Consider the following 71,894-nt stretch of genomic DNA (forward strand, 5'->3'; position numbering starts at 1 on the left):
GTCCCTGTACTCCAGTGCTTAAGTATATTTATTGTTTGTTCAATTAATCACTTCAATGAGATGCAACTACATCAGTGTGAATACTCCACCCATCATCATACACAATTCTATGACTTAATAGGCATAAGTTCATCATTCCACAAACTAGTCTGTCCTTATGCCTGTCCAAAGTTAGCTAGGCTGGTTCCCAGTAGAAAGATATCATCTGTCGCTGGATCTATACTAAAAGGCTTCCTAGCTTTGTAGTAACTGTTCAATACTCTTTGTATTTTATGTTAGTGTTGGAAAATTTTCAAAAATACCTGTCTGGTCTTCTTAGACATTACTACCCCTTCACAGTCACCACAATCCAACAATGGCTTCCCTCAGTATTTCCCATATATAATGTTCCATTTCTCAATCTGATGCATTTTCACTGGCTGTCCTTTGCCTGGCCTATTTTCTCTCTCCAGCTCTGACTTTGTTCTCTGTTCTCCCTGGCTTTCTTCGAGCCTCAGCTAACATCCTACCTCATAGAAGCTTTTCCTATTCTTCCTTAACGTGCCTTCCTTTTGTTATTTTTCATTTATCCTGCATACAGATTGTTTATAGTTGTTTGCATATTGGTTTTCCCTTAGACAGTGAGCTCCTTGACAGCAGGAACTGTTTTGACCTTTCTAACAGTTAATATTATTTAATTTAATGGCTTCTTCCAAACCCCTCTTCACTAATTTTATTGCTCTTTCAGTATCTATTTCTATTTACCACTCCTGGTGCCTATTTTACTTCTTCATTTTGTCAATAACTTCTAATAAATAAAGGTGGCAAAGGAAAAAATATATATCACCTTGTCAGGAATTCCCTAAATCAATAAAATCAGATCAAGATCCCCCCCCCAAAAAAAAAGAAAAGAAAATTTCAGATCAAATAAGCCTCTTTTGACTATGATTATCAGAAAAATCTTCTCAGTTGAGATGTATCTGAGATGAGCCTTGAAAGAAGGCCACACAGCCCTCTTTGTGGTGGCCAGAAACTGGAAACTACATGGATGCCCATTAATTGCAGATTGGCTGAATAAATTGTGGTATATGAATATTATAGAATATTATTGTTTTGTAAGAAATGGCCAACAGGATAATTTCAGAAAGGCCTGAAGAGACTTACATGAACTGATGGTGAGTGAAATGAGCAGGACCAGGAAATCGTTGTATACTTCAACAAAAATACTATATGATGATCAATTCTGATGGATGTGGCTATTTTCAACAATGAGATGAACCAAATCAGTTCCAGTAGAGCAGTAATGAACTGAACTAGCTACACCCAGCAAAAGAACTCTAGATGATTATGAACCACTACATAGAATTCCCAATCCCTCTAATTTTGTCCTCCTGCATTTTGGATTCCCTTCACAGGCTAATTGTACACTATTTCAAAGTCCAATTCTTTTTGTACAGCAAAACAACTGTTTGGACATGTAACATATATTGTATTTAATTTATACTCTAACATATTTAACATGTATTGGTCAACCTGTCATCTGGGGGGGGGGGAAGGAGGAGAAAAATTAGAACAAAAGGTTTGGCAACTGTTAATGTTGTAAAATTACCCATACATATATCTGGTAAATAAAAACTATTAAAATATAAATAAAATTAAATTAAATAAAAAAAAAAGTCCACAGGAAGAGAGACAAGGGAAAATTACTTTCTGAGCACTGGAGTAGACTTAATTAAAAATAGAGTTGAGGAAAAATGTTGCCTTGGTAATCCATGATACTGTATTTTATGTACTTTATGAGGTCTGTAGATATCATCAGGCTGCTAAAGAGATCCATGATACCAAAAAATTTAAGAACCTCTGCTCTAAGGATAATTTTAACAAAGGAATATGATTAAACACACGTACATTAAAGGTATTGTCTGAAAAAATGAGGACAATAAGTTGAAAAGGGGAGACAGGAAAAAACAGGCAAGTTTTTAAAAGGCTGAGTTAAGGTTTATATACACAAAGAGTCTTCTATGATACCTATCCCAAAGAAGTCAGATGAAGTATGCATGTACTAGGGTTACCCTGTTAGACTAGAAGGGGACTTTACAAGCCATCTGATCCAGTCCCTTCATTTTAGATGAGTACCAAGATTAGAGAAATGAAATAACTCCCCCTCTAGTCATGCAGGTGGGAAAAGCTAGCACTCATGTTCCATGTTGTCTCAATACCAGCCAAACAACATCCAGATGCCTTGTGTCATTCAGTTCAAAGCTTAGAGTTACTGAATGGAGCATTTACATGATATCCCAGATGCTAGAATTATTTTGGAAGCCCAAACACAAATAAATCACCTTAAGTCCTCTCCATAATCTTTCTAAAAAAGGGTTTTCATATCATTATTACATTCTGGGGAGGCAGAGAAGTATTGTTTTCAGGGCCAAGTAAGAAGATATTCATTTGGGAAAATTATCACAAATACCCAGAGTAACAAGATCAAATTAGAACCTGAAAAGATGTTAGAAACTGGTGTCTGATCTCTTCATTTCATAGATAAGTAAACTGAGTCCTCATGTCATATCTTTAAGCCCATACTCTTCATTAATGATGTCGAATAGGAGGCTATGATTCAAGATCCTGTCATTGCAAATTTATATCTCTCCCCAGTACCCATTGTGATTTATTTCTTGTATTATAACATATATGATTGAGCCCATTGCATTTCCCAAAACAATACTATTCAGAATATTTTTGAAGTGGTAATGTGGATCCTCTGATAACTATCATTAGGAATTTAAATCCAAATACTGGATTTAATACTAGCAATATGGATTGTTGAGGGATTAAGTTTTGAAGATTTATTTGAATTAGTAAGATCTTAAAAGTTCAATGACAGTTAAGTTTCTTTTGTTTAATTCCTATATTAAAGCATATTCCCCGTGCCCAAGTTACCAAGAGAGCAAAGCCAAAAAGTTTTTAATTCCAAAACTTTAATTTAAAAGTGAGTAGCTATTTCACGTGATACAAACTTATATACATTTGTGAACAGAGTATATTCTGAATACTTTATTTTACTCTTCAAAGACTGCTGGCATATACCTGAACATACTACACGGAAACTCTACTTTAACTTAACATTGTTTCATTTCTTGGCCAAATAACTGATTTTTAAAAAGGGAGGGAAGGACTTATAAAATGTAAACATTTGTACTATTTATCAAATAATAATCATCCTGAAAGTCTATTTTTTAAAAAGTGATGAGATTTCCAAAACCTTGCTGCATTGCATACTGATGTAAATACAGTAATAAAAATTCCATTAAAAAAAATCCAACATAAATCAAACTTTACAGACACAAGATATTAATTCTGCTTTAATTTATTACTAAGTCAGGATAAAAGTTGCTTTTTAAATTGCAATTATTGAGATGCTGTTTGTCTATAAGAGGATGAGGGGGTGGGTATGGAGAAAACATGTAATGAGAAATTTTGAGGAAATGGGATTCACAAAACTCAAAAGAACTTCAAATTGACTGCAGATTTCAGTAAGGAGATTCAAGTGACCACAGTTCAAAAGTATTTTGATTTTCATTTTGCTTTGGTTTAGACTGTCATTCTTCCTTGGAGTAGAAGAGTACTTCAAACAAGGTAGAAGTCTGATGAGATGGCAGAAGAGGAAACCAAACAGAGCCTAACTAAACACATTTTTCAGACAGAATTTATAAGACTATCACATATTCATCACTATTCCAGTTTAGAAATTTGCTGGTGATACCTAGCTTTAGAGCTAAAGGAGAATCGCATTTCAGCTGCTCTTGCTCTCAAGCCCACTGTTCCCAACCTTCAAAAAGAATTCTTCCATCAAAATCATTGAATCCAGGAACCATTAGTCATTTATCAAGAAAACCTAGTACAAAAATATCTGTCTGTGCTGCCAGTATGTAGTCAAGTTGGTTGTTTTCTCCATGCTCTATTGATACATCCACCAGGATGTAAGCTAGAAGCAAAACTTAAAGCTACTTTGCAGCAAGTGACCTTAGAACCCACTGGCAATCAGTGTAGCAACACAATGATCAGAGAGGCACCAGAGTAAGAGAGACAAAGAGCAAGAGCAGGCCAAGGGAAAACTCAAGTCTCATTAAAAGAACACAAAATTGGGTTCTATATTTGCATACACTGGATACTGGACAATAAGCATGTAGTAGCAAAGTCACTGGTGATAAAAAGCTAGGGAAAAGCAAACTTCAAATTACTAAAATTTCTTATCCTTTAATTTTAAGCTTATTAAATGTTCATAAAATATGTTTTCCAAGGCTTTTTGTCTATTAAACTGGACAATGAACACTAAATCCCACTTCATATCATCACATAGCAGTGGTCAATATTGATGTCTGAACATCATCCATAACAAGATACATTGGGAAAAAAGCAGGGATAAATAACCAACATTCAGAGATAATTTCAAAGTCTCCTGCATTTCAACCTTAGGACTAATTAATAAGAAAAGTGTTTTGGCTTTCCACTTCTCTTTTTCTCTCCCTTGACAGTACTCTGGTAAGTGGTGTTTGTGCAGATAGAAATAGCAAGGTTCTTTAGGAGGGTAAGAGAGGAAGGGCAAAGATAATCCATGTACTGAATAATCAGGCCTTGGTTTATAGAGCCAACTATACATAGCATTCACAAAGCTTCTTTACTTCTTTACATCACTGGTAAGGATGAACTTTGCTCCCAATTTAGAAAGCACTGATGCTTCAAAATGCTCAATACTCCTTTTTATGGATTAATGTTCTGGAATTTATTTCAGGTCGACAGTAGTGTTTCCACTTCTTTCCCTCTCAATTACCATTTATTTCCACTTCAAAATTTTTTTTTTTTAAATTTAAAGCTTTTTAAAAAGCAAAAAATATAAAAAACCTTTATGCTAGAAAAGTATTACACTTTGGGGCTGAGTAGGGCTACATTTATAAATTCTTTTATTGTGTAATTCCCAAACTATATATAAATGAGATTCTGCTATTGAAATAACAAGGTGATCTATGCCTTTACTCATAATGTAGTATTCCATTTACATTACAAAAACCATTCAGATGCATGTAGAACACACCTCCAGCCTGCACCCACACACCCACCCATACACACTCTCATCCAATTTATATATACAACATATGTACACAGACAAAATTTGATGCACACATATTTGAGTTAGGAAAGATTAGTAAATAGATGTTTTCCTTGCCTCAGCTCCTCCCTGCTTTGGGGTGGAGGGGAGAAAATGATGGCAGACATGGCCTTTCAGGATATTAAAAAATACAGTAAGCAGAACAAAAATTTCTCTTTAGCACACACATGTAGTTAAAATGAAGACTGCTCCAACATCTGAGGTAATCCTCCTATATAAGTGACACTATGAATTAGGAGGAAAAAAGTGTATTATAATAAATGCAAAGCAGTTAAATAGACAAGAAAACCCAATTAATGACAGACTCAGGCTACTTTGGGAAATATAGAATTTTCTTATGTAAGAAACAGATCCGTGGCCCATTTCAATTTCTTCTCCACAATGGCCATGATTTTATTGCCCTGTCATATATTTCAACAGGACCTGATGTTTGTCTGCATAAAAGCAGACAATTAAGTCATTAGTATGTGTGGTGAAATTCTCATCCCCAAAGACTAAATAATGAAATAGATTTCTATGATTCAAAGTTAACTGGATTGAAAATTCAGTTTATATATAATGAGGGCTTGTTTTGATGACAACCAAAACTTGGGCCAATTTCTCTGTCTAGATATTTACAAAAAAATAAAATGTGAAAAACTGCTGGTCCATATTTCTTAATAATCACTGTACAAAGCAAATAGTTGCACAAAGAGAACATGCTACGTTTCTCTTTTTAACCAAAGGTCTACAGTTACCAGGCAATAGTTTCCAGAGCACCAACTCATGCCACGCCATCATGCTTCTACTATACATAATGGACGACTGTTATTGGTGAAATTATTCTGAAAGCAGATGTCCACACTTGTGTGGCTAACAGATCACAGAAATAAGTTCAACCAAAAACACAAATTGTCAAATTTCTTAAATTTTAACATAAGCTGATCAGCAACAGAGGAAAGACTTAAGGCAATAAGAAGCACCAGGGAGTGCTCCTCTGTTCTTTAAATCCCAAGTCCAGGCCTTCCACAAAAGGAAAAATTCTCTTAGCAGCTACAGGAGCTTCTTCTCAATTTGCTAGCTGTCAGATATCATCTCCTCCTCCTCCTCATCTTCATCTTCTTTTCTATCCACCTCAGAGGTGTCTGAAGACTCATGAAGCAGTACATATTCCCTGCTACTAAACCCAAATTTGAGCACATCCTTCTCCTTTAGTTCATAGTAACGTTGTGGCTCAATACGCTGGTTGTTCAAGAAGGTCCCATTGCCTGAACCAAGGTCAATGATATATGGCCTTACCCTTCGGCCAACTGTTCCATCAGCACGTGTGTATTCTACAAGTCTAGCAAAAGAAAAACACAACTTTTAAATTAGTTCATGCAAAAGCAGTGGACATATAAACAAGCTTATTACTAGCTCAAGTTAACCTTCCTCCAAATAAACTAGAGGAGGTATATGATAGAGGAAGTTGTTTATACATCTAAGTTGAAAGAGTGAATAATATTCACTGAAGAACTCTCTTCTAGATCATAAAAACAGGGAGAAAAGTATAAGTCAAAAAGTCAATATAAATCAATTCATTAATCCAGCTCAGAATAAAGGGTCTCAAAACATGGCTGGTATGTGAAGGATATTAAAGAAAAATCTGCGTGATTTTTCTTTTACCTATTGAGATTTACAGATAACCCGGCTTCACTTAGCTCAGTGAAATCCACAAAGCCAGTATTAAGAGACATGGGGTCTGATCAACCCAAAAGAAGGATTTGGTTCTACAAAGATGTATTCAAGTTATTTACATACATTTTAATTAAGTGGAACTTGAGAAGGCAGTCTAATGTAGTGGAAAGAATAAGAGCACTGGATTTGGGAGTTCAAAGACCTGGATTTTAAAAGTCCTAATTTTGGTACTTACTAATTATGGGACTCAAACCCCATCAGCTCCCTAAACTGAAAATGGATATAAAAAAATAATTTGTTCTACTCTCGTTCAGATGGCTGTAGAAAAAATTATTTTTAAACTTCCAAGTGGTATAGAAATAAGGGCCAGTTTTAAGCATGACTGCAAAAATAGTTATGTAATTCAGAAAGTGCCTGACTTACTGATTATCTTAAAGGTAACAAGTTGAAGTTTTACTCAGACTTACCGATACTGAAATACTGCATGCTGCTTTGAACAGGAGGGGTGATCAATAGGAATATCTGCAATCCGCCGGTGTCGGCCCAGAAGATAAGCACTTTGTCTGTGGATATACATGACAGGAAGAACCTCATCATTCTTAAAGGGGTAAAGACGCCAGCGTTTCTTTGGAATCCGTGCTTCTGGAGGCTCACTATACTTTATCACCACACCACGAAACATGTTGGTATCCTCAAGAAGTGCCCCTGACAGTTCAAAGCTGGGTTTCTCTTTATTCGGTGGATCTTTTCCTTTACTATGGCCACCAGCAGACTGCAGAACAATCTCCTGATTCTCATCACTGCTGCCACCCACATCTTTTTTCTGGCGACGTTCCCGTCGTCGAGCATTATAAAACTCTCTTTCTGCTTCTTGTTCCTGTAGGTTCTGGGCATCTCGGTTCCGCCCACCACCAGGCCTCTCACTAATGGTCTTCCTCTGGTTAGAATGGCTATGGTGTCTATCCCGGTCACCATTTCTCTCCCGCCTGTGTTCTTGTTCTGACTGCTCCCTGTGTTGTCTTTCATCTCTTCCTCTTCGGGGATGATTTTCACTTTCCCGTTCCTAAAATTCAAGTAATCATTCAAATGTAGACAGTTCTCAATTAATGAGGATACTTTCCAAAGCTCATTTGCAAGTTCATTATTTGAAACATATAGAACACATCTTCCCATAGGGAAAACATGTTACAGATACATAGTTTTGAGAAGAGTTAAGAGGGAAAAGCTAAAAGAGAAAGCATTTGTTCCCTCTTTCTTGTAGGACTAGTCAGGCAAAATTTCAAAATAGACAATGTTTGTCTTAGGCTTTCTTCCACTTCCTGGCATCCCTTTTCCACCTGCCTTTAAATTGTGCTAAGAGACCAACAGAAAGGCTGTTTGGGGATAGTGCAAGAAAAGAATATAACTACATACCTTCTAAATGAAATAAATCTTTAACTACCCAAATTTCATACAACAAGGATATAATTTTCCAGTTAACAAAGTCAGTCCTTGGAATCAGCTTTATAATACGGTCTTGCTTCCCACAACTCTGTCTCTTTCTACTTCTAAACACATAAATTCTATTAAGGCACTATATTTTTTTTCACAATTGGCTTCTATTGCAGAATGAGGAGGATGCACCAGTTACAGTAAGTAATAGGTACCTATTAAACAGAGGCTGCTTATATTTCTATTTGGAATTAAACCAAAAGTAACCAATGTATAGTTTAAATTATTTGGTATGAATATTAAAATTAGGATACGTTGTTTTGTCTCACATAATATTTTTTGAGATTCATTCACAGTAGCCAGATTTTTAGGAACTAATAAGATGAAGAAAGATAAGAAATTTCAAGATAATTACTTTTGATAGTTTTTTTTTAAACTTACATTCTGAAAGCATCAAAGATTTATACTAATATTTTTTAAAGAAATGGGAGGTTATTAAAGAATTGTACATTTAAGAGAACATGAGTACATGATAGAGAACTACAGCATGTACACAGTAGCTCCATTCTGAAAGAACTACAACCAGAGGCACATCATGGAATACAAGCAGTAGCCAGAGCTTCTTTTAAAACAGTATGTGTGTTTATGTCCAAGCTCTTAAAAGTAATTAGTTCTTTTAATAAAGCCATTCTATATCCTGCCCCCCATTTTCTCCATAAAAGTAATGCTGTGTCCTTGGAGCTCTCTTCCCAAGTCAAGGGGAAAGCCCACATGCTGACATTAGGATGTAGAAAATCTTATGTTCAGAACTTGGGAATGAATTATGACATTTGCAATTACCTGCTTCACTTTGACTACAGGATGATGAGGGCTACGGCTTCTCTTACTTCGAGGAGATCTGCTTCTTCTTCCAAAGGACTTGTTTTTCCTTTTGGTAGGTGATCTTTAGAAAATACAGCACACAGAGGAATTGGTGGTTAAGCTTTGAGCCTCTACTCCAATTTCCCTTATCCAAAGGAAATAAAACTTTGACATCTCCTGGCTGGTCAGCTATGAATTATCATAGACTTGCTGAAGAATAGAACTTTGTAAGCAGTGGGAAATGGATGAAGGGGGGTGGGAGGGGGAGGAGAAGATACCACAGCAAAAACTGGCTGTTGAGTAGGAATCTAAATTACTTAAATCTGCCATAATGTATGATCATGGGTTATAATAATTCACATTATAGCAATTTATAATCTACAACTATAGCAATTTACAATTTACAAAATTATCTTTTTGTGATAGCCCCATCATTATCCCCTTACTTGGCAGATAAAACTGAGACTCAAAAAGAATTAGACAATGTTCACAAAATTAATAAGAGTCACAGAATGCTGGAGCCAGGACTCTGAATAAAGATATTCTAATCTCTTTCTCCACTATATTATGCTGCTTCTCAAAAAAAAAAAAAAAAAAAAAAAAAAGAAAGAAAGGTGCAGTAGGAGAATAGAGCAGGACAGCAATTACACAAGGCTATGAAACCCTGTGACTTCATGGTGAAAAACATACTTTGTGATTTGCAAGTCTTTGAACTCTCAATATCTAAATTTCCCCATCTATAAAATTCAATTGGACTAAAGACCTGGCCTAGAATCTGCCTCCAACTTCCTCTTTTCCATTCAAGGTTCATCTGAGTTGACCTCAGATGTCACCTTTTCTAATAAGATCCTCCCTGATCACCACCAACCAAATTCCTTGATACATTGTGTCTTATTTCTTTATAGTCTCATCTTTACTAAATGGTCCCTTCCAACTTTTACTAAATCTCAACTCAGAGAAGATTTTTACTGATAACCTTTTTCTCTCTTCATTCCCTCAGCCCCATTACTCTGCTTTACTGAAATCTCCAAAGCTTCTTCCTCAGGATCACAGGGGTGAATGTAACCCTGAATTTTTTAAAGCTATGGTAGGGTAAGTTGAAAGGGCTTCAAGTTCAGCATTAATGATAAGACTGTATGACCAGTCTAGATAAATTTGAAGAGGCTCATTACCAGAAGGCTGGCTAAGTGACTGACTCTTAAATTGTGGAGCAATATTTCAACAGAAGGAGTATTCACACCAGGAAACCACAGAACCTTAACAAAAAAACAAAATATTGAGGGAAGGATTTAGGATTGACAGGTTTGTAAAGATGAAAAATTATCAGATCCTTCAAAAGGCTTAAAGTCTTCTATGTGGGCATTGGGGGTAGAGCTATTTATAGCAACAGCAAATTACAATCATATTATGCAGTTTACAAATTCCTATCCTCACAAAAACCCTATAAAATGAATTAAGTCCAACAATGCCTAGTTCTACACTCTGGAACAACAACAAAAAAAGGAAAAGCAGTGGTTAAAAATAATCATTTCCAAAAATAGCCCTTTAGACTTACAAAGCCCTTGTGTACATTATCTCAATTCTCCCACAAAATAACTCTCTAACATAATGAATAGGGTAACAAGATGCTGCAATGAACAAAGTGCCAGGTCTGGGAGGGAAAATCGATCAAATCTGGCCTCAGACACTTACTTACTAGTCATGTGACCCTGGGCAAGTCATCTAATCCTGTTTGCCTCAGTTTCCTCATCTGTAAAATGATCTGGAGAAGGAAATGGCAAACACTGCAGTACTTTTATCAAGAAAATTCCAAATGGGGCGACAAAGCCTCCAACACAACTTAAACAGCAAAAACACGATTAATGCCCGCATTTTTATTTTTACTTTACAAATGAAAAAATTGGAAACCAGAAGAAGTCCCTTAGCCGATGTCAGTGGCAGGCGCAGCATTAGAACCCAGGCCTCCCTGGGCAGGGCTCCGCTACACCACAGCTCCCTCTCTAGAGCGAATAGGCCAGTTCACAAACAGCTAAGGCCGGACCATAGTGAAGGCACAGGAAAAGTCCTCCCAAGAGCCCCGGACGAGGGCGGGTGTAAGGACATAGTTCCAGAAGAGACAGGACTCGCTTGGGGCGGGAACGGGAAAGGAGAAGGGACGGTACTTAGGCAGAACTTGGGAGGGCAAGCCCGGGCCCGGACAGCGGGGAGAGCCGGGAGCAGGGCGGCCCGGGAGGCTGACCAGCCGGGCCCGCGCAGGAGCGGGGAGAGGCCGCCGCCGCCACCATCACAAGCGCTGGCGTCCCACTCTGTAGAGTGGAGAGCAAAAGGGGATGAGGAAGGGCAAGGGCAGGGAGCGTGAAGGCGCCCTCGAGTCCGAAATGGGGCCATACCTGCTGCCGCTGCCGGCGCGATCGCCCGAGGCGCGAGCGCTGCGGGCTCGCGGGGCCGCGGCCGAGGCCGAGGCCGGGGGCGGCAAAGGCGCCTCTTCCTCCGGCGCCGGGCTCGGACTGCCAGAGGAACCGCGCCGGGCCCGCGGCCGGGGCCGGTGAGAGCGGGACGCGGGGGTCGGGCTGCGCCGCTCCTGTTTCACCAGCGACAGATCCGGCACCAGCACTTCCTCCCCCGCCGCTTCCCCCGGCTCGTCCTCGTCCTCCCGCCGCCGCCGCCGCCGCCGCCGCTGCCTCCGCTCCCGCTCGGGCTTCGCCTCCTTCATCCTCGCGGCCCCGGGCCAGTCGGCTCCTCAGCGACGGCCCGAGCGCACACTCCCTGCTTCCGTTTCCGGGGCGGCTTCAATTCTTCTTCCGTCAAACAAACGGAAGTCGGGTTCCCGGAGGACCCTGGGGCGCTCTAGGTTTGCGCCCCCTGACTAGAGCTGCGGACAATAATGCGACTCTGGGTGAGAGAAGCCGTGGTGTGCCTTGGTTGTAAGCTCAGGCTGGCCGAAGTCTCATCCTAAAAACAAACAAAAACACCCTAAAAAGAATGCCCACCCCACCCCCACCGTGCCCCTCAGTCTTTGGATAACAGCAGGCATTTACTCGGCCTTCCCCAAAGACCCTCGTTGGAGCCTTAGTGGACACGCTACTGACCCTTCGTAGAGGAGGCAACGGAGGCAAGCCAGCCGAAGTGAACTGTTCAGATTCAATCGGCCTCAGGGTCTGAGGGCGAATTTGAACTCGAGACTTCCGGGTCCCTCCCTGAGCGCCACCTAGCGGCTCGTTGTCTCCCGCTGCTGCCCTCCTCCCGGACTTTCAGAGAGGGAAGAGTGGGCAGAGGAGAGGAGGCGCAGAGTCGGGAGCGGGATCGTTAAATGCAGAACTTCCCCTCGGTACAATGCAAGCTCATCGAGGGCAGGGTTTGGTGTTCAATAAATACTAGGAAGGAAGAGAAGGAAGAAGGGATGGGGCGTGGGGAGGAACCCCCAACCAGTGTCAGGGAGGTGTCGGAAAGAATTTGTGGTCTTTGAGTTCCAAATGGAGGGCAAAGATTTTATTCCGCTGTCGCCGGTGACTAAGTTCCAAAAGAGAGTTTCGTGAAGAAGTAGGGGATCATGCCATTGATTGACAGCTTAAATTCCAAAAGAGAGCCAGCCTCACCATCACCAAGAGCAGAGACGAGGGCCAAGTTCCCCAATGGAACTCGACCGTTGAAAGAGAGAATTGTTGCCTTTTTCGAAGAAGCCTCTAACATATCACTGTGTTAGAGTCGAGTTACAATGTATCCAACTGTGACTGATCAGACAGAACGAGTTCAGAATGTCCTGCTACAGTTTAGGCGCAAATATTCCCTGAAGAAGGAATTCAGGCTACAAGTGATAGGCTCTTGCGGGTGATGTCCAGCACCAGATTCATTCATTCATTCATTCATTCATTCATTCATTCATTCATTCATTCATTCATTCATTCATTCATTCATTCTACAAGCATTAAGCATTGATTGTATGATGTGTCCTGGGCTTAGTGCTGCAGGAAGATCAGGAATTCTGGTAGTAATAACTGCAGAAAGCAGCCGGGTGTAATAAAGGGCCAGCATTAGAACCATCGAAGATACATTCTGACAAATAGCAGCTGAGCCCCAGGCAGCCCTAAGTTTGCAGAAGTTACAAAAGGTTGCATTTCTGAACCAGTGGAAGAAGTTCCACCAGGAATTCTTTGCAAATGAAATTTCACATCCAACAAATAAAAATCCAAAATAACAACAGAAAAAAATGTTTTTGTGAATTATTAAGAAGGGACTAATTCAGGGTCTACACAGCAAGTGTCATAAACAAATTTCAAACCAGGGCTTTCTCCCATGAAGCTCATTTTGTATCTTTCAGCAGAACAGGAGAAGCTGCTCACAGTTTCTTGATTCGTGTGTGCAGGAAAGACCCCTTTAACATGGAATAAAACCTGTTTTAAAATAGTGGTAGCTAATATCTATATGACATTTAAAGGTTTACAAATTTGTTTTACAAATATCTCATTTGATCCTCACCACAACCCTGGGAAATAATTATTATTCCCACTTTCCAGATGAGAAAACTCAGAGGGACTTAGGTTACATGTCTAGTCCAAGGTAGTATCTGAGTCAGGATTTGAATCCAGATCTTCCTGACTCCAGGCTCAGGACTACCCCTACTTACCCGAGGCACTGTCTGAAATAAAATGCAAAGGATTATAAAGAAAACAATTATACTGAAATTTTGATAACTCAAAATGTGAAGTTCACAGACCCAGGGTTAGGAACACAAGCCAAATAATATAAAGGAGCCTGTGATCATTAATACCGCTGATTTGTATAGCGCTTTAAGATTTACGAAATACTTTTCTCATAAGCATTCTTTGTGCCCCAGAAGCAGGAGGCTTCTTGCACTGGGTCACACCTTAACTAAGTGATATAAAAATTCCATCTGGATACTAGTGGGGGTGGGGCTTGAGTGCGTTTTCTTCTCTACTCGGGTGAGAAGAAAAGAACTTGGGGCTGGTAGGGCACTAGCCAATCCCTCGGGTCTCCTATCGCCACGCCCCCACTACTAGCTCCGCCTCACCGATAGCTCCGCCCCCACTACTAGTTGCAGCTGTGCACGAGTGGTAGTGGCGGGGGGGGGGGGTGGAGGTGGGGCCTCAGTTTCCATGGTGACAGTAAACAAGGCTGCGGAGCCACTGCTGCAGCAGCCACCATGATTCCCCCAGTTGACTCTCTGCTCAAGTATGACACCCCGGTGCTAGTGAGCCGGAACACAGAGAAGCGGAGCCCCAAGGTGGAACCTAGGGAATGGAAATGGGGATTGCAGGGAGGGAGGGGGGAGGGAGGGAGGAGAGGTAAAGAGAATGTGGAAAGAAAGAGGAAAAGAAAGAGAAAGTAGAAACAGCGAATGGGAGAGGAATAGAGGTGGGAGGAGAGGAATGGGGATAAAGGGAGAGGGAGGATGGAAGAAATAATGGGAGGACTGGACAGGGAAGAAGCATGAAGAGGAATGGGAAGGAGAAAGGAATGTGGCTGGGAAGAGGGAGGATGACTGAGAGGAAGAAAGAGGGAAAAGCAAAGGGAGGAAAGTAACTAGGAGGGAAGAGCAAAGAGGGAAGGAAAAGAATGTGGAAGTTAGGAAGAAAGGTGAAGAAGTGAGGAGGATGGGATAGAAAGTGAGTGAAAGGAGGAATCGAAGAAGTGGACATGGAAGAAGGGAAAAGATGGCAGGATGAGGAAAAGGAAGGAAGGCAAAGATGAGGGTAGATGCATGGGAGAGGGAATGAGGAAAAGAGAGAAGAAAAAGATGGGAGGGAAGAAAGGAAGAAATAAGGTGGGAAGAGGGGAAGGAAAAGAGACCGAAAAAGAGCCTAGGGCCAGTTCTTGGGGCCAGGTCTCTGAAATTCTCTGTCATCTTCTCAGGCCCGTCCCCTGAAGGTCAGCCCCCAGCAGCCAGTGGTTACAGGGCCAATCCCACAGCCACCTAAAAGCAAGGCCATCCCTTCTACTTCTGCTGCACCAGACCCCTCCAAGCAGGCTGAAGAAATTCTGAACTCCATCTTGCCACCCAGGTAAAATGATCAAAAGATAATCAAACGCTGGAAAGTTCCAGAATGGATTGTATGGCTGTGGTGCAAAGACTGACTTGACCAAATTAGCAAAGTCTTATCCTGTGTTTGGCTACAGGGAAATGAAGTTTTTAATCATGACAACTCTACTAAAATGTAGAAAGTTTGCAGTTTACAGCAGTTGAGGGAATAGCTAAAATGATCAGATAATAGATCTTGGAAGTAACAATATCATCAGTACCTAGTAGCCAAAGCAGCCAACAGTCCTAGAAGAGTCCCACAGGGTCTCTCTTTTCCCCCTATACCCCCAGGAATGGGGAAAGAATCACAAGATTGGACATTTAAAGTTGTGAGGAACCCTGGAGGTCCTTAATCTAACACTCTCTTCTTTATTTATAAATGAGAAACAGAGGAGGGGAATGAGTTGGAGGGCCTGGATTCTACCCTCCATCCTTTGATACAAATAGGCAGCAGCTTCACACTCAAAGAAAAGGGAAGGGGTGGGAAGACACAGAAATCTCAAGCCCCAAAGATATTAGCACCTTTTTTCCCTACAAGATCTGAGCTCTAGAACCCAAGGGTCTGGATCTCCTCACACCAGATTCCTCTAATTATAATCCATCTACCATTCTAATAGACTCCTCATTGCATCATTTTATGCTAGATCTGAAAGATGCTTTAAATATTATTTAATCCAACTATTAACATGGAGATTGAATCCAATCTAAGATCAATTAGTCTTAGTACCCCGGGACCTCCAAGTAGTTCAGGATCCTTCAAGTGCTTAATATGTCATTTTTGTCCTTGCTATTATCCTGATAGAATCATAGAACACAAGGACTGTAAGGGACTCAAAATCATCCAACTCCATCATTTCAATTTTACATGTGAGGACATATAGGGAGGTGGTCAAGTCTTTTCAGGAAGACATGAGTTCAAATGTTGCCTCAGACACTCATTAGTTGTATGAACCCGAGTGAGTCATTTTACCCTGTCAGATTAATTTTCCTTATAAGTAGAATATAAACCAATAGTACCTTCCTAACTGGGTTGTTGGGAGGGTCAAATTAGATAACGTATATACTTTACAAACCTTATAAAGTGATCTGTAAATGCTAGTTACGATGATCATAACTACTATTGCTCAGGGTCAAAGGGAAAAAAGCTCCAAGGAGGGATCAGACTGCTGCTTGAGGGTAGATGGAATGATAACAAGAAGCCATGCAGAGAAGGCAGAGTTGATAAAATTTTACTTTACTTCTATTTTTTCTGCCAAGAATAATGATTTCTGGACAAGGGAAAAATTGCTACTAGGGAATCAGAACCCAAGATAAGTGAGAAGATAATAAGCAAGCACCTAGTTTATCCTAGAGTGACTCATGTCCCTGCAGCCAAATGACCTCCATCCTAGGATGGTAGAAGAACTGGCTGATGCAATGACAGCTGCTTTCAGTGATTTTTGAAAGATTTTGGATTTCCTCCCTAGTGGCACAGGCCCCTCTGCAGTACCTCACTCCAGACACTCCTTCTCCTAACTTGGGGTCATTTTCATCAGCTGTCTTTGATGTCTGGAATTCTTTGTCTTCTCATCCTGTCTCCTAAAACCCCACCTTTTACAAGAAATCTTTCCTGATCCTGGTTAATGCCAGCACCTTCCCCCTGAGATTACTTCCACCTTATCCTGTCTATATCTTGTTTGTACATAGTTCTTTTATTAGATTGTAAGCTCCTTAAGAGCAAGATATTCTCTTCTCCTTAGAGAGAGGAAGTACTAGGCTAGAAGTATATCTGCTCTTTTAAATATTCATTTAGGACCCATCTTCTTAAATTGTGTTAAGACGCCATTTGGGGTATGATTTATTATCATTAATTGTTTGATTTTATACCTGTTTTATATATCCATATACCTGAGGTCACCTAAAAATTTCACAGGTGAAAAGGGGTTTCAAGTTTAAGAAGCCCTGATTTAAGAGGTTTGATTAAGTTCAAACTAACTTCTAATCACTTTGACATTTCTTGTGGACAAGGCTTGACCCTTTGCCCATCTAATACCAGTTCCATGATGAATACATATAAGAAATAGCAAAGAAACTTATTTATCCAAATCATAGCAAAACAGAAATCACAGTAAGAGTAAAGGAGTTCTCCCATTGAGAGTGAGATAAATCAACTCAACCAAGAGAGGCAAAGAGTCCTGGATTTGTGTTTTCTTTCAGCAATCTGAAGTGGGGTTGACCTCTGCCATCTTCCCACTCTTGAAGCTAGAAGCATCTGAAGCAACTCAACAATTTGAAGAAGACTGCTAAAGAAGACTGTCTCTAAAGAATCCCAAAAGGGGACGGTTGAACTCTTGAGCTCTTTGTCTCACCAGCTCCACTCCACCCTTCACACAACTCGGTATTCCTTTCTATCAATAAAAAGAGTTCCGTATCAATGGACTTTGGAATAAGGCTTCAGCTAGATTTTAGCAAAGCATTTGATAATTTATATTATTGTTGTTGTTTTTGAAAAGATGGAGCGTTGTGACCTGGACAATAACATTATTTGATAGATTCAGAACTAGCTGGGTGGCCACTTCCTTTACTCAAATGGTCATTAAAAGTTTGAGGTTAGCTTGGAAAGAGATATTCAGTAGAATACCTTAGAGATTTGTACTTGCCACTATGCAATTTGTCCTTTTTCTCATTGACTTGGATAAGGCATAGATAGAAGAAAGGACATGAAAAATGGTATGGAGATAAAAATGACCAGTTGTGGCCACTGAGGTGTGCAGGCAGGAGAAGAGCAAGGAGTAGAAAAGGCTGTAAAAGAGGAACTACTGGTTGAAGTAATTAAGAGATGTTTAACTAAGAAAAGGACTATGATAAGAGATCAGAACTGTCTTAAGTCTTTAAAAGGCCCTCCTTACATAGGAGAGGAAGTAAGCTATCTCCACTTGGCCCCATAAGACATTATTAGAGGTAATGCAGAGAGGATGGTTGAGGCTCCATATAAGGAAGCAGTTCCTAGAAGCATAAGCCCTAAAGATGGAATGGGCTGACTTAGGGGGTAGCAGATTCCATTCTCTTCCAAGATCTTCAAGCAGAAGCTAGATGACCAAGAAGAGTGAGTCCTAGACAATAGTACAGTTAAGACAATTCAGAACTAAACAGCTGGCCAATCAGAGGGGATTTAGGGGCAGTATGTCCTGGACTGTGGGTTCTGAGAGTGCATTCTAGCCCTGACATTCTACCACATTGAGGCTAGAGCCAATGGGGACATTGATTGACTTAGTGCATTAAAGCTCTGAACTTCCCAACTCAAGTGAATGAACAGCATCAAACCCTCCTTACCACACCTAGTGATTCTGTGATTGTGAAGGAAACCAATCTTGTTATAAACTTCAAAAATATGGTAGCGAAAGCCTGTAGGTCTTTTACCAGCAGAAACAGTACGATCCAATAAAAAGAAACCTGACTGGGATCTGGAACACCGGGATTCAGTTCAGCTAAATTCTACATATATGTGTTAAGCACAGACTGCATGTGAGACATTATCAGGCATTGAATTCTGTTCCCAGGTCTACCACACAGTCTGGCTCTCTAACCCCAGGCAAATTGAGTTTCTTTTCTAGACCTCAGTTTTCTTACCTGTGAAATGGAACTAATAATTCCTGCCCTTTTTTTCCTTGGAGCTATATAAATGTGAGCTATTGTTACTGTAATCTTGTAGTTACTATAGAATATGGAATGGAATGGGATAGAATAGAAAAGCATCTGTTACTGCCTTTTTACTATAAGTTAAACATTGTGCTAAGCACGAAGAACACAAATAGAAAAATTAGTATAGTCCCTCTTCTCAAGGGACCTTTTTGAAGGGAAACTAACATATTTAAAAAGTTTTAATTTAAAGGGACAAATTGAAGGTCCAGTGGTCCTTAGAGTATAGAAGAAAGGTAGATGAGAAGATCTAGGAGTCCTTAGTATGCAGAAGCAGGTAAGCTAGAAATATCTGGGGGCAGCAAGGATGTAATGATAGAGTTACTATGGTCTGCTACATTGATGAAAAATATTTAACTTGAAAAATCTAAAAGTCAAAAACAAAGTAAAGTGGAAGTTGGTGAACAATGTATTCTTCAAAGATGGCACTCAGTGCAGCTGCTGAAGCTGAGATCTAACAACGTATGAATCAGTTCTGTGATTTTTTTGTGCTAATTTGTCCTAACAATTAACATCAAGAAAACACAAGTGCTCCACTAGCCAGTGCCACATCTTCCATATGTGGAACCATTGGTTATAGTACATGGAAAAGTTTTGAATACTGTGGATAAGTTCACTTACCTTGACTGCACACTTTCTAGGGATATACATATTGATAATGAAGTTGACATATCCATTGTCAGAGCTCAGTGTTTTGGAAGCTCTTAAGGATAATATTAGTGAGAAGCATTAGACTGTCCACCAAACTGAAGGATTCTGCCAAAATTCTACCAAATTCTGCACTGAAACAGAATTATTGTGTCTCTGAAACCTGGATAGTCTTACCAGTGCAAAGCCAGGAAACTAAATCACTTCCATTTGAATTGTCTTGGGAAGATTCTGAAGATCACCTGGAAAATTAGGACATTGAGATCCTTTCTTGAGCAAATCTGCCAAGCATTCAAACTCTACTGTAGAAAACAGAAAACTGGTCGTGTTGTTAGAATGCCAAATGTATGCTTGTCTAAAAGTCTTGTTTTACAGGGAGCTCATACAAGGTAAGTGTTCACATGATGATCAGAAGAAATGCTACAAGAACACTCTGTGCAGAACTTTGGAATTGATTGCACGGCATGAGAGACACTGCCAAAAGACCCATCAATGAAAGTTCTATGCTCTTTGAGGAAAGCAGAATTACAACAGCTAAAAAGGAACAGGAGCTGGGCAAATTTAGAGAATATGCCCCCAATGTACACTTTTTTGCATGACCTCGTGTAGAGCATTCTGAGCTCATATTGGTCTGATTTATCCATAGTCAGACACACTGCAACTTAACTTAGTGATATCATTTTGGTCCTCTCTGAGAAGGAAGGACAACAACCAAACAACCATAGATAGTAAGGCCAAAGAATTTAGAAGGATTGTGGCTGGTGACTCCTAGATCATATAAGCTGTTTGAGTGGCTATGTCCCAGTTGATGATTATTCAAATCAGGGTCAATGAATAGGATGTGTGTGAGAGAGGTAGACAGCTTTTTCAAGGATGTTGCCCTCAAGGGAAAGTGAAAGATGGAACAACAGTTTGGTAGACTAGAAGGAGTCACGGAATTTTTTTTTCAGAATGGGGTGAACTTGTAATGTTCTCTAAAATTTAATCTTCTCTGGGAGCAGGTTTCTTGGGGGGCTTCTGGGAGCAGCCTTAGTTTCAGTTCAGAGTAATAATCACATCAAATGCATCCAGGAGTTAAAGTCCATATCCTTTACTGTCTCTTTCCAAATCTTGTCTCCTTCACCTGGGGCTCGGCTAGTTTTCTGGAGGCCTTCCAGATTTTGGTTTCAGTGTTCTCCACAGGACAACCTACCACCACTTCTCTGTCTTCCTTCATTCTGCCTGACTTGTGAATCTTCTTGACTGAATCCTGGCTCTGAATCTCCTGAAAACTCCTTTGGCCCTGAGAGCTTCTTGCTTATATGTTGCACACTGAGTATATTCCAATCATTACATCACTGGGAAACCATTATTTGTTGTAAGATTAAATCAGTGCTAAATTAGATTTAACCATTGTATCCTCAATTCCACTTAGTACTTTGTTTCAAGTTCTGGCCCATAACATCTCCTTGTAAGGTCAGATCAATCATACTGAACCATGCTAAATTAGATAATTATTGTCTCTATCATTTCCACTGTCTTAATACCTTGTAAGAATCATAACATGAACTGAGCAGATGAAAAATGGATAGTTTACAATTGGAACTGAAGGAGGGAGAGCAGTTTAGAGGGAGATCGAGAGACACAAAGGTTAGGTGAAAGATCTACTTGAAATTAAAAACCTTGGGTTGACTCCTTGATCTGATGTTTAACTATTTGTGTGATTTTGGATAGATCCAGTTACCCCTTTGAGCCTCAAAATTGGTTCCAGTTTTTCCCCTCCTTTTTTCCTCCCATCCCTCCTTTGTTTTAATAAGCAATTTGATATAGGTTATTTATATGCAATCATATAAAACACATTTTCATATTAATCCTGTTGTGAGAGAAGAAATAGACCAAAAAAGGATAAAATAAAGTAAAACTAGAATGCATTGGCTTTTATCAGTTCTTTCTCTCTCTATATATATAACATTTTCCATCATGAGTCCTTTGGAACTGTCTTAGATCATTATATTGCTGAGACCATCAAACAGTGTTATTGTACTCTGGGTTTTGTTCACTTTACTTTGCATCAGTTCTTTTCAGGTTTTTAAATAACTTCTACAAATATTTTTTTTTTGTGCTGAGACTTTGTGACATCATTTGCACAATGTTAATGTACATTTCTTGCATGCCTGAGAAATACAGCATGAGTAGATAGTTTCAGAGCATGCTAGGTCTGGGGTGTGCAGATAGTAGAGTGGAATTCTAGAGATAAAAACTATTTATGGATAATTCATAATATGGTTCATTTTGATGTGGCTAATGGATGATAACTAGCAACAGGCCTTGCACATACTTAATGCCTTCTATCTTCCTCATCTTTGCTTGGACCACTTCTGCCTGTTTGAATGTTCCTCTTCTGTCTCCTTTGATTGTGCTTTCTATTGATCCTTATTCCTTCCTTTCTTTAGTCCCACCTGCCCTGGGAAGCCTATCTCTTTTGGGCCTAGCCTGTGGTAATCTAGGCCTCTTCCAACTATCACTTACAACTTCCAACATTGAGCATAAAAACTTTGGCCTATGAATTAATTTGCTTTTTTTTACTCTTCTTTCTTGAATGACTGTGGGATCTCTGAAAGCAGCGACCATGACTGACTTATTTTTTCTTTGACCATAGCCCTGAAAATAGACCTGTATACTTTACACATTTATCAAGTGCCAATTGTGAGGAGAATACTGTGTAGGGCTCCAGAAAAACTTTAATGTTTAGATGAGGACAGTTCCTGTTTTCATGGAGCTCACACTTTAGGAGCAGAGATAGGGCACATACCCAAATAAAATATGCAATTTCAGATCAAAGGTGGATTAGCATAACATAGTGCTTTACACATAGTAACATCTTAATGTTTGTTTTTAACAGAATGATTTCTTGAAATAGCTTTGGAAAATCAGACTTGATAGAGTGCATAAGCTATTTGACCATGTTTTAAATCCAAACCACTCTGGCTTTCACTGATTGGCCAATAATAGGTTCCAGCCCATGCCTCACTTGATCCTGTTTAGGTTTTGATTCACTCTAGGCTCAGGGTAAATGTAAACAGTAGCTGTTTCTGGACAGAAACCATGAGGTTACCTTCCAGTTTGTTTTTTTTTTTTTTTTAAGTGGGCAAACGACCATCTTTTAACTCTTTTCTTATCTATCCTTAAATCACTGAATGGGTATTTCCTTTGACAAACTGAAACTTGGGAAAGATCTTAACTTAAAAAGGCCAAGATCACCCACTGCATCTGGGATCATCTCCAGTTATCCTGACCATCCTGTCCATATAGGTTTTTTGGCAAAATACTACAGTAGTTATAGATCTTTCTCCAGTGGATTAAGGGAATTTAAGTGACTTGCTGAGAGTTACATTGTAACTTGCCCAGTTGTAATTAACAACTAGTAAGTGTATGCCTCAGAATTTGAATTTGGGGTCTTCCTGATTCCAGGACTAACCCTTTATCCAGTGAGCCACTTAGCTGCCTTAATCATTGGTTTTGGTGATTAGGAGGTACTTGGTGATCTTGAAGAGGACAGTTTTGATAGAGTGGTGAGGTACCGTGAAACTGCAGGGGATTGAGGAAAAAGGGGATTGATGGAACAGTAGTTACGTGAATCAGAAGGGTGGAAAAAAGGCTTTTTCAGGACTGGGGAGGGCTCAGCAGAGGAAAGGGATCTAGTGTATAGAGAGAAACTAAAGATGCATGGGAATAGAATATGTTTAGGAAGGGAATAACTTGGATCAGTTGTGGAAGAGGTAGAAGGGATTGGGTTTAAAGGTGCCTATTGAAAAGTCTAAATGTATTTTGATCTCTTTTGTGATTAAGAGGAAATGAGAGAAAGAGGGCAACATTGAAGAGGAGTGAGGCTGTGGGAATTGATATTGTATAACCTCTGATCTTCACAAAAAAGTCTAGATTATCTATTGTCAGGTGGTGGTGGTGCTTGGTTTTGCATGACTGAAAATAGGGGTTGGAGGAGAGAAGATTTGGAAAAGTTCACTGTGATGTTTCACTTCTCATTGCAGAAGTGATGGATTGGAGGTACTGAGTGAAGCATATATTATTAACATATATAACATATAACATTAACAATATTGATTTGAAGTGAAAAGAATAAATCCCTCTGTTTAGCATTCATTTTGTTTAGCTATATTTATTATAAGGGGGTTTATTTGTGAGGAGGGAAATCATTGGGAAAGATAATGGAAAAAGAGCATTAATAAAGCATTTTTAAAAGAAGGAAACTTTAGGAAAAATGGAAAGAAAATATGCTGTAAGGAATTAAAGTCAAAGGTGGATGATCTTCATTTTTTTGTCTTCATTTTTGAAGAGGACCAATGACATCACTTGTATATAAATTGGTTTTAAATGAGGCAGAATTGCACACAATTGTCAGGCTCACTTTTTCTTCCAGAGTTATTGAAGTCCAGTGGCAGACATAGTCAACAACTGTTGATAGCCCAGGATGCTATGGAAGACCTTGGTGTTTTTGATGTCTGACCAAGCCCCAGCTGCCTTTCAGATTGTTCTCATTCACCCATTCTTTCAAGGGGTGTCTTTCCTTGCTTGGGAGATACATCCCCTAACTCACTGATATATTTGGGGCCTGTCAGTTACCTGCTATATGGTTAACATAATCTGCCAAAACACTTTGCCAGGATATGGCCCTGCTGCATGCTACAGGTGAGTTGGATAATAGGTAGAAACCAAAGGTGGAGAGAGGCCCTGAAAAGGACTCAGTAAACCCTCACACCAAAGGGGCTTCCCTGCACACCCCATCCACCCTGACAGAAGAGTTCATGTTAAGAAACAATTAGGGGCCAGCAGAGGTTATAGACAAGGAATTTTTTTTTTTTTTTGCTTTTTTCTGAGGTTGGGGTTAAGTGACTTGCCCAGGGTCACACAGCTAGGAAGTATTAAGTGTCTGAGACCAGATTTGAACTCGGATCCTCCTGAATTCAAGGCTGGTGCTCTATCCACCACACCACCTAGCTGCCCCTATAGACAAGGAATTTAAGATGAGTGAAATTAGGTCAGTTTTGTGACTTTTTTCAAAGACTTTCAGCAGCCAAGAAGTGAGTGGAAAAAAAACTAGACTTGTAGCCACAGTAGATGAAGCATCTGAGCACCCATAGGAGAAGGTAAGGAAAGGATGAAAGAACATGAAAAGGATCCCAAATATTTGCTCCTTTACACTGTGAATTGGGTTTAGCCTGAGGCTTACCAGAAAGGGGGAGTTAGTGGATGGGTAGAAGGTGAAACCACTCAGGAACCTCCAGTGATGAAGCCTGAGATTCTTCATCATGTGAAGCAGGAGAGAGCCCCATTATAGACGACATTCTGATGATTGAGGGTAACACGGGAGAATCTCTAATTAAAACCTAGGTGTCATTCTTGGCTCCCCACGCTCCCTTATTCCTACATCTAATCGGTTGCCAAGTTCTTTTGACTTTACTTTGATAATATCTCTCATAGACATCCACTTCTGTCTTCTGACCCTGCCATCCCCCTCCCTTTTCAAGCTTCTCTCTCTCTCCCTCTCCTCTCTCTGTCTCTGTTTCTCTATGTCTGTCTCTCTTTCTCCCTCCCTCCCTCTGTCTTGTCTCTGTCTCTCTGCTATCCCCTGCCAGCTTCTTTGTTGTCTTCTCACATCTTTCTGCCCTTCACAGATTTCCCTGATCCAGTGAACCTGGCTTCCTGGCCATTCCTAACACGTGGCTATCTCTCATGCCTAGGAATCGCTCTTTCTCCTCACCCCTGTCTCCTGGCTGCCCTGGTTTTTTCAAGCCTCAGCTAAAATTCCATAGTATTTGACTTACAGTAGGTACTTAATAAATGCTTAGAAATCAGAAGTGTTGGGTTTGGTTCAGAGCTCTCTCACCTAGTTGTCTGACTAGGGGTAAATCCATCCTCCTCAGCTGTGAAATGAAAAACTTGAATTAGGCAGAGTCTCTAAAGTCTAAGGTCCCTTCCAAGCTTTGACATTCTTCAGTCCTATGAGTCTATGATTCTGTGATCCCTTAAGTACTAAGTCTTGGAACCGGTTAGAGGTTTTCCTTCTTGTTTGCCGTGAGCACAGTGAGTTTGTGGTGACTTGTCTGCCTGCCAATGCCCCTGACTTTGTCCCTATATTGTGTGTTTGTGCTACAGAGAATGGGTGGAAGATACTCAGCTATGGATCCAGCAGGTGTCCAGCACCCCCAGCACCAGGATGGATGTGGTGCATCTTCAGGAGCAGCTGGACTTGAAGCTGCAGCAGCGACAGGCTCGAGAGACCGGAATCTGCCCAGTGCGCAGGGAGCTGTATTCCCAGTGCTTCGGTGAGTACATTTACGGGCAGCAAGGTGGAGAGTAGGATGGCCTCTGAGAGCCAAGGAGGGGGAACAGAAGCCCAGCTGGGCTCAGCTTGTGAGAATGACCTCTGGGACTTGTTGGGCTTCTTCGTTCAGCATCATCAGCTATGAAGATGCTATTGAATGTAAGGATTGTGGCTCTTAAAGTTAGGGACACTGATGCCCAGAGGTTGTCAGTAAGTCAGCAAGCATTTATGAAGAACTTATTCTGTGTACCAGGTACTGTACAGAGTACCTGCCTACAGATAGGCAGACAGAGAAAGGCAAAAACAGTCTCTGCCTTCAAAAAGCTCACGTTTTAATGGAGGAGACAACTTGCAAACACATATGTGCATACAAAATAGATACAGTGTAAAAAGGGAGATAATCTCTGAAGCAGGCACTGGCAGTGGGACTGGGGGCATGGTGAAGACTGGAGAAAGCTTGTACAAGATGAAATTAGTGCTGAGTCTTAAAAGGAAGTCAGAACGTAGAAATGGTGAGAGAAAATGGTCCAGGCACAGAGCAGGAGGTGGGAGGGGGAGGGCAGCCAGGAAAAAGCAGAGAGGGGGTAAGTGAAAATAGGTCCAAGATCACCAAGAAGGGTGTATTAGACTTGAAGATTTTATATATATATATATATATACATACATATACATACATATATATATATATAATATAAATCTCAGTTTCTTAGATTCTAAATATTAATCTTTTTTTGATATAGTCATAGAACATGTCTATGAACATAATTTCTGCCAGTTTTTTCTTTGCCTTTAAAGGTTTTGCTTTTTGTTACATGAAATCCTTTAAAAAAACTGTATAGAAACAATGATTTTTGTGCCTTCATAACTCTTTCCATTTGTTTGATTAAATACTCATATTTTTTAATAGGTAGAATGTTGTTTTTTAAAAACTGACAGGTCAAGGTCACATCCAGCTCTAGTAGTCTCCTAGCTTCAAGTCCAGGGTGGTACCCTCTGCTAATTCAATTCCCTCCTTGGCTGTGAACACAAATTTCCTTACAGAAGCCTCACTTAAATGGCCCCTAAAGGTCACAGGCTGTTACCCCTCCTACCACCATGGGGCTACTGGATAGGCAGCCATCCTCCTTGGCATTATATCAAGACTAAAATGAAGTAACTAGCCCCTCTTATTTTTGGCTTGTTCTTGGCTCCCCAGTTAACATTCTCATTAAAACTGGAGTCACTGCTTGCATTTAGAAGCTGCTTGGAATGGGAAAAGAGAACTCTTTGCTGATTTGAAAATATACAATCCAACCACATTAAGACCACAGTCCAGAAAGTTATTTCAGAGATTAATTTGCTTACCATTTGATAAACTGACTGGCGTCAAGAGGCTGCAACAAGAAGTTTTAAAAAACTGAGCTTCTTAAGCCACTTCCCAACTTCTCTGTGTCAGTCTGGGCTCTTCAGTCCAGGAAGTTAGTCCTATCCTTAAGATCCTAAGAAAATTGGGATGCCCTGAAATCCCACCCAGGCCTACACAATCAGATGGGATTCCTTCTCAATCTCATACAGAAAAAAAATGACTCTAACATTATGAAATTGTTGCATAGTGCCTGCTTGATAAATAGATATGGATGGGTAATAAATGTTGAATTGTAGTGGAAGGAGTACTGGTTTGGGAGTCAGGAGTACAGGGTTCACATCTCAGCTTTATCATTCTTTGTTTGTCCCAAGAAAGTCATTTCCTCTTGCCAAGAAGAGCTTCTGTTTTCTGATCATGAGGAGTTGCCATGATGGGTAGAAAAAAACTAGGAGTATTTAGCCAGGAAAAAACTTGGAATGGACATGGCAATCCATGATAATAATTTGAATTTACCATTTGGAAGTGGAATTAGAGATTTTGTGAGGACAGGACCAGTAGTAGTAAACAGGTAGAGAATGAATGAGAAAGAGTTAAGCTCAAAGTGAGGGAAAACTTCCTTACAATTAAAGATGTCTAAACATAGAATAAACATAGAATATTAATCACAAAATCTACTAACCACTATGTAAAAGGGAATGACACTGAAACTCAAAACTGAGGGGGTTAGAGCTCACATGGTTCTCAGAGGAAAAATTTTCTTTAAAAACACACACTAACACAGCAGAAAAGGAGAGGATCAAGAAACAACTTAGAAAAGCAACAAATGAATAAGCCCAGAATAAGCCCCAAAGTAATGTTGACAGTTTCAAAAGTGGGACGAATAACAATAGTTATAGTTAATAGTCTTTCCTGGAAGACTTCAGGAAAAGCCTGGATGGTAGGTAGCTTGTTTAGGAGGCTGGAGGTGGGATTCTAAGATTTTGTGGCTTGAGATTCTAAGAGTAAACCCCAAGATTCTCCTGGGGCCCTTTCAGCTCTTAAAACTTGTTGGCTCTCTGGCATCTACTTCTTTGCTGCCTTTGGGGAAAGGGCTGTGAGGACCCAAAGTGCTCCAAACAGCACTAAAGGCATCAGCTTTAGACTTGGAAACAGAAGATCTAGGTGCCAGTCCGAACCCAGCCACCACCTGGGTCATGCTGCTGTGTAACTGGAGACCACCTAGCTTCTCTGGGAGCTTCTCCATGTCCCCTCATCTGTAAAGTGCAAGAGGAGGTGTTTGTGAAAACTGGTGTCAGTATAGGAAAATGACAATTAAACTGAGTGATGGGCCTTGGATCTTACATGTGTCTTGAAATTCCTCAATTCCGCAGAGAGGGGAACTCTGGTCTGCTGGCAGAGTATTGTACTAGGCTCACTGCCTGGCACTCCACAAACCTCGGTGTTGGCAATCCGTCTCCACCAGAAAAGTGTTTGGTCTGGTGGGAATGGACTCAGTGAGTCTTCACATTCCTCCCCTTCTGCTCCGAGAGAGAGACAGAGAAAGAGAGAGACAGAGACAGAAAGAGAGACAGAGAGACAGAAAGAGAGAGAGAAAGAGAGAGGAGGAGGGGGGAAGGAAGAGAGGGAGAGACAGAGACAGACAGATAGGGGGAGAGGAAGAGAGGGAAAGAGAGAAACAGAAACAGAGACAGAGTCTGAGAGAGACCCGGTGGTGAGGGGGGTGGGGAAGGAAGAGAGGGAAAGAGAGAGAAACAGAAACAGAGACAGATTGAGAGATACAGAGAGAGACTAAGAGAGACCCACACACAGAGAGACTGCCACCCCAGTTTTCCCTGAAATGTATTTTTGATTTTGGACAATGTCCCCAGTTTGAGTCAAAAGCAGTTAGCGCACTGTCCTCCTCAGCATTCTCAGAGAAAACGCGGTTGGTAGTACCCAAGTTGCCTTTTCCAGCTGTCTTTGATGACCAGTGTGTGAATGTGTGTGTGGGTATTTTCCTTGTGTCTTGGAAGATGAGCTGATTAGAGAAGTGACCATAAACTGTGCGGAGCGGGGCTTGTTGCTGCTCCGAGTCCGGGATGAGATCCGCATGACCATTGCAGCGTATCAGACCCTGTATGAAAGCAGTGTGGCCTTTGGTATGAGGAAGGCCCTCCAAGCCGAGCAAGGGAAGTCCGACATGGAGAGGAGAGTGAGTAGGATGGAGGGACTCAGCCTGTTCTGCCCGCCATGGCCAAGCCTATGCATGCTTACCCTCGTCCCCTGTGCCCCTGTTCAGCTTGGGTCTAGGTGGCTGAAATCACGTTGGGATGCTTCTTTAGCACCCCATTTATGTCAAATAGTCCCCTCTAACAGAAATCTCATCATTTACATTTCAGTAGGGCATGTCCGGGGATTTATTTTGGGTTTCTTGGCTTCAGTGTCAACAATTTGAAATTCCACTGGGTGGCAGTAAAGATTCTGGAAATATGGGATTTTTCCCCTTGGTTTCAGAGATAAACTTAGATGTGACTCAACCTGTTAGACACACATTTTCTCTCTGTCACTGTGTCTCTCCCCCCTTTTCTCGATTTCTTTCTCCCTTCCCCCTTAACTCTTCTCTCTCTCCCCCCTCTCCATCTCCCCCTTCACCCCACACACATGGAAGCCCTGTCCTGGCTCTCTCCCCTGTGGGGACATCAGCTGTCCCCTTTCCTCAGATTTCAGATTTGGAGACAGAAAAGAAAGATTTGGAGAGGCAAGTGAATGAACAGAAGGCCAAGTGTGAGGCCACCGAGAAGCGGGAGATTGAGAGGAGGCAGGTAGAAGAGAAGAAGCACAATGAAGAGATTCAGTTCCTGAAGCGCACCAATCAGCAGCTGAAGGTGAGGATGGTTGTGGCTGCTCTTTGGGGATAGAGGGCTGAGCTCTCTGGAGGTACACTCCCACCCAGAGCCGAACTTGGTCTCTACTAGCTTGGTGGAAGAAAGCAAGGACGGGGCCCCTTGCTCTGCCAGCTCTCCCCAGGATTCAGAGAGCCCCTCCCTCTCCAAGAGAAATTTATTCCCTAAGCCAGTGTTAAGGAAAGTGAGGTTTCCATTCCAACACAGCTTGGGTCTCTGAGCCTCTGGTTTTGGCAGCATCTCCTCCAGAATAACAGAGCCCAGGAAGTCCTCCCTGGCAGTTTCACTGGATTTTCACATTCTGACCTTTTAGACATTCCCAAGCCTTAAATGCACATGGATATTGCCTGAGACCAGTCTTTGGGCCACAGCGTGGCCCAGTCAGGGAAGGCCCCAGAGAGGAAAGGGGCAAGGAAAAACATTTATAATTCTAAGTCTCTACCTGGTATGCCATAGAAGACCTGGCCGTGCTTATTTCCCTCCTTTCCTTATAGTCCTTTTATTTGTCTAGATAGAAACACAGCTGGGGTGGGATGTCATTCATGAGGAGTGTGGAACACAAGCACCCAGTGCTGCCCCTTTCCTCTGCCCACCACTGAAGGATGTCTTGGGGACAGCACTGCATTATCTTCTGGGGGCAATCATTCTGAGCTTGGCTAGAAAGGGCACTCTAGGAAGAAAGATTTCCCCACTGCCTCTCTTTTCTTCTCAATGGAAAACCTGGAGGGAGCTTTAGTTCTGGGATTGGCAGGGACATCAGAAATACTTAGGACCTGGAAAAAAATGGTACTACTTCCTCTGCTAGAGGGTGACATTAATCTCTTGCTGAAAACTGATTTGCTATTGTGATACAGAATTCAAAGAAAAAATTTAATTTAGAAATCTTCACAAGTGAGATAAGTAGCCTTAAGAGTAAACTTGTTCCTATTTTTTATAAAATACATTTGGTGTATCTTAACCTGCCAGGGACTTTGCAATAACAGAAGCAAAGCTACTTTAGCATTTTTCCAAAATGTTCTAGCAACCACTTAATCCCTATGATGGATTCTTTAGACACGAAGTTATTTCTATGAACTCAACATTGTCCTGCTTCAAGGGCACTGCCCATCTGCATGCCGCACCCTAAGATAGCTAGACTTACTATGGTGATTTATTTTACTAGATGCCTGAAGAATAGAACAAATGTCCCAGGCACTGTTAGTTTGACATACATAATTCAATATTCCCGTGTCCCACCTGGAACATAATTCTTGAGATCCAAAACTGGAGGGCCAAATGTTTAATTTAGTGACCAAAGTCAATCCTGAAATGTGAATCCTGAAACCACTGTTTTTAACAACTTTTATTCAATTTCCTCTTCAGTGCTTTACATTATATCCTGAGCCTGGCCATTCGTATGGAAACCAGGGCCACTTTGGTTTCTCCCAATGCAGGAGGTCCATGCTGCCAAGCCAGAAACAAATTTAGAAAACTTGGCTTTAGGAATGAAAAAAAAACCCAAAAACAAAAACAAAAACAAAAACCCAAACCTTAAAAATCTTGGGCCTGACTGTCTGGACTATTGCAACTACTAGTCAGGGACATTTTTCAATTTGCATTTGGGAGAAAGACCTTAATGATTAATATTTGTTAATTAATCACCTTAAAATGGCTTGTTTTCATTTTTCAGGCCCAACTGGAAGGCATCATTGCACCAAAGAAGTGAAGATTTCTACATGGGCCCCAGTGAAAATTATCCCTATATAAACAGTCCCCTGTAATAAAAAGCTACACTTTAGTGAGTGAACCAGCCCCAGCCCGTGGCCTCCAGTAAAAAAAAAAAAAAACACCATGCAACATTCAAACCATAGCCTAAACGCCCTGAAAATACTTCAAGATTTGGTAGCAATGCCCAAGTTTGGATGATGGGAATTCATGTCTCCCGGATGTCTTCCATACTTGACTTGCCAGTTTTGGAATTAGCTAAAAGCCCTCTTGGCATTGCACAATATAGATTCCTGAACAAGGGTTGTCCAGCTCAGTTGAAATGGCAATTATCGCACCTTTTCTCCTATAGCCAAAGAAAGTGGCTCCTTCTCCCTTGAACTCATTTTCTATATTTCTTATCCCCTCATCAGTGCTTCTCCTAAGCTTGATACTTTTTCCACTCCTCCAAAGGGTTGCCTCTCTGGAGTCAGTCTTTCCCTAATTGTAGTCTTTAAGATCTGTTTTTATGCTTTGCTTCGAGTTAGCCTAGTCCTAATAAATCAATCACTATGGCTTCTGCTGCTTCAAGCTGCCAACAGCTATTTCTCTTCAGAGGAAGTAAGATTTTAATGTTCATGGTTTTGTTTGGTGTTTGCTAGAAAGAAATCTGAGTCATGGATATCACAAGGAGGTCCCATACAAACACCAAGGCAAGCTATTTCAGAAATTATCAACCTATTTCAGAAAGTATTTGTTCTTAGACTGCAGAAGGAAGACCTATCCCCTAAATAACCACGCCAAATTAATCAGACTGATCAAAACCCCAGGAAGCAACCTTGATTTAGATCATTTGCTAAACCAATCAGTGAGAACTAACCACAGATGGCTGCTACTCTTGCTCAGGAGAGTAAACTTTCAAGTCAAAGTAAAATAAATCCAAATTAGGTTTCCTGGTTTTTTGGTTGATTTTGGGGGGTTGGTTTTGTTTTTGTAGCACCACACCTGTTAACGAGATTATTTCATTACCTGGTAAATGAAAATTGAAGCCAAGATAGGGGAAAAAAGAGCTAACTATTTCTATTTGGGGTAAAATGGATTCAATCAGTGGAGGAAGCTGTTCAAATTCATTCTCCCAAGTAGCATGGCAAAAAAATTTTTTTTAACATGGCAGACTCTACAGGCACCATGGAGGAAGGAACCTTCCTAGTTAAGTGGGGACTTCCCTTCCAGCAGGAAAGACTGTCTCACTATTATTCAGGCAGGGAGATTCTCTTAAAAAGGGGCCACAACCTGCAGGAATCATTTGTTTCTTTAAGGCAAGAACTACTCATTCACCCCAAACTCAGAAAAGGTGGCCACCCAGCACCTTGAGTTCTTAAAGGGAAGATGCTCCTGCTGTGGCTCAACTTTAGGTTACATAAAATGTTACTTGAACGGCTTCTATTTCACAAGACACTCGTGCTTCTGATCTAACAAAACACTAATTAGATAACTGATAATTTCTTCTGTATCTGCCAGCTAAATAGAACTACCTCTTGGCAAGACTCAGAGGATTATTCGAAGTATCCCTGAAAATCCCAAATTCAATAGCAGTGTCTCTTGGTGTATTTTTTCCAAGTACACGTGAATGATTTTTAATGTCAGATCAGAACAGTAGCAATGTGGTCTTGAAAATGCAAACTCTGTATGAAGAAAATGAAAACAACTAATTGTATATTTTTGTAAATTTTAATAAACCAATTAAAAAGTTACTGCTTCCGTCTGAACTGTTTGTGGTGATGCTTTTGTCGTCCTGCATCATTGGTGGTCTTTTTGTTCCTATTCTTGTTTTTCACGTTGTGAGTGTCATAGTATCGAACTCCAATCTTTTTGACTTTGTTCTGACGGTATTCTCGCCTTCGCTGCAAAAATGAAAGTCAAGAGTCAAACCAGGAAAGCTACAAAAAGGATACTTCTTTCTGATCATTGGGATGTTCCTAAGCAACTTTCCTACTAGATGATGTGAGTTTATTTCAGAAGTCTGTCCTGTAAGCATGCCTTGTTTTGGCAACTTAATCTATTTCTAGGACATGTCAATCACTCCTAAGCTTACTCATCCTTTAAGAGGGAATGCCTCTAGGACAGTGGTCACAAGATACAGCTCTGGCTCCCTGACAGATTAGTAATTTCAAAAAGTCATAATAAAGTTATGAGAGTTTCACAGTGGTCTTTATAACCTGCACTCTGGGGTATAGAAAGATGGAGAAAACTTACTGCCTTTGACGTAAGCTTTTCAGACTCATTTTCAGGCTCCTCTTGTTCATGTGCCTTTCTCTTTTTTCCCTTCTTGGTATGTCCTGAAAAAAGAATGGTAACTCAAACATACAAACTACAGGGCTGTGGACTACATAACTGGTTTAGGAATAACACTGGACTCTTCTCAAGAAGGAAATTAGAAAACTTTCTTTGCATTCTTAGTGAATATGTTACTGAAGTTAGACAATTTCTTTAGATGAAGAGAAGTTCAAGATCATCTATAAATACTTAAGGAAGTTTCAATATTTACAAGGAAAAAATCTAGTGACCAAAAAAACCCAGATAACTTTACTATTATTATTATGTGTAAATCACACATAACTCACATTTCCGTACTTCTTTAAAATTTATCAAACATCATTACAAAATGAAAATGAACTACAGCTCTTAAGAGATTAAATGACTTCCAACAGTCACTCGGGAAAGGTGTGCCAGAGCCACAAGTAAGAGTCAGAGAAAACAAAGAGTGCCTTCTCACTACAAAATAAATGCCCATTCCATTACTCTAAAAAGCTTGGTTCAATTTGGAAACCATGTTTAAATGTCTTTTACTTTACCTTTTTCTTCTATATCACCTTGTTCTTTAGATTTAGAAAACACCTTTTCACTAAGATCTTTGGAAATTCTATAAGAGAAAAGAAAGCAATGAAATGACTCAGAGATCACAGCCTCTCACCATATCACAAAGACAGTAACATCCTGAGCTATACTCAATATGCTCTGGTAAAGAAAAACCCATTAGGAAAGCTTGTCAGTCAACAAAGAGAAATACACAAATTACTTCTATACTTGAAGAACTAAACAAGTCACACTCTATCACTCACCTAACTGAAAATTATTTATATGTTGCTATTTGGAGATAATAGTGAACTATATATTGTCCCAGGATCTTATAACCTAACAAAAAAAAAGACATTGTACCCAAACTGTAGTTGTCAGATGCAATGACACGCTACCTGATTGCTGAGAATTTTTTGGCTTTAGCTTTATTTAGGAACTTCTTGTATTTAGCAATTTTTTCATCCAGAGCTTGAATAACTGCTTTGCTGCTAATTTCCACATTTCCTTGGGATTCCTGACTTAATTTTTCATGCTCTTCTTTAGGCTGTTGTTCTTCTTCTTCCTTCTCCTCCTCCTCTCCAAAGGAGTCATCAAATTCTCCCTCACTATCTGAGATCTCCACAGGGATGAGATCTTCTCCTGTAAACTGAGGCACAACATTGATCCTGCCAAAGTTCTGTCGAACACGTGCCAGGAGCTCTCTCATTTCAGCATTTGTGTCACTGCTCTCTTTCTCCTCCTCTTTCTTTTCAGCTACAAGTGTGGTTTCTTGACTTTCAGTTTCCTCCTCTTCCTCCTTAGTTTCATGGGATGATGCTGTTGAAACCACCAAGGATGTTGGAAACTATTGAAAAGGCAAAAACACAAGCTTTTAAGATTGTACCTTCAGGTAGCTATGTAAAGCTACTTTTTCCCTGGATGCTGAAGGCACCACAAATACTCTAAATCCAGTCATGGCACAGAACTAATCTAATTTAATACCAGTCAAAAAGTTTTTCTCAAGTATTTATTGTGAGTCACATTGCTATGAAGTGTCTGAGGCCATATTTGAACTCAGATCTTCCTGATCTCAGGTCCATCTCTCTACACCTATTGTGCCATTTAGCTGCCTAAATTTAGCTGATAGCCATTTAGCAGATCTGTAAGAGCTCTCTAACTTAAAAACCTTGTGATATCTATGACTTGGCAACTGAAATTATCAGTGAGAACTGAGAACATTATCAGCCTGAAAGGAGGGGATTGGGAGGAAGAATTAAGTACAGCAAGGAAGGCATTACAAACCCCTAAATCAGGAAGTATGGCAATAAAAGGCAAGAAAGACAACAGTTTTATCTTGAGGCAGTAAGAGATTTTTTTGTTTTGTTTTTTTTGAGTCAGGGAAGACCTGTACATATCTGAATGGCAAAGTGCAATTGGAAAGAGAGGTAGCGAAGAAAGAGGAGAAAGGAAGGTTTTGATAAATATGAATACAAGATTCTTCAGAATTCAGTAAGGGAAAGGATCAAGAACATTTTCCACTGTCTCCTGTCAGCAAAAATCAAATATTTTTCATCTGAACCTGTCATATCAACACATTTGGATATATTCACATCTTCACCATAACTGAGGCAGTGTGGGTATGATACAGAAGAAAATTCAAGTGTGAACCTGCACTCTGAACTCAGTAGTTCTATGACCACATATATGTCCCTTAGTTTTCTCATTAGTAAAATGAAAAAGATCCTTCTTTTACATATCTCATAGTGTTGTTTTGGGCTTCAAATGGACATAATGAATATAAAATACTTTACACACCTGGGAGCACTATGTAAATACCACATTTAGTTTTTATTTTAACAAAAATTACAAATGCCATAACAATTATATTTTCACTAAATACCTGTCATAAGTAATCCCTCAAAATACCATTTCAAACTTAGTCACATGCTATTTATATTTCCCTAACTCTAAGTGCTGATTCCTCAATGGACTAGGAAAGATGAATGGACCCTACAGCATAACAGAAATTGTACAGGTAAAATTATAACAAGAAATCAAATGATATCAACTGAATGCAGCAGAAGAGGTTTGTATCTTAGGTATTAAGATTTCCTAGTGTTATCGCTATCTCATTCCTACCTGGGAGGCTGATGGGGGATCTGCATTGGGTGGCTTGACGAAGAAAGGAATTCGGCCCCTTTGCCAGTCATTGAGAACCATCTTGCCCACAGTCTGCAGGTCAGGCTCTCCACCCTGGGGGGAAAAAAAAAAAAAATCACACAACAGATTTCTATCAGAGGCAGTGAACAAAACTAGCCACCAGAATAGAGGCCTACAAAGACCTCGCTTTTCAGCTCCATTATTATTGATCACATACTTAATTACCATATTACATTATTGAACACACTGAAGTTGGTCTTATTAGTATATAGGACATTACACTTTGTAATGTTCTTTCTTACTTTTAAAAGCTTTCCAGTCCTAAAGGCTAGCTTTCCAAGGAAGTCTTCAGCATTTTCCCAATAATCAATTTTATATGTCTTACTGATATATTCTGGCTTTGCTCTTTCAAGCACAGCACTTATATGGTCTTCAGGACTCTTAATTTTTTCAACTTGAACCTAGAAAATAGCAAAGAAAATGATGTTTGCAAGCTTCATTGTAGTTCTTAAAAACAATATCCAGTTAAACTTTAAAAATTCCCCAACATTCTATAGAACAAACACCGTGGTAGGCTCTGGAAGGGAGAGAAAGTTTAGATAATACACAAAATCTGACCTATGGAGCTTATAAGTAATTAACATATGTTTTAGAAAATTTGTTCCATAAATATCATATAGCAAAATGAAATCCAAAATGGGAAGAAATTATCACCAACTGGGTTAAATCAGGGAAAGTTTTCTGGAGGTAGTTTTTAAATTGGGCTTTAAAGGATGAATAAAAATTCAATAGGTCCAGGAGGATGTTCTCTAAGCATAACAGCAGCAAAGAAGGTGTACAGGACAGACAGTAAGTGGTCCAATTTGGCTGGACTGTAGAATACTTATGATTATAGATTTTGATCATCTTGTCCAAATCTTTCATTTTACAGAAAAAGAAATTATGTGATTTGCCCAAAGTCATAAATAGTAAGTGACTGTAAATGGCAGAGGTGGGATCTGAACTTCCTTCAAATCCAATATACTTTTTCTGGGATCAATCATTTGAGAAAAAGTTGGAAGATTAAGGTGGTATCAGATTGAAGGGTCTTTGAAAAATGCCAAGCAATGGTATAATGTATAATCAGAACCATGAATCAGGAAGCAAGTCTGGCAGTGTGGGAAGGATGTCAAAAAGGTGAAAGAAAAAGGAAAGGCAAGACCTGTTGTTCAAATCACATCCAATGCTGAAGCTGCTAAAAAAAATTTTTTTCCAATAGTATTTTATTTTTCAAGTACAGAAACATATATTTCCAAAAACATGTCGTTTTCAACATTCATTTTTGTAAAACTTTTGTGTTCTAAATTTTTCTTCCTCCCTTACTTCTAAAGCAGCAAGCCATCTGATATAGGTTAAATATGTACAATCCTTTTAAACATATTTTCATATTTGTCATGTCAGCAAGAAAAATCAGATCAAAGAGGGAAAAACCACGAGAAAGGGAGGAAAAGACTGCTAAACAGTATTCAATGAGCCCAAATTGCTGAGAGCCTTCCTAAGGACTAGGAACCATGAAGTGAGTGTTCTATCACAGACTTTCAGCTGTGCAGCTTTCCCACACAGCTTAACCCCTGGGTGCCTCCTGCTAATCCTACAGACTACAATATTTTAAAGAGGAAGGACTAGTTTAAAATGGGATGGAACATTACACTCATGAATGCTGTTAAAGGCTAAAAGAAACCACTTACTGGTTTTGGTTATATTCAGAAGCAAGGATACAGTTAGACTCCAAAATGATTCAATTCTTTAAACCCACAAATATGAACACAGGCCCAGAATAAACAGAAGTCCAGCTTCTTTCTGGATCCTATGTGTAAACTTAAGAAATTCTCTGTGGGGCAATGCTAATCAGAGATGCCTAGGATTTCACCCACCACCAAACAGGGAAAAGTAGGCTGTTCTGGTCAGCACTATATTATTGACAGACCTCAAACTACTTTTGTGTGAGTAAAAGTCATTTAAAGGACCCCCCCCAGAGGTCATAATTGAATATGACCAATAAACACTCACCACTCCTTTCAGCACAATGTCTGTCTCAGAGTCCCCAGAAGGGTAAACCACACCTGGACAGTCAATAAGGAATATCCGACGCATTAAGGTGATGTATTGCCAGACCTGAGGGCAAACCAAAAAGTCAGAAAACATCCTTCTCTTCCCTACTGAGAGTTTGTTCTTAACAACCAAATGATATACCACATCCTCATATGAGACTCATTGAAGAGCAATTTTCTGATTAATAGATTTACCAACTGTAGTTGTTCTGTTGTGTTCAACTCTTTGTGACCCCATCTAAAATTTTCTTGAAAAAAATACTTTAGTTCATTTTGCTGATGAAGAAACTGAGGCAAACTAGGCTAAGTAAATTGTCCAGGATCATACCACTCTTGTCTAAGGCTAGATTTGAACTAATAAGGAAGATGAGTCTCTAAACTCCAGGATGGGTACTCTCAGCACTGCACTGCACATTATCACCAGCTGCTCCATGTACCAATCACTTCTTGTACTTTGTGCCATGTACATAACACTTCCACTGAATAAACCAATTTCTATAACCTAAGGGAATAAAAATGATACTGACAGAAATTTCACAAATAAGCCTTCCCCTGCTTTTTTTAAAAGTGCTGAAATCTCAATAGCAAAACTGCTCCCTTTCCCTCCATGCAGAAACAAGTTGCTCTCCAAACATTCTGTATGCAAGGCCAGTACCCACAATGGCCAGAACTTAGACAAAAGAACGACAGTTTTCTCTTCTCAAATCCAGATTTCAAATTTTTCTTTCCTTTGACGTAGAAAGCAGGATTATAAGAAAAATTAAAAACAGACAAATATGAAAGGTATGTACTCAATCATGCCACAGCTTCACATTGGCCTATAAAATGCTCTTTTATCAAAGGCTAAACTCTCCAAAATAGGTTCATTCAGAAAATGATAGGAATCCTCAGGGATCCAGGGAATCTTCAAAATAAATTTTTTTTTTTTTTTTTTTTTTTTTTTTTTTTTTTTGTGATGGAGATATACAACCACAAGACTCCTTTTCTAAACAGACCTACCTTGGTTTCTCCTGCAATGGGAGCCACATTACAAACTTTCTTGGAACGCAGAGTATTTATCACAGAGCTCTTGCCAACATTTGGATAGCCAATGAATCCCACACTGATTTGCTTCTTGTCAGTATGCAACTATTAGAAAAACAATCAATTACATACACAATTAAACATTAATAGAGAGATGATTTTTACTTATCTCTGCTCTACCAAAAACGTATCCCAATCTCTTATTGTTGCAGAAGGTTCCACAGGTAATTAGGGAGTTGGATTGGATGCCCTTAGAGGAACCTTCCAGCTTTCAATCCAAGATCCTATATTAACAATACAATATAAAAAGGATGGGCAAAGAGGGGAAAAGAGGGGAAAGGAGGAATCCTTCTCCAAGCTGGAAAAACTCAGTGTCATTGGGATAAATAAGTGAGGCTCAAACAAGCCTGAGAAGGAATATCATCAGAGTGCTGACCACTAGGTGATACATTTTTTTCAGTCGCAAGAATTCATAAAATTAGTCTGGTTAGGATAAGGGACAGTCATATTGAAAAGCATTTATGTATGTCCAAATGGAAACACAGATTTTAAATAAGTCAAGGAATTTTCTTTCTCTTCTATGTGAAATTATATGTATGTCTTAAGTTTAAAAATATGTAGGTCATGAAACCCAGGAATAAATAGGAAATCTCTATGGTTAGTTAAAAATTTACTTTAAAAATCCAACATGACACCACAGAGAAAGGATTAGTCATCATAAGGAAAGCACCATTGACATTTCACTAGGCCTGACAGAATCCTTAGAAGAAATTCTATGTCTATCCCAAATCACTAAACCTCCCTTTTAGTATTAAGCACATTCATCTCTGATCACACACATCAAAGAAAAACAATTTCAAATAATTTTGGAATTTCTAGACCACACTTTATCTTTCAAGGCAAACTAGATCTGAGAATCAGATAAAAGGCATTTGTACACTATTTACCTCTGACTACTTGCTTCCTCACTAAATACTCATTAGCAACAACCACTCTTCCATGAAAAGCACCATTAAAAGACATTCAATTTAAGTGAACAAACAGTTATCACGCAAAATGACTCCAAGAGAAACAGATCATATCTTGATACCTTTCCAAATTGACGTAAAAGCTGTATGAATGCTCCTTTGCCAAAGGGGTTGGTGAGGCTTGCATGAAAAGCGAGTGTTGGATAATCCTGGGAGAGGACTGCAACCCATCGTTTCTAAAGAGAAAAGATTTGTTGGTAAACTAGCAAATTCACACAGAAAACCATAAACTCAACTTGTTTATTTACAGTAGAAGGCAAAAGCAGAACTTGAATTGCAGGAGTGTTTTTCAAATATACAGCTAAAGTTTTGTCTATTGTTTTACAAATGCAAAACAATACTGTAGAAATACCTTCACTGCCCCTAAAGGCAATTAACAAAATGTGAAACAGACTAGTAACTGAAATGAATGTCTCCTGAAAAGGCTTATGTACCATGTTCTGGGAACTCCAGTTAGCTGTGCTGTCACACACAGGACAGCTAGCATGGGATAAAGGAAGGAGCACTTTATTAGGGATGAGGAGACAACAGCTCTAGTGAAGCTGTAAGAGTTTGGGCAAGTCATAGCTTCTTTGAACATTAGTTTTCTCATATCAAAATGGGAATGATAGCACCTGACTTTGAAGCTTCTCAGATTTGCTTAAACGATCCAATGAAAGCCTATGTGTAAAAGATTTAAAAACAAGAAAGGGATAGATGACAAAGTAATATATTATGGTAGTTATCTTTTACTATTACTAATCTTATAATCCCAGGGAAACAATGCAATTCTGTTACCATTAACCACAATATTTATAATATTTTTTACAACTGCATGGAAACCTAATACTTTTAACAAATGTTCCCAAATCATGCAGCCTCTTCAAAAACTACTTGTTGCTAAGGCAAGAGCCACTATGAAGTTCCCTGGAGAAGGCTGGTTATACTTACTGTTGCCCATGTTGGGACAAGGTCACATTTGTTAAGAACAAAAATTAGATGTTTCCAGGGTTTTTCCTTTTTGAGATAAGTCTCAATGTGAGGAGAGCGTGTGCCCAGTGGATCTCTGGCATCAAGAACCTGAACTACAACATCTGATGAGTCGATCACCTGTAAATTCAAAGAAGCAAAAATGGTTTACCACAGAATGAAGGAAAAATTCAATAGGAAAAGGTAACTTTTATATCTGAAAAAAACTCCAACAGTTCTATGAGGAGGGAAAGAGGGTAACAAGCAGACTTATAATTGCTAACTATTCTTTCATCTTTCATAAGTCTATTAAATAGCTCTCTTGGGATTAATGAAAATGGATAGCTCTGATGTAAATTGAAGAGAATAGGGAAAACAGGCACAATAACTACAACAATGAAAATGGCAAATTCAACAAAAAACAATGCTTCAAAAATTATAGAATTGTTCATACAATGCCAAACAATGGATGTGTTCGTTTTGAATAAATATATTCTTTTTTTACCCTTTTATGTGATTCTTTATGTTATTTGGAACAGTATTAAGATATGATCTGTTTCTCTTGGAGTCTTTTTGTGTGATATCCACTTATTATTGCAATATATGGCTCTTTGGGGAAGGGTGAGAAGAGAAAAATGAAAGTAATATAAAAACAAAAATGTCAATAGAAGACTTAAAAAAAAAAAAAAAGAAAATCGATTAATCTGCCAGTAATTAGCCTTACTATATGACTCCAGTGCATTTTCAAACAGAGCCCCTTACTTTCTTAAAATGACTCATTGACTTCAAGCCTGAAAATGCCATAAAAGTTCTTAAAACTCCAATTATGAGTTTAAATTAGGTGAGCCAGTATTATTCCAAAAGATCTTTAAAATCTGTGCTCTCAAATTAATGCATAAGGACTGTTTGAGCATGCCAACAATGCATATTTATGACCATATGTGCATATCAATACACATTACATGAACATGTAATATATAAATATATGCATATGTATGTATGTATATAGATAGACAGATAGATAGTGTGTGTGTGTGTAAAATATATATATATATAAACCATCACTTTCTGAGTAATAAGCAAGATGGACTCAACCATCTTATTAGGGTACTTGCCATCAAGTCTTACCACTGAGTAATAATAGGCAAGTCGCTTTATTTCTCCAGGACTCAGTTTATTCATCAGTAATGAAGGGAAATGGACTAGACAATTTCTAAATTTCCTTCCAATTCTAACCCAAAACTCTATGATCAAATAAATCCAAATAGAAATATTATAGCAGATCTCCAATCAAATCTTAGCCACAACATACCTCTAATTAGCCTAGATATGATTATTAGCAGTTTATGAGTAATACAATACCCCAAAGAAAAAGAGCTGATTTACCTGGACTAATTAATATATCTTTCACTTACTTGGTTGCACTCAAACTCACTAAAGTGGTAGGAGAGGTATGTTTCCTTGTCAATACTTCAGTAAATTAAAACCACTTTTCTCAAAAAAGATCTGGTTTGTTAAAGAAACCCAGAACTAAGGAAACTTTGAAATTAATCTCTTACCTTATAGAGCTCTCCCCAGATTCGTTTGGACTGTCCCTTTTTAAATATCTCCTCTTGTGCTTCACACCTAAATAAGAAAGGATACAGCTTAGCAACTGAAATAGTAGAGTGCTATCAACTTAATGAAAATGCTATTTAAGACATAACAACTATATACCAGGAGGAGAAATGAAAACCACTGATCTGGTATTTGTCAATCAATGACAATGGATTGAATGCAAAAACAACTAGTAAAGTGATGTAAAATTTCAGGGTCTGAATTTGAGTCTTTGGCTCATATTTCTGTCATTATTATTATTAATACTATCACTTTTTATTTGTAGAACATGATACACCTTATAGTGGTCATTATCTTATGTGAGATTCACAATTAGGAAGAAAGGGTATGTAGCGGCAGTTATCAAATATTTTTTGTGTATAACTCCCTCTAATGGATTTTAATTCATCCATGCTTTCTCATCCTGTCTATGTATCTTCTTACATGTTCCCCATAGGGATCCACCTGAAGTGTTAAGGGGCATTCCTCCAGAATACTTGACATTGTATGAAGCACACAAACTGTCCATGAATGAATGAATGAAAAGAAAATTATTAAGCCTTTAGTATGGGTAAAGCATTTTGCTAAATACTGGGAATATAACAGAAAAGTAAGACAATCTTTGCTCTTGAGGAACTCACATTCTAATGGAGGATTCAACACATATGGAAGATTTTAGTTCTAGATCAGAAGGTCCTTAGAATGAAGTAGCAAAACAGACAGTAATGTATCAGCTTTAATGTCATTTCCAGCTATAAAATCTTAGCAGTTTTTCATTTTGAATCATTTAATAATGTCAAGAACATTGGTAGCAAGAGCTTTTTTCCCTAGGTCTTTCACAAGCTGTGTTAAAAGCAGTTGCAAGGCCATGTCTCTAAGAGTTGTTTCCCGATTAAGAGCAAATATAGAAGCAAGATGGGTGCTCTGAGGATGGTGTCCCTCTTAGGGCACTTGGGCTTGATAACAGTCAGCAGCTGGTGTTGGTGGTAACAGAAAGGTCAGTTTATAGTGATAGCCCGTCACAACAACCCTGTGAGGTGTGGTCACGGGCATCAGAACTGAAGCTACCCTACAGATTATCTAGCCCAAACTCCTCATTTCACAGAGAAATTTGGAAAACAGGGCTTAGAAAGTTTAAGTGTTATGCAAATTAGATAGTTATATAAGAAGTTATACAAACAAGTGGCAGAGTTGGTATTCAACCCCAGATGCACTAATACTCAATCCAATGTTCTTTCCTCTATACTAAGATGACATGCCTCTGTAGGATTATTTTCATTTATAGGTAAGAAAATTAATGTTTATAGGGAGCATCTGATTCCAAATTTAGTACTCTTTCTACTCTAAACTTTTTTAAAAAGCAAATTTATTTGACAAGGAGTAGTGCATTTGTGTCAAAAAAAAAAAAGCAACCGAGATTTTCAGAAGATGCACTGTCCCAGAAAAAAATTCCAAAACCCAACTTACCCATTAAATTCCTTCACCCAGTGTCTTACCTCTCACCAGTATCTTCTGTTACTAAATCACGATCTTTCTTTTGGTCATAAGTCTCAGTTGAAGCCTCTGCATTTTCTATAAGAGACTGCATATCACTTGCAAAGAGAGTAGGTTTCTTCCTCTGTGACTTTGGGCCAAATGTTGTTTCAAAAGTTTCTGTGTCAAGAATATGCACTTTGGAATGCTAAAAAAAAAAAAAAAAAAAAAAAAAAAAAAAAAAAAAGTAAAACTAATAGGAGGAAAGAGCAAAAGTTACAATATACCTTGAAAGCTTTCTGCATTCATTTATATCAGTGCAGCTTTAACATGACTAAATCAGAAATGCTTAAGTAGAGTGAACACTTGTTCTTCCATTCTGAACTCTTCTAAGTTTCACTGGAGAAATACCAAAGTAACACAAATAATCAAAGCAAATATGAATAGTTTTGTAAGATCAGCCAAAAATTCTGCTTTATTTCACTTATCATAAACTTTAGTCAAATGTAATTAAGCTACAATGATGAAAATTAGCTTATCTTTCTGATCACTTTTTTTGGGGGGTTTTAAAAACAAGTGCACAAAACTTGCCAAATTCACAGATTTTGTCAAGGACAATCATACTCAAATTTGTGTTTTTTTTTAAACCAACTGTAAATGCCAACTTTTTCTTGGAAGTTCATTTCTTTCATGGCTAAAAGGAATTGCTTGTTTTGTAAGATGCATTTTAGTTTCAGATAACATTTTCCCTAATTTAGGTAACATTTTTATTAAATACACATGGAAAGTTTTTCAGATGAAAAACATCTAGCAAAAGTCCAAAATAATAGTTTAGATGTGATAAAAGAAACCTGATACTAACTAAAACTTGATGTGCCTGTAAAGGGGTTACAGACATAGGAATTTTTGAAGCAGGATGAAAGTGACTGTTTTGGTTGGGATCTATCACGTAACAGGATGTTAGCAGCAGGGAGTTATGCATAGCCTCACAAACTGTCTTCTGCCCATCATGTTAAGTTCTTTTATAAGCACCAAAAAAAGAATACTGCTAAACTGTGAGGGCACCTTATGTGTTTTTAGCTCCTTAATAGTAATCATTTGGAAATTTAAGTATTAGAACATTTTCACTGAAGCAATATGCTTCCTGAGCATAGACTTTCTGAGTCTTATTTCATCTTTGAATCCTCAAAGCCTAATAGTTTCTCATACAGACAGTTCTTGCTCTATGTAAATTTGCAGTATGTAAAGAATTCTGAAAGAAAGCCTTATCCCCCCAAAATCTATGTTAACTTTGCTGTTATATACAGCATTTCTGCTCCTCAACCCAGTGTTCCATTCTTCAATCTCTCCCCCCCTTTTATATCCTCCCCCCCGGAAAAAACTTCCCAATAACACAAAAACCCTCCATGTGAAAACAGAATGCACACATGAAGAGACCACTACTGCCATTGGATGGGGGAGTGGATTTTGGGAGGTATACCTCTGACACTGAGTGAAGAGATTTTTGACCAATTCCACCCATCTACTGTTTAGTCCCCATGAATCTGTCTTCTGTCCCTCTGAACTTAGACAAGTCTGTTCCCATTTATCTTCTCCTGTCTATGTTCAGCCTCCACATATCTGCCCCTTGCATCTCTTTACTTTAGATTCTGGTGTGGTCCCCACATGGCTGGCCTTAGCCCCTGAATATTCCTCCTCCTGTTTTCACTTCTCTGTCCCTGACCCCCATGTGTCCTAGAACCATGTGCTGTCGAACAGTCCCCTTCTTGTCTCCCCCACATTCTCAAGCAAATTCACATCATGTAAAAGTGGACTATATATAAAACAAGAACTGTCTATATATGGGAGGTACTTAATATTTGTTTAAATTATAGACGATTGGGATTTTTAAATTATGTTTTTTAAGAAAAAAATATGAAAATATTTATTGGATAGAATAAGATCATCCAGGACTCCTGTGGTCTAACAATCGTCCTCAATCTCTTTACTCCTCTAACTGCCCAATATCCAAGTAATCAATTCTACCTATACAATATATATGTATCTTGATCTGTCCCCTCTTCTCAACTCTGACTCATTGATCCACCACCCCAAATCCTAGGCCTCCATCAATTCTCATCTGAGCTACTGCAAACTATATTGTTTGGGATCCTCATATTTCCCATCCAATCCGTTTTCCACATAGCTGCCTAGAGAATGTTCCTAAAACAAAAGTCTGATAACTTCACTCCTCACTCACAGTGATTCCTGACTGCCTCTAGGATAAAGAAGTATACAAAGTGTACCATCAATTGCACCAATGACACTAGATATTCTCTTGTACCAAAATATACAGGCCAAGTGGTTTAGCAACATGGAATATTTGGAATGGTCAACAATAAATCAATTCCATAAGGATTTAATAAGTGCTTGTGATGTAACAGACCATGGGCTTAGGGCTAGGGATTTAAAGACAAAATCAAAGCAGTCTCTTCTTCAAGGAATTTATGCTTTGTCAGAGGTGAATAACATATACATAGAAAAATGCAAAAAAACCAAACTTATATATCCACAGAAGTTTCAGGCAAAGGGAGAAAGAATGAGCTAGCACTTGAGTTGAGCTTTAAATGGCTCTAGAGAGTCTTAAAGGCAAAGACAAAGAAAAACAACATTTCCAGTATGAAGAGACAGATTATACAGGACATAGACTGTCACGAGGAATGGCAAGAAGGTTGGAACATCAGAGTATGTGACAGGGAGTAAAGTGAAATGACACACACAGAAATATAGCCTGACTTCAGACTGTGAAGAGTTGTAAGTAACCAATAAAAGATTTTATCATTTATCCTGAAGGCAATACAGAACCATTGAAATCACTTGAGAAGAGAGGGTGACATGACCAGGCATATTTTAAAAACATTCAACTGGGCAATTTGGATGGGAGAGGTGAGGTATGAGGTAGAAACACCGAATAGGAGGTTATTATGATATTCCAGGTAAGAGGTGATGAAGGCCCCATCTAGGGTAGTGGACCAATGAATCTGAGTTGAGAGAAGGAACTAGATACAAGAGATGTCGTATAGATAGACTGGACAAGCTTGAATATGGACAATTAGGGAAGTAAAGAGGTTGAGAATGATTCCTAGGTTGTAAATCTAAATCACTACAGAGAGTAGTATCCTTGATAAAAACAGAAATGTTAGGAAAAGGGGTGAATTTTGGGAAAAAATCTTGAGGTTCTAAGTTTGAGATGTTTATTGGTCATCCAGAAAATAATGTCCAGGAAGCAGTTCATCAACTGGGACTAGAGCTCAGGAAGTGGGACAGATTTTTGATTCATTTGCATAGAAATGATAAATGAATTCATGGAAACTGATAAAATTGCAGCAACAACAAAAAAGAGTAAAGGGAAAGAACAGAGCCCTAGTTTACACCCAACTCAAAATAAGATTAAAAAGCAATCATCAGATAAGTAGGAGTAAAATCAGGGAAGAATATATGTCATGAAAAACCAAGAAGAGTAACTTTTCTTCCTATTTCGAGGTAGGGATGGTCAGCAGTTTTAAAAGCTACAAGGACAAGGACTGAGAAAAAGCCATTAACCTATAATAAAACCTCTTTATTCTTTCCTCATAAACCAGATTCAATCTAATTTTAAATGACTACTTTTAGTATACCAAAAAACAGAACATGGGAAATAGCAATCTGTCCATGGCTCATAAATCATACTTTTGTTTCTCTGAAGGAAATCATTACACTAACTGAATCTGATTAACCAAACCTTGATTCTTATTTTGTTTAAAAAGACCTTTTTTTTTGAGCTCTTCCTTCCATCACCCTCCCATCCCCACCCCAGCCCAGCTTTTAGTGGAATTGAAACTGTAATTACTAACTACAATTCTAGGAACTATTATGCAAAGCAAGTACAAATGTGTAAACATTAGTCCATTTCTCTGGTTCAGTGACAAGTCAGTTACATTTAAGTTTCAGCTTAGGTTTTCACTGTGCTCCATTTTAGATTATTACCTTCTCATCTAAAAGAGAATATCATCACCTAAATGCACCCAAAGTCACTGATTCAAAACTTACTAAACCCAAAGCACTCAATCCAACTCAACACAATATTCTACATCAAATTTTGTGTTCTTTAAAAACAAACAATAAAACGAAATCCTACTCAAACCAACACTTTCTACTTCTGAATATTTGATGGAATCATCCTTCAAATAAAACAAGGTTATATACCTACCCCCAAACACTCAAGTCAGAGATAATTAAAGAACACCCCACTCACAAAATGAAAACAACTTAATTCTGAGGGACATAAGAAAAGAAGACTGTAAATATTCCTACTTCTAAATCCCTTATCCTCTAAGAAGAAAAAACTCTGGAGCAATGGATTTATTAGATCTAATTCATTTCCACATGAGGTGTAGATCACATTCTTACATGAGGCTGGATTCGGTCATGGAGAAGAGACATTGGTAATTTGCTTTGCTTCATGACAACTTGGTATGGATCCTTCATAACTTTATCCATTTCTTCTTGGAATTTCTGCAATGATGACTGCTTAATCACACGTGTATTTCCTGTTTTTGCAAATGAAGGCCGGTTAATTTAATATGACTATGCTATTGTGAATGGCAAATTTTTAACTTCCCACTCCTTAAATATCTGCCATCCAATAAATTAAATGATGATGTATGGAGTACCTAATGGAAGCAAAAGATGTTAGAACAACAAAAAATTATGTATCTATCTATTTCTACTTTTAACCACAAGAAAATAAAGATTTATCATCCCCTCTTGTAGATACTTCCCCAACTGACTGGGCTTACAACTCTACTAAGCTTAAAGTCTAGCACTGGGATCATACAAGGCTTTACAGTTTAGTAAGCACTGCCAGAATTTGAATTCCATTGGCACAGCCTTCAAGAACTTATGGTCCCCTCCACATTATGATGAGGCATTGAAGGAAAATATCAATGAGTATAAAACTAGAAAATAAACATCCTTTTGAATGGAGTTGGGGCTGACAAATTTCCTTTGATAGATTTGGCAAGAGAACTAGCACTCAATCAGGAGGCCAACAAGTATGAAAAAAGAGATTCAGTACAGTTTACCATCCCTAAATATGGGAAGATTTGGAAGAATTACTAAACACTATTAAAAGGATGTTTTAGGGGCAGCTAGGTGGCATAGTGCATTGAGCACCAGCCCTGAATTCAGGAGGACCCGAGTTCAAATCTGATCTCAGACACTTAACACTTCCTAGCTGTGTGACCCTGGGCAAGTCACTTAACCCCATCCTCGGGAGGTGGGGGGGGGGGGGAGGATGTTTTAAATCAATATATCCATGAAAGGGAACAAAGTAAAACAAACAATAAACTTCCTTTGGATAGGTATTACATAAGTTGTAAAGTCTATGCAATTAAACCATGTCCTGCAATGTAAATGCTTAACTAGAGAGTTCAGGTTTTAGAAAAGATTTTTTTAACAGCCTGCTCTGTCATGCAAAGTTCTAGGAGACATCCTTCATCCCACAAGAGATCAAGATTCTTCTAAAGGCACACTAGAGAGTCCCTGGCTCTCAAGCAAGGGAATTTGTAGGGATAATTTATTTGCTCAGTTTCACACTTGAAGTCTGGCAATGTCAGTAGTACCTCAGGTGCTTAGCAATGGCTTAAAAGATGCCACTAGTAGGCAGGAAGTACAATATACGATAGAACTTGTATGAAACTTTGAAAACTTAAAACTGGACTATCCTTATTATCCTTTCTCTTATCACTGAAGTCTGATATTGTCATAACTACTGATATACAGGCAATAAAAAAAGGAGTTTTGCAGAAACTTTAGGTTAAATCATTTTTTGATCATAATATGGTCAAAGTCTGTTTGTACCCATGAGTCCACATTAATAACAACCTCTCTAACCAACCAAGAACCATAAAGGTTTTAAAGGCTTTTCTTGTCATAAAGATGTATTTCTAGAAGACTTAAGTAAATAGCAACAACCATGGATTAAAATAATAAGTTATGGATGAAATACTGCCAGCATACTTCATATCATTGTCCTTCCTATTTGTGGGTCCCTGAACTATGCTATATAACTAAACACTTATTGCTATCAGAGACCTTGGACATTTTATTCTATCCAGCACCAAATGCATTATCTATAAAAGAAATGGAATAGTAGGTGGACAATATAAATACTTACCAAACCATTTAATATTGGGTTCCACTCTTGCCACTGTGCCAGAAGCTACTGATGATTGATACTGTAGAGGTTTAATTACTTTACCACGACGGTTTCTAAATTCAAGAAATACATTTTAGTTAGTGATATAAAGTCAAATGGCAATGAAAAAATATGATTCACTGATGATTCAAGAATTTTAAAAACTAAATGAATAATGAAGAATTCAAACACCTAAAAGTATCCCATTTAGCTGAATCAGATGACCAAAAAGTCATTTACACATACACTTATGAGAAAGCAGCAAATAACAATTTCTCTTAGATGAGTAGTCAACAATGCTGTTTTATAATCTGGATACTTGGAGAGGAAAGCATTGGGGGGAGAGAGATCACATACTTGAATATTTTAGGTACAGGCTGGGCTGGTTCACATACTTGAATAATTTTGGTACAGGCTGGGCTGGTTTAAATGAATTTTAAGCAGTGGCTGACATGTTAAAACTCAAAATTCTAAACCAAATTGCAAAATGAGTGACTAAGGCAGACTGATTTAATCAAAATTTTGGTTATGATGCATTTTTTAAGAATGGACAGAGAATCTAATTACTAAACAAATTAGGACCAGCTAGTAAAATGCCACCCTCAGCAAGTCACTATAGTAAAGTCTGTCTCAGCAGAATTACAGCCACTATTTTCCAAGTGTCAGAATTTTTTGATTTTAGAATTTGACATTAAGAGGGTAAAAAGGAGGTGGGTTTTTGGCTGTTCTAAAATAATTCTTCCATATTGTCTGTTAAAAAGAAAAACAATTTTCAATTGGGCAGCTAACAAACTCTTATCTATAAAATCATTAGCAAACATTTATTATCTTTCAACTCAATATGATACATAAGCCTGGAAAAGCTTCAAAGTAATTTTTCAAAACCTACAAATTTTATGGTAAAACATGGTTTATTTAAAACACTAAAGTTTGGGGGTAAGTAGTGGCACAGTAGAACCCCAGCCCTGAATTCAGGAAGACCTGAGTTCAAATCTGGCCTCAGACATTTAACACTTCCTATCTGTGTGACCATGGGCCAAGTCACTTAACCCCAATTGCCTCAGCCAAAAACAAAACAAAACACTAAAGTTTAATAAGAATGATATATAGCAGGATCTAGAGCTCACCTTCGTTCCTTTTGCCGATACATATTAAGGCGCCGGATTGTTGCACGGTCCCGCATGTTTTGACCCCCAGCTCCGTTTACTCGATCTAAGACATAAAAAAAATTAGATAGCATACTATCCAATTAACAAGTCACTTCTAATACCTCACTGATACCAGATAAGCCAAGTGAACATTTCTGTGAAACAGCAGCCTCATGCTCTCAAAAGATTAGTTTTCATTCTTATTTAAAGCACATGAAACAACTTTTGTTTCAAACCTTGATCTGCTGTTTAATATTGCTCTTTATTCCCCCAATTTCCTTATCTAAAAATAGGTAATGACGAACAAGGCAAATATTAGCCTGGCATTCATTTCTGTTTCTCTTTAACAGAAGAAAGACCAGGCACATCAATATACCCCTCACATACATGTATGTGCATATGTACAAACTTATATGTATATGTGTATGTAAGTAGGTACATATTATTTTTCTTTGAGATAAAAATTTTCAGCTTATAAAATCTATTTTCTTTGTCCTAAGAGTTAAAACATAAAACACACACACACACACACACACACACACACACACACACACACACACACACTGCACTAACAGTTGCAGTTGAAGTCCTTTCTAGGTAGTCTTAAATTCTGTTCCTTTCAGAATTAAATCATCTTATTGTCCTCCAAGAGAGGTAGGCCTAAATAATGTAATCTTTAAGAACCTCTCCAGATCCTGCATTCAAAAACTATAGACTGAACTATTCAACAGCATTTGAGGAAACTTTCCAAGAGCACTGAACTGAAAAGTTAGGAATCTGTCAATTCTAATTGCTCTACTTTGTTACAATGCTATGTTACTTAACCTTTGCCTCAGTTTCTTCAACTATAAAACGGGGAGAATAACAGCATCTATCTGGAAGAGTTGTTGTACCGATCAAATAAGATAAAGAAAAACTTACTCCCTTTCCTTCCCCAATCCCTATTGATTAGTTATGTAATTTCATGCAAATCATTTATTACATATAAAGAGGGGGGAGCGTGCTAAAATTATGTGGTGAAAAAAGTTAACCTATTTATTTTTATTGACTTCTAGCATAAATTTAGCAGTTCCTTCTATTAGGATTACAAACAAACACTACAGGAGCAGCTAGTTGGTGCAGTGGATAAAGAGCACAAGCCCTGAAGTCAGGAGGATCTGAATTCAAATTTGACCTCAGACACAAAACGTGTGTGACCTTGGGCAAGTCACTTAACCCCAACTGCCTCAACAAAAACAAAACAAAACAAAAAAAACACTACATGACTCTGAAAGAGTACCAGATTATCAAAATGGTTCATGGCACAGAAAGTAAAGAGCCTTTGCCCTAACCAGATATCTATGTTTTCAATTATGAAATGAAAGAGCTGGATTAATGATCTCTATGATCCTTTTCTGCTTTAATATTCAATGATTCTGGTCTCAATAAACTGAATTGTTAACATCTGCAAAAAACTGCCAAAGGTTCTATAATGTAATCAAAGAGGTTAATTTGGTTTTAAGTACTTTAGAGTAATATTTATTTCTGGTTTAATTTTTATCTAAATATCTTCAATGCAATTTATTTTTTTTTTGGGGGGGGGGGGCCTGGTCACCTCTAGCTTACATTACTCCCTCAAGAAAAAAAATAAATCGAGGTTTCTGGAGCCATTAAATATTGCTAATGTTATAAAGTAATAAAACACTTTGAATAAGTAGACCATCCAAGGTTACCTTGTTCATTCCCTTGCCCTCAGTTAGAACTGCCATTTAAAGATCTATTTTCTATATATAATCTCCAGAAAAACAACAACAACAACAACTTTGCTTCCCCCCCCCCCCAATCCATTCCTATGGGAAAGATAAAGAAAAACTAATCAAGCAAATTCCCAAAGTGGCCAAGTCCAAAACTTTGTCTTATTCTGCCTATGCTATTACTGCTCTGTCGGGAGATGGGTAGTATCCTTCATTATAGATCTACTGGAATCATGATCAATCATTTTGTTTTTTAGAATTTTTAAAGTCTTTTCAAATTGTTTATTTTTACAATGTTGTTATAGTATAATTGTTCTACTGTGATTCTGCTTACTTCAGTCTGTATCAGTTCATGTAAACCATACCAAATTTCACTGAAACCATCTCTTTCCTTATTTCTTATGGCACAAATTACATTTATATAGCACAATTTGTCCCATGAATCTTTAGGTGGCAGACACTTCTTAGTTTCTAGTTCTTTGACACCTCAAAAAGCACTGACGTAACTATTTTTGTACATGTAGGACCTTTTTCCTTTTCCTTTGATCTTCATGCCACTTAGAAATTTTAAGGGCACAGTTCCAAATTATACAGCTTTTCTTAAAGCCAACATTTCCAAGAAAATATTGACTGTTTACATCTAAAAATGTATAATGTGGTACTTAAAAATTATAAAATGTCTACACCACTTTCTACCTCTGGATCTGAGAGGACCGCTTATCTGTCACGAGGTGACTGAATTTAGATGGTCTCTAAGTTCCTTTCCAATGTTCACTCAACATTTTAGAACTTGAAATGAAACTGCACTTATGGACACACTCTTCCAAAGAGGCTGTCATGTTGCAATTACGACTTTTACATTCCTCAGAGTAAACTAATTTAATAAAACAAATGAAAACCACCAAGTTTACTACAACAGTAAACATCATAATCTCTTGCTTTAAATGATCCATGTCTTTGTAACTTCTGAGTTGTTTTTAAAGATTACTAAAAAAGATGATTCTAGAGATCAGATCTACTGTGTTTTTCCTTTTTAGTAGTGCAAAATAAGTGCTAGCCCTTGTCAAATTTAGGAGGTTAAAACACCAGCTTATAGTGCTTTCCATCTAATTTGCAGATTAGAAGTCACAAAAGCAGAAAATCTTGGAGTTGGAAGGAGTCTGAGATTATCTAGTTCAATCTGTATCTGAACAAAAGTTCATTCTGCAACATCTCCAACAAAAAGTCATTCAATTTTTACTTCAAAGATCCAAGGTCTTTAACAGATCTCTACAGAAGGGGAACACTACTTATTTTTAATTTTAATTTTTATTTTTTCCTGTTACATGTAAAACAATTTTTAACATTGGTTTTTAAAACTTTGAGTTCCAGATTCTTTCCATGCCTCCCTGTCCAACCTTCCCCTGCCCACTGAGAAAAGATTTCCATAAAAGTCATGTTGTGAAAACATAGATATCCCCTCAACCCCAAGAAACCCTCAAGAAAAATAAAGTTTTGTGGTTTGTTTTTTTTTAAAGTATGCTTAATTTACATTTAGACACCATCTGTTCATTCTCTAGGGATAAACAGCATTTTTCTTAGGTCCTTCAGAGTAGTCTTGGATTTTATGCTGCTGAACATACTTTTTGAGGCAGCCTATTTTACTTTTGCACAGTTCTGATTGTTAGGAAGCTTTTCTCTTATATCCAGTCAAAACCTGCCTTTGCAATCTGCACACATTGTTCCTCCCTCTGCCATAAATTCTTCTGCTGGAAACGACTATATTCAATTATCCACTCGCTAATACTCGGCAAGAAGGAAACTAGTCACTACTTCCAAAGCTCTGCCCCTTTGCAATTCTACTCAGTTCCCAACCTAAAGATGCCTAAATGTGCTATTATTGTTTCAAATTCGCCGTTCCACTTCTATCTATCTGGAGTCTAAACTTGGGGGTTTTAAGAAACTGACATTAAAACTGATACATTACTGTCTGCTTTGCCTCTGCACTCTAAGGACCATGAGCCCCTTATATCCAAATTTTTTAAGACAGACGTCAGGAAGAATATGCTGGAGCCCCAGCTGAAACCTTTCTGAGTAAAAGCAGGTGAATCATTTATGTAGTAACTGACACGAATGAAATCACACACATCCCCAGAGTCACTGATACAAACTAACTTAATACACAATAAACGCCAGACACCCGCAGAGCCGTGGAGATCAAGTTCAAGATCTCTTAGCTAATAAGCCGAGGGCTACGGAGGCTGAAAAGGCCTTCCGAAGTCTCAAACCCATATTCTTCCCATTTTACAGCGGAGAAAACTGAGGTTCAAAAGCGCGAAGTGCCTAAATCAGAACTCCACCCCACTCGCCTCCTAAGGCAAGTGACTTGTCAAAGGTCGCCACAAGGTAGTCCTGGAGTACCAATCCAGGAGCCTTTCTCCAAACACCGCTGCTTGCTCCCCCGTCCCCCACGCTGACTGGGAGCTTAGCTAAACCTCCGTAAGGGGTCTCGGGATCATTCTTCCTCCTCCATCCCATCACTCTTCCCCACAGAACTTCCTCACAGAACTTCCAGCACCAAAGGCCTCCTCCCCCTGCTCCCGTACCCGGGTTTGTGCTGGAGGTGGACGGGTTGATGGAGCTCCGTCCTTTGTACTTGGGCTTCACCATCCTGCCGGCAGATCGGGGGCCGAAGCCTGAGGGAACCGGGACTCGAGGTTCGGGTTCGGGGCCTAAGCCGGCAAGACAGTCTGAGGAGTTTGGAAACCACCACGACAGCCCCCGCGCGCGACGAAAGACGTCACTTCCCGCGTGCCCGAGACGCCCTCCCCCGCCGCTCCCTTTCCTCACAGCTACTTCCGGTCGGCGATCGCGCGCGCACGCGCAGATCGCGCTCACTTTCAAGTTGCCCGAACCCTCCTGGCCCTTAGCGCATCCCAGCATGTGACAACTGCACAGCCTCTAGTTTCTCTGGCGTGTGGCTGCCCCGTTTCCCTGCGGGCCACCCTCGTGGGAGGCCTTTCCGTTACGGAAGCACGACGTTTGTCTTTTCTCTAAAATGCCCTATGTGCTAAATCAGGAACAGCATCTGGGGTGCCCCCCTCTCTTTTCCCCCCGCCCCGCTCACATTTTTGTATTTCTGTATCTCTTCGCCCACCGTGGGCCCGTCTAGCCCACGAGGGATGACAGCACGAGGACGGAACCCCACGTGTGGCTTTTTGCGCATCGCTCTTTTGCTTTGTACCTCCAAAACCCATAGCAGGAGCTGGACATGTGTCTGAATGAACCAATGACCCAAGAGGTCGAATGTCCACTGGAAGGAACCTTAGAACGCAGTTGTTAGAGCCAGAAACCACATGCAACATAACTTAGACTGTTGGAAACATAAAAGATCAGAGCCGGAAGGGACTCTGGAACATGGACTGTGGGTGGTACACCGTGAAACATTAGACCTCGGAACTGGCAACAACTGTTAGCTTGCGGAACATCTGTGCTGGTGAATATCTCTGGAAAAAAAAAAAAACACACACGTTATCACAAAGCACTTTTAAATTGAATCTGCATTATGAACATTTTGCCCCTCTAGACCATAAACAAATCAAGCTCTGATTTGAAGCATTTGCTGATTTCTGACATCTTCACTTACATCTGAAGCTAGCTCTGGCATATCCTAGCTGCAATGGAACTCAGGACATAAAATGTAGCATGGCAGAGCTAACAAGGAAGAATTTTAAAGTACAGACTGTCTTAATTACATAGGACCTCAGAATGAATGAATGGATAAAGCATTTATTAAGTGTTTACCACAAAGTACTATACCAAGCACTGAACTGAGGGCAAGATAGTAAAAGAAAAGGCAGTCCCTGCTTGCAAGGGCTCTCCTAAAGAGGAGGCTGCTGCAAATTGAATATAAAGGTCTCATGGTCTTTAGAGTGCAGTGGCAAAGCAGACAGTAATGTATGTTTTAATGTCATTTTCACAATAAAAACTGTATCCATTTGGGATGTTGAGCCATTGGACAATGCAAAGATTGGTAACAAGAACTCTCTTTGCAAAGCTCTGCCTATAGCATCTACAGAAACAGTTACTAGGTTGCATCTCTATCGAACATGCTTCTGAAAGTTTGCTATTCATAATCAAAGACTTGGAGTTCAGGATACTAGGCTTTCCCCATCAGGATTCGAAAGATGATGTTCAAGGAGGTGGTGTTGGTTTGACTTCCTTGGCACATTCTGCCTCCTGTCTCTCCTTCGGGGTGCGCCATAAAGAGATCTAACATAGATTATTGGAGATGGAAAGAACCTTTGAACTTAGAATGTTGGTTGGCAGGGACTTTTGAACACGAAATTTTTTTTTTTTGCAGATTAGTGCAAATATCTTGCTGTACAAGAAAAATCATATCAAACTGGAAAAAAAAATTAAAAAGAAAACAAAATGCAAGCAAACAACAAAAAAAATGCTATGTTGTGAGCCATTCAGTTCCCACAGTCCTCTCTATGGGTGTAGATGACTCTCTTCATCATCATTGGAACTGGCCTAAATCATTCATTGTTGGAGTCACATCATCAGAATTGATCATCATTTAATCTTGCTGTTGCCATGTACAATGATCTCTTGGTTCTGCTCATTTCACTAAGCATCTCCAGGCTTCTCTAAAATCATCATCCTGGTCGTTTCTTATAGAACAATAATATTCCATAACATTCATGTACTATAACATATTCAGCCATTCTCCAACAGACGGGCATCCCCTCAGTTTCCAGTTTCTGGCCTCTACAAAGAGGGCTGCCACAAACATTTTTGCACATGTGGGTCCCTTTCCTTTCTTTAAGATGTCTTTGGGTTATAAGCCCAGTAGTAACACTGTTGGATCAAAGGGTATGCACAGTTTGATAACTTTTTGAGCATAGTTCCAAATTGCTCTTCACAATGGTTGGATCTGTTCACAATTCCACCCTTCTATATCCCTCTCCAACATTCATCACCATCTTTTCCTGTCATCTTAGCCAATCTGAGAGGTCTGTAGTGGTATCTCAGAGTTGTTTTAATTTGCATTTTTCTGATTAATAGGAACACAAAACTTAGAAGACCAAAGTGGATAGAACTTTAGAGACCTGAAAATATCAGAGTTAGAAAAGACTCAAGAGATCATCTCTTTCAATACCTTCTTTAAAAAAAAAGTTTCATCAATGCATTTTGTTTTTATAGAACAGTTACATCCCAACCCAACACCTATGATACAAACAGAGCACCTTCCAGGATTCAAACAATAAAGTTGATAACAAGAATTTTCTTTCCTGAATCCTTAGTAGAAAGGACTTAACATCCTACAGAAACAGTTGCCAGACTACATCTCTACAGAGTATGCTTCTGAAAGTTTGCTTTTCCAAAGACTTTGGAGTTCAGGACACACATATAAAAGGGGGAAAGAAGTTAATATCTGATACATTGTAACTGAAAGAACATGTAGTAATTTTATTTTAATTCACTGTTTTAGGACAGCAATACTGGCGCAGCTAGGTGGCGCAGTGGATAGAGCACTATCCCTAAATTCAGGAGGACCCGAGTTCAAATCTAGTCTCAGACACTTAACATGTCCTAGCTGTGTGACCCTGGGCAAGTCACTTAACTCCAGCCTCAGGGAGAAAAAAAAAAAAAGACAGCAATATCATCAGTCACCATTCTAGAACCAATATTGGTTCTAGACCAATATTGTTTATTTTATTTGATCTAAATTCTTTTATCTTTGAGTATCATTTTCATTTTTGCATTATTGTGCAAATCATCAGTTAATCAATAAACCTTAAGCACCTGCTATGTTCCAGACACTGGTATTGTTTGCTTTCTTGGTTCTGTTTACTTCCCTCTTATCAAGTTATACAATTCTTCTATAGGCTTTTCTGAATTCTTATTTGTCATTTTTTTTCCTTTTTTTTGCTGAGGCAATTGGGGTTAAATGACTTGCCCAGGATCACACAGCTAGGAAGTGTTTTTGAACTCTGGTCCTTTTGACTTCAGGGCTGGTGCTCCATCTAGCTGTGTTTATTTGTCATTTCTTAAAGTATAATAGTATTCTGTTCATTTAGTTCCTTCATTCCCCCTTCCCCATCAATAGGCAACCTCTTTGTTTTCAATTTTTTGCAACTATAAAAATGTTTCTACGAATATTTTGGTATGTCTAGAACCTTTCTTTCTGTCCTTGAACTTCCTGTGTAAATTCCTACTAGGATGACTGGTGGAACAAAGTATATGGATAGTTTAGAAACTTTTCCTGCATGATTTCAAGTGACTTATTAGAATGTCTAGACCAAGTTATATCATCAACAACAGTGCATTAATGTTCTCATTTTATCACACAGCACTGATTTATCTCCAACTTTAATTAGTTTTGCCAATGTGAACCACCTCCTTCATTGTACAGAGAGGAAATCAAGATTAAGGAAACTGTGATGTTAAAGTGCCTGCCTGAGACAAATGTAATTAGCAAGATCAAGATTTGAAACCAGGTTCTCTGCTTTCAAATCTAACATTCTTTCCATGACTCCACTGCAAGGGACTTCTCTCTAGGAGGAGATACAAAATCTCCATCTATTTAAAACCATCTATAATTTAGCTCCCATCTATCTTTTCATTTTTATTTGATTTTCCTTCCTATCATAATCTCCATTTTAGTCAAGCTCAATTGATCATCCTCTCCAATCCATGCCATTCCATATCCATATTTCTGGCCTGCTATCTATATAGGCAATGTTCTGCTTGCTTACTTCTACTTCTGAATCCTTAGTCTCCCTTAAAACAAAGCTGGGTTGCCACTGCCTACACAATACCTTTCAGTTCTTATCCCTTCCTTATTTTAAGCATTCTTTCCTTCTGAAAATTACTCTGTATTACTTAATTTTTTAAATTGATTTTTTATTTTAAATTTAATCTCTGTTACTTAGAATTTACTTATAAACACGTTGTATTCCCCTCCACCCACCTCCATTTCCTCTACAAACACACTTATACTACTAGAATATGGACCATATGTTTCTTAAAGGTAAGAAACTACTTCATTATTTTGTTCTTGTATTCTCAGTTTCTGACACAAAGCCTTATACACAGTAAATACTTAATAATGCTTATTGAATTGAACAGGAAAAAAGTGAGTGGATTATATGAGTGCTGAACTACTTTCTGCTAGAGAATCTTAGGACACTAGGCCATTGTCCTATGTAAAACAGAATCTTGTATTCACAAATCTGAGGTTTCAGAAGAAACTAGGAAACGGGCAAATCATATCCATTTGGCGAGCTTCAGTTTCTCTATCTGAAAGATGTAGGTATTATTTCAGCTCCCTTCCAAATTCTATGAAATGTGTTGTTCTGAAGCTGCACACCAAGAGAGGCCCAGCAAATTTAGTTCTGAGGTTGCTGGCTCCAACAGCCAAAGCAAAAGCTGTGGGATGGCTCAGAATTTTACCCCTGGAACCACCAATTCTCATCTGGAAGTTAAAGCCCTCCACAGTTTGGTTCCCATCTACCTTTTTTTCAGAAAGTATAATGTCTTTGTTACTTGTATTCCAAACTCAAAAGATTGTCCCCACCATTAAAGTCATCTTTTAATATTCCCTGTGTATTGTCAGGGTCAGCCCAGAGACAAAATTGTTGAGCAGGAGTGTGGGGCCAGAGTGAGGGCAAATTTGAGCCTATGTTACAGCTTATTCAGTAAAAACAAATAACTTTTTTTTTTTTTGTTATTTTTTTTTTTTTTTTACGAAGGGAGGCACCCTCATTTCAGGGGATTTGGTGCTTTATTTGTTTTCCTATGTCCAAAACAAAACAAATAAACCTAGTACCCGAGCCTGGAAACATTCCTCTTAGAGCAAAACCAGACCAAATCTCAGAAGTAAACTGGAAAGAGATTCTCTTCTCTTGTTCCCCCAAGGTCAAGGACAGAGCTGAAATGAAACTCAACCCTAGTCTAAAGGTTCTAGCCCTGATACTGATTTTGAGAGAACCTTAAAAAAACTAATGTGAGGATTCCTTCATGGTCTGTAAGGATCAATGATACTTTCTCAAACTCCCCCAAAATACTTTTTGACCCCCAGAATCATAATCATAATAGATTAATCCCAGAGAGATGAAAGGTTAAAATACTATCCAATGCTGCAAATTGGTACAAAAACAGAATAAACACGGATGGCAAAAATCAGCTCATGAGCTCATATGGTCTTTGATCAGAGACATAATTTCATTATAAAATTTTGAATCAGGCTGTTGTGAAGTCCTGCCAAAGAGTTTCATTTTCCCAGATGATATGGCGGGTTATTTCTCTCCTCTTTCTCCCTCTACTTGGGTTTACCATATTAGCTTTCTCCTCTATTTATAGTACCCAGCCCTTTACTATGGCCTCTTTTGAACTCCAGGAATTGTCTTCAATTCTGAACCCAAGTTAGAAATTATGATTAATGGTGGACCGATCTGTAGTGTGGCCTGGCTTCCTATTCTCCTTAATCAATTAATTAGCAAGCCATTTATTAAGTATCAACTCTATTCCTGGAGCTGTACTTAGGATTCAAAGTTATAGATGAATAAGTCCCAAGCCTCAGGAAGTTTCCATTCTTTAGGGCTTGAATCACATATCTAGCTAAACACAACTTTTAAAAATGTTTAGCATTTCCTGTTGTCTGAGTGTTCAAAACAGTTCTCAGTAGAGACTCTCTTGATACTTACTCTATTTGTGACCAGTGGTTAAGTTCCTTCCCATCTTTGGGCTTTTGTTGGGGGACAGGATAATCTCTAAATTCTTTTCCAGTTGTAGCTCTCGTGATCTTATGGACATGTTAGTGAGGAATGAATCTACTATCTTCGTGATACTGGACAAATCACTAAAACACTATCAGCTTCATTTTCCTCATCTGTGAATTAGGGATAATAGATTTGTTGAGAGAATCATGTGAAATAATATGTGTAAAGAAAGTGCTTTGCAAACCTAAAGGTTCAGGTTCAGTCAAGGTCGATTTTTCTTGTCCCCATTTGGGGTTTTCTTGGCAGAAATACTGAAGTGGTTTGCCATTTCCTTCTTCAGCTCCTTACAGATGAGGAAACTGAGGCAAACTGGGTAAAGTAACTTGCCCAGGGTCACATAACTAGCTAGTATCTAAACTTGAATTTGAATTCCAGAAGATAAATATTACTGACTCTAGACCCAACACTCTATCTGCTGCACCACTTGGCTATTCTATATAAATGTTTGCTATTTATTTTCATCTTGCCCTAAAGTATCTCCTTTTGCCTTAATACAGTTCCTGATTTCCTATAATTCTGTCCCAAGTTATTAGTTTTAAGTAAATATATATATATAGTTTTTGTGTTGCTTATGTCTTTTCCTGGCAGAGAACCATCTCTTATGACAAAGAACTTCTAAAAAGAATAGAAGTTAAAAAAAAAAAAAGCCTAGCAAAACCAATTAATATATCACAAAAGTGTGATGTTATCTGCAATATTCCACATTTGTTAGACTCTCATCTAAGTTTGGCCTGATGACTACACTTAATAGAATTCTAGGAGACTAGATAAAAGGACTTCAGTTTTAACTAAAAATCCCACCTTTTTGAGAAAACCCCAAGCTCAAGATTGATCAAAACAAATCATGGGATATTTCTGCAGAGGGTATAGCAGCATTTTTATCTTACTAAATTTACTCTTAGTAAGATAAATGCAGAGTAAGACATACATTGAGCCTTGGATTTGAATCAGATTCTTTCTCAGACATTTATTGTTATTGTGTGACCCTAGGCAAGTCCTTTAAAGGGTCCCAGTATCCTTATCTCTAAAATGAGTATGATTATAGATTATCCCCATGGATTTGGGGCAGGAAGGGACTTTAGAAGCAACATAGTTTCCTCATTTTACATGAGGAAGTTGAGGTCTACAGAAATAAAGTAATTTGTTTAAAGTTATCTAGGTAGGGGCAGAGACAGTATTTAAACCCTAACCTCTAATTGTAAATCCAGTAGTCTTTCCATTATATCAATGGTCTACATCACAGGCTTGTTATGAGTATCAAAAGAGTTCAAGTATCACATATGTAAGATCATGCAAGAGTTTGGAGCAAAAGCACTTTCAGACTTTCCCATTCCTTGAATTTGTAGCTTTAAGGCTGTCAGACTTTGAGTAATTATGTTTGCATATCTAAGAGTCGGAAAATATGTGTGTGGTTGGCAGAAAATAGATTTATAACCAGGTAGTGGACTGACTAGGTTCCTTTTCTTTGCCTACTCCTTTATGTCGATGAATGGGAGAAAATGAGAGTTTAAAAACAGGGGAACCAAATCTAGTAGAGAGATTTGAGAAATGATCTTGGTGTCTGAAGCTGAGATCCTGATGCTCGGGAAACAAGCAAGTCTCAGAATCTAAACTAAGCACAGAATAGTCTTTTTTTTTTTTTTTTAGAACTGAGTATTTACCTTTAAGAATTTTTACCTTTTTTTCTGGAACAGTTGCAGAGTTCAGCAAAAGGATTTCTCTCTTCTTCCTGTTACTAGCAACGGCAAATTGCATCAGAAGCCTCTGTCCACCCTTATACATATGCTTGCATGAATTCAAAGTTATCACTTTTTGAATCCCAATCTTCTTTGCAGAGAATGGGAGATTTTTAACCCCTTAGATAAAATGATCTTAGAACCTAGCTTTCTGGCAACGAAAAGGAGATTTCTAAGGCAGTGCCACCTTTGAGAGTTCCTTTATGGCTAATTGCAATGTAAAGAATTTTTTGGGTTTGCAGTTTTTAAACCATTGCATCTTTAATTTTCTGATGTTACTTGTTTTCTTAGCAAGAAAAATGAGTCCTCATGGTTTTAGCACATATCCTACTTGTGTACAAACCCACTGAGATTTTAGCTGAACCAAAAGGTGTAAATGATGAAGAAAAACATCCAAGCAGTGCCCAGAAGCAACCATGGAGCAGCATCTAACAGAGATTGTAAGATTCAGGTCGGGAAGAGCAATACCAAGACTTCATTGGCCTTAGGCAGCAAACTGATATGTATGATTTCTTTTCCCAAATCTGAAACATGCGCATTTTCTATTTATGTGCCTCTCTATTTAGGTCTTCTATATGTGTCTCTTTTTCCTGCTTGACCCAGGATGAGTTTTGGGGGAAGTTCTTCTTAAATTTTTAGGGATAATGTTCTTTTGTAACATCCTCTGATCATGTTATTTCATTAAATGCCTTTGCAGTGAAATAATTATGTCCTCTGACTGATTACTGAATTGTAGCTACATCAATGGGGGCTCTTGAGTTATAATTTGAGGAATGTTGATGCAGAAACTTAACTTGAATCTGAGGAAGTCACAATCCAAGAGACATTATCTGTAAGTAAGAGTCAGAATCAATGCTACATATAAAATACTTTGAAAATTTTAAAGCTTATGCTATATAAATGTTATTGTTGTTCAGTCACTTTAGTTGTATCCGACTCTTCATGACTTTTTTTTTTTTTTTTTTGGCAAAGATACTAGAATAGTTTGCCATTTCATTTTATGAAATTTTATGAAACTAAGGCTAACACGGCTAGATGACTATCCCAGGGATCATATAAATTCTAAGTATCTGAGATTGGATTTGAACTCAACTCTTCCTGACTCCAGATATAGCTCTGAATCCACTATGCTACTTTGCTGCCTCTATATAAATAATGACTATCATTCTTATTAGTATATTATTATTATTCCTACTATTATTCCTTCCCCTATTAACAGCAATAGCAGCAATGGATGACAAACATCTCTCAGGTAGTTCTAATAACTTGAGCACCCAAAAGTAGAACACTAAAATAGGAAATCTAACAAATTAACTCTCCTTCTGTTTTCCTAGGAGAGTCCTGGAATTCTTAGAGAGGAAGATTCTGGTAGTGACTAAAATACATACATACTGATTCCGAAAATACATGTCTTGGATTTGTTCCAAATGCCTTGACGTTTATGTTGCAGCCAGAGGGTTGTTATCCCTGGGCAGCGTTCCACTATCGGGCCATTAGCCCTTAATTAGGGACAGCTTGTTGGTGTGCACATCTCCAGTATAGCTGGGAGCTTACACTCATACAATATATTCCCTTATGATTCTCCTTTAGCAATTTGATAATAAACTGACCTCTTCCTGTTGGGGCTTGGAGTCGTGCCCCTGAGAAACTCGCCCAGTTCCATAGCAGGAAACTCTGGGACCCTTGCAGAGTTGAGAAACTGATGCTCTGTATCTGTTTTCAGGGCCCTCTTTCTTCCCTCCCTTTTCTTTCTTATTCCTAGGAGAACAGAGGGGAGAAACCTTTGTCAGGAAAGTTAAATGCCAAGAGTTTACATTTGCAAGTAGATACAAGAATAACAAGGTGCTGGTAAATTGGGGCTTCATGGGCCAGCATGCCTTGGTTCTCTGTCAAGGACGTCTGAGTTTTTCCATGCCACTGGGGTGTTTGTGTGCAAGGCTATGGCAGGCCACAGGGATGCTCGTCGACTTCTTATGAGGAAGACATGCTGGAGAGTTCAACTCTGGACAATAGAAACCCCCCCTCCCATAGGTTATTATTTGGTCTGGTCAGGCTTGTGACGTTGGGGAGAAAATAGTTTCTATTAGTCTTGGCCAGCTTCACATGACGGCTAAGGAGCTCTTCAAAAAGATCCCTAAGATCAAGTTTTGACAAAATAACCAGCAGCACTCTCACTGACTATGAGATATCTCAGAATCCCTGTGGCTCTCCTGAGCATACTAAAATCCAATATGTGAGTTTTCCAAGGCGCTATTAGAGAACTCTTTAATTTTGAGTCTGGTTTGTGTTTCTGGCCTGGGCCTGGGAAAATTGGTCCAGAACACACACTGATGTGAGAACTCGAAAAAGAGGTCCAAATTGTAGGTAATTGTTTAAGCTTGTATTAGGGCTGGAGGCCCACTCAAAGCTGTCTCCCTTAGTATCAGTGTGTTTCCTATTACAATTGATATTAATCGGTCAAGCCGTTCTTTTGATTTTTAAGCCTGTGAGACTAAATTGTGTAATTATTTTTTACCCTCTGGTACTACTATCCACGTTCCTCCATTCCATTTCTTAGGAAAACATTTTAAAAAATAGTTAGCAAAATATATTGGAGATTTTCCAGAGAATAATGTGACTTTAAAGGACCTGGAAGTAAGTTCCAGAATCCAGATCTCGAATCATGTCCAGCAAGTGAAAGCCTTTTGTATTAGTCCTGCCTTGGAGGTGGACTGTACCCAATAAGATGCAGGGATTTTAGAGGGGGGCATTGTCCCTTCCTCATACTCCTCTGCTGGCTTATTGTTTGTCTTTTGTTCTCAAAGAGGACCATGATATCAAGAGAGATAATACCATGACATGCAAGTGAGTTGGATTTAAGTGAGGGCAAAGTCGCCAGCTTCATTTTCTTCACTAGAACCATCTGGGTCCAGTGGCAAGATACAGATCAGGATGACTGGAAATGGCTCTGAATACAGTGGGAGACCTTGGCCTTTTTAAGCTAAAGTTTTTAACAGTCTCAGGTTTGACTGAGGCAATATCCATTCAGTAATTAAGGCTAGGTAAGAATTGAGGCAACAGAAAGGTCTCTTTTACCTAGTTAAAAAAATAGAAAAGAAAAGAAAAAAATCTGGAAGATAAAAAACATCAGGGTTTTTGACTAAAACAGAAACAATTCTTCTTTCCATTTATTAGAGTCAATCTGGACACAAAGACCAATCTGGCTTGGCTTGGGACCTACTGATCACTAAGCAATGAGAGCCAGAGTGATCTGAATTGAAGGCATGGTCCTTAAGAAAGAAATCTAGTCAGAAAACCTCAAGATAATTTGGGAAGTTTTAGTGTTGTTGTTTTTTTAAATGGTTGGTTTGTTGGTTGGTTGTTGTCCTTCATTCTTGAAGAAGACCAAAATAACATCACTATATTAGTCATGTTAGTGTGTCTGACTGTGGCAGATCAGACGAACACAAACTCTGCCACAGGTCAGACATAAATAGTATCTATGAACATTTGGAGTAGACTCTCTAACTGTACATCTCGTGTTTTTTTTTTTTTTTTTTTCTGAACGAATTCAGTTCTGCTTTGTTCATACAGTACAGTGCCTTCTCTGATGAGGGCACACCATCCTTGGCAATCCTGTGTCTACCATGTTATACAATCAATTCTGAAATTCTAAAAAGACATTTTGAGGGTATCCTTGTATTGCTTTCTCTGATTCCTTGTCCTGTCAGTTCTCCATAAAATAGTCTTTCTTGGCAAGTATAAATTACTTTCCTTTGGGAAGAGCACCCACAAGTAAGATACCTTATGTGGACAGAAGGAAGGGAAAGAAAGTTTATGAATCCTAAACTAGCTTATTCTCAAGAATTGTTTGAGCGAGTCCATCCTGCTTCTTTGACAACTATGATCAGGTCAATTTCCTAGACTGTCCTGTTTGTATGGAATAATGTGAAGCCAGAATCTATTGTTAATTCATCCGTCCTATCTCCAATCTAATTAGCATATTAGACAATTAGCAAAATAGACAATTATGACAACCTTGATGGGAGCTTAGCTTTTCCAGACTGTTTTAGTAACATAAGTAAAGGAAGTCATAAAGTAAACTCTATCAATCATAATTGCACATAAAAAGAAAGTTAGCTTTCCCAGATTATCTTGATTGGCATATTAATTGGCCAAGTAGATCCATCCACTTGGCTTCTCCTTGATTCCTCCCTGACTTCCCCTGCTTCTCCCTGGTTCCTTTCCTTACTCCCTAGATCCTGCCTTTGCTCTTCTGAGATTTTAAAAGTTTTGTTCCCCAAAAAGCAAATTGCTCATTCATTTAGGACTCTCCTTTGTCTAGTTGTATTTTTTGAGTTGATGAAGTTATTTCATGTAAAATAAAATAGCAAACCTTTGTTGCCTGTGATGGATGCCTGTAATATAATTTATTTATGCCATGAAATAAATCTATTTTTATTCTTTTATAATTATGTTCCCTCAAATCTATTTCATAATATCACTCATGGTAACTTTTATTACCACTTTAAAAGGAAAGTAGTTTTTTACTTTCTTAAAATTAAGGTCTTATAGATATTTTTTGCCTCTATAGTTATTTTGATTTTTAAAAAATTTTTTATTGAACTATTTCTTATTGTTTTGTGCAGTTTTTAGCTTCTGTGTGGTTCACTATAATTTTCAAGGAATCTGTTGATTGGGTAAGATTTCATACCTCTTATATTATTCTGTTAATTTATTATTCCTTCTAAGTCTTTGCTCCAATTTATCATTTCTCCCCAAATCTGTGTTTTCATTTCATTACAAAATCATTTTAAAATTCTTGCTTTATGTCTTCCAGGAATTCTAGTCAAATTTGTATCCAAGCTGGGTTGTTTTTTGAGGCTTTGCTTATAGATGTTTTAGAGTAAATCTTTCCTTCTGGATTTGTATCTTGGGTATTCCAATCATCATCAGAGTTACTTATGGTGAGAGTTTTTATGTTTATTCATTCTTCCTATTTTACTTCCTGAACTGGGACTTTGTGTTGGAGTTAAATTATGTGTACTTCTGGAAGAAATATTTGACCTTGTTTGGTCTTGATTTGTATTCTCTGAGGTCCTGTATTTGCTTTCTCCAGGTATTAGGTACTGTGTTCTTCAAAGATCTCAAGGGAGGCTTAATGTGGATACCTGCAAACTTTCAGATGTCTGATCCAGGCCAAAGTCTAAATGTTTCCCTTTAGAACTGAACTTTTCAAGCTTCAGGCCTCAATTTTTGTCTGGGCAACACAAATGAAGGCTCGCCCTTTGTTGGTGCTCCAGTAGACTTCTACTGGTTCCAACATATTGTTAATGTGTGTGTGTGTGTCCAAAACAGTGTCTAGATGAGACCTTAAAGGAAGAGTTTTAAAATGACAAACAAACCTGAACAATAAAATGACAAACCATGTGTGCTACCAACTTCCTGCCAGAGAAATGATGGACCTAAAATGTGGCATGAGATACCCATTTTTGGACATTGTTAATAAGGGAATTTATTTCATTGGATAATATATATTTGTTGTGACAGTTTTATTGTTCAATAGGTAGGCAAGTGGGAGACAGTTAATCAGAAGAAAAGATAAAAGTCAGAAGGAAATTTTCTTTTTAAAGGAAAGAACTAAGAACATTGCTCTTGAGGATAAAGAATCTGGGATAACAGAAATGCAAAAGCCAGCAAATATGTAGCAGAATCACCTGGTCAGAAAGCTACACCCTACATTTACACATATGTACTTCCCAAATATGCTGCACTAGATTCAAAGTCTCTGTGGGTCTATATCCACTCAACTTCATGGCTTATGACTTCTTTTTTTTTTCTCTTGAGGCAATTGGGGTTAAGTGATTTGCCCAGGGTCACACAGCTAGGAAGTATTAAGTGTCTGAGGTCAAATTTGAACTCAGGTCCTCCTGATTTCAGGGCCAGAACTCCATCTAGCTGCCCCTCATGACTTGTAACAATGTCTTTTCTCTTATTAAGCAGTCAGCATGATGAATTCAAAATAAAGAAGGGCAACATTTGGTGAACAGCATTTACAGAAAAGTAACAAGAAAACCTTTTCTCCATTAACATTGGGCATACTTTCCTGTCCATGGAGAGAGGATATTTTAGGAACCATAGAGACACTGCAAAGAATAGAAACTTAATTTGATGGAGCAAAGACAGGTTTAGCTCACTTATGTTTCATTCCTCAATACATCCCAGTGTGAAGAGAAGATTTTGTGACTTCTGGGGCAAGAGGCTAAAGGTAGAAGAAAAGGACAGTTCCTGAGTAAATAACTAATGGTTTGTCGGTCCAAGTCCCAACTTTTCCACCAATTTCCTCCATAAGATTTTACAAACAAGCTTATATTCTTTGTCATCTCTTTGTATGGGACATTGGCCAAATTTACCTTTGCATTTAAGCAGTACTCATTTCCCAAAGCAATCCAGTCCCATTCAACTTTTGATCAACTAAAGTCTGATTATTTTCTTTTTTTTTTCCCTTCAATAGTATTTTATTTTTCCAATTACATATAAATGTAGTTTTCTTTTAAGTTTTGTTATTTATTTATTTTTATTAAAGCTTTTTATTTACAAAACATATGCATGGGTCATTTTTCAACATTGACCCTTGCAAAACTTTCTGCTCTAAAATTTCCCCTCTTCCCCCCATTCCCTTCCCTAGATGGCAGGTAGTCCAATACATGTTAAATATGTTAAAATATATGTTAAATCCACTATATTTATACAGTTATCTTGCTTCAAAAGAAAATCAGATCTAGAAAGAAAAAAACCTGAGAAGGAAAACAATGCAAGCAAACATCAACAGAAAGCATGAAAATGCTATGTTGTGGTCTACACTCAGTTCCCATAGCCTCTCTCTGGGTGTATATGGCTTTCCTCATCACTGAACATTTGGAACTGGTTTGAATCATCTCATTGTTGAAAAGAACCATATCTATCAGAATTGATCATCATATAGTCTTATTGTTACCATATATAATGACCTCCTAGTTCTGCTCATATCATTTAGCAATAAATGTAGTTTTCAACATTTATTTTTGTAAGATTTTGAGTTCCAAAACAACAAGCAATTTGATATAGGTTATATATGTATAATCATTTTAAACATATTTCCATTTGTGTCATGTTGGGAAAGAAAATCAAAACCAAAGAGAAAAAATCATGAGGAAGAAAAGGCAAACAAAGAAAAGATGAAAATACTATGCTTTGATCTGCAATCAGTTTCCATAGTTGTCCTTCTGGATGCGTATGATATTTTTCATCCCATTTCTATTGGAATTGTCTTGGATCACCACATTGCTGAGAAGAGCCAAGTCTATTATAATTAATCATCATATGATCTTACTGTTACTGTGTATAATGTTCTCTTGGTTCTGCTCACTTCACTTAGCATTAGTTCATATATCTTTCTAGGCTTTTCTGAAATCATCCTGCTCTTGAT

The 71,894-nt window shown here is 38.6% G+C and overlaps 3 protein-coding genes across 4 annotated transcripts; 1 reads left to right on the forward strand and 2 right to left on the reverse strand.

Moving 5' to 3' along the window:
* Window positions 1-2,940: 2,940 nt before the first annotated feature.
* On the reverse strand, window positions 2,941-13,297 carry SNIP1 (Smad nuclear interacting protein 1). Of its 2 annotated transcripts, XM_074305187.1 has the most exons (5): window positions 12,184-12,272; window positions 11,485-12,046; window positions 9,074-9,176; window positions 7,270-7,865; window positions 2,941-6,467 (listed from the first exon to the last, which is right to left on the reverse strand). In XM_074305187.1, exons 2-5 carry the CDS (start codon window positions 11,805-11,807, stop codon window positions 6,203-6,205), a joined length of 1,287 nt encoding a protein of 428 aa, XP_074161288.1. In that variant the 5' UTR covers window positions 11,808-12,046; window positions 12,184-12,272; the 3' UTR covers window positions 2,941-6,202. The 2 variants fall into 2 exon arrangements, with proteins under 2 accessions (XP_074161288.1, XP_074161287.1); XM_074305186.1 differs by having other exon boundaries at window positions 11,485-13,297.
* An 836-nt stretch (window positions 13,298-14,133) lies between these two features.
* On the forward strand, window positions 14,134-33,455 carry DNALI1 (dynein axonemal light intermediate chain 1). Its single transcript, XM_074305189.1, has 6 exons — window positions 14,134-14,336; window positions 14,966-15,114; window positions 25,611-25,780; window positions 29,137-29,315; window positions 29,824-29,988; window positions 31,676-33,455. Exons 1-6 carry the CDS (start codon window positions 14,256-14,258, stop codon window positions 31,709-31,711), a joined length of 780 nt encoding a protein of 259 aa, XP_074161290.1. The 5' UTR covers window positions 14,134-14,255; the 3' UTR covers window positions 31,712-33,455.
* On the reverse strand, window positions 33,407-56,799 carry GNL2 (G protein nucleolar 2). Its single transcript, XM_074305188.1, has 16 exons — window positions 56,529-56,799; window positions 52,190-52,274; window positions 51,042-51,136; window positions 49,274-49,413; window positions 44,869-45,053; window positions 43,336-43,402; window positions 41,759-41,917; window positions 40,891-41,004; window positions 39,777-39,905; window positions 38,737-38,841; window positions 36,990-37,148; window positions 36,667-36,780; window positions 34,944-35,392; window positions 34,545-34,612; window positions 33,946-34,028; window positions 33,407-33,593 (listed from the first exon to the last, which is right to left on the reverse strand). The coding sequence occupies exons 1-16, from the start codon at window positions 56,590-56,592 to the stop codon at window positions 33,441-33,443; spliced, it is 2,169 nt and encodes a 722-aa protein (XP_074161289.1). The 5' UTR covers window positions 56,593-56,799; the 3' UTR covers window positions 33,407-33,440.
* Window positions 56,800-71,894: the final 15,095 nt, after the last annotated feature.

Source organism: Sminthopsis crassicaudata, chromosome 3 (assembly GCF_048593235.1).
Source record: "Sminthopsis crassicaudata isolate SCR6 chromosome 3, ASM4859323v1, whole genome shotgun sequence".
Lineage (NCBI taxonomy): Eukaryota > Metazoa > Chordata > Mammalia > Dasyuromorphia > Dasyuridae > Sminthopsis > Sminthopsis crassicaudata.

Excerpts from the sequence above, each read along its gene's own strand:
- SNIP1 (XM_074305186.1), bottom strand. The coding sequence starts at position 11,807 with ATGAAGGAGGCGAAGCCCGAGCGGGAGCGGAGGCAGCGGCGGCGGCGG. Across the intron at positions 9,177-11,484 it reads CGCGCCGGCAGCGGCAGCAG|ATCACCTACCAAAAGGAAAA; the intron begins GTATGGCCCCAT and ends TATTTTCTAAAG. Across the intron at positions 6,468-7,269 it reads CATGCAGTATTTCAGTATCG|ACTTGTAGAATACACACGTG; the intron begins GTAAGTCTGAGT and ends TTCTTTTGCTAG.
- DNALI1 (XM_074305189.1), top strand. The coding sequence starts at position 14,256 with ATGATTCCCCCAGTTGACTCTCTGCTCAAGTATGACACCCCGGTGCTA. Across the intron at positions 15,115-25,610 it reads AACTCCATCTTGCCACCCAG|AGAATGGGTGGAAGATACTC; the intron begins GTAAAATGATCA and ends TTTGTGCTACAG. Across the intron at positions 25,781-29,136 it reads GCTGTATTCCCAGTGCTTCG|ATGAGCTGATTAGAGAAGTG; the intron begins GTGAGTACATTT and ends GTGTCTTGGAAG.
- GNL2 (XM_074305188.1), bottom strand. The coding sequence starts at position 56,592 with ATGGTGAAGCCCAAGTACAAAGGACGGAGCTCCATCAACCCGTCCACC. Across the intron at positions 45,054-49,273 it reads ATGACCGAATCCAGCCTCAT|CATTCCAAAGTGCATATTCT; the intron begins GTAAGAATGTGA and ends TTTTTTTTTTAG. Across the intron at positions 34,613-34,943 it reads AAAAAATTCTCAGCAATCAG|AATTTCCAAAGATCTTAGTG; the intron begins GTAGCGTGTCAT and ends TTTCTCTTATAG.